At 44.5% G+C, this 72,089-nt stretch overlaps 1 pseudogene; it reads left to right on the top strand.

Moving 5' to 3' along the window:
- Positions 1–27,406: 27,406 nt before the first annotated feature.
- On the top strand, positions 27,407–64,511 carry LOC123038243 (pentatricopeptide repeat-containing protein At3g22470, mitochondrial-like; annotated as a pseudogene).
- The last annotated feature ends 7,578 nt before the right edge of the window (positions 64,512–72,089 follow it).

Here is a 72,089-nt window from a genome sequence, read left to right as displayed (position 1 = left end):
CAGCACGGTTGAAGTCCCTGCGGTCTGATAAGACGAAAACATGGAAATATCACCGCATACATGCACATTAGCACCCATGTCAATCAACCAATCAAGAGAATGACATACTGAAAGAATAGTGGGAAATATACCATACCCAGCATCCTTCATGTCAGTGTCTCCAACGAAAACATTAGCGGTCTTGCCGCCTTTCCTAGGATGACGCTTTTCATGGCGATTAGGGAAACTAGGAGCCCAATGATCAGGATCCCCACACACATGACAAGCACCTTTCTTCTTGCCATTCTTCTTCTTGAAGTTCGTGTGTTGCACAGCCTTGTTCTTCCCATCAAACTTTGCTTTACCATCAAACTTGCCCTTGTTCTTGAAGTTGTGGGGCTGGAAGTTCTGCTTCTGTACCACATTGGGACTAGATCCTCCCTCAATACCTCGAGCACGTGTGTCCTTTGCTCTCGCCTTTTCTTCCACATCAAGAGTGCCATTGAGATCTGGGACGGAAAACTCCTGCCTCTTATGTTTCAGCAAGGTAGCAAAGTTCCTCCATGCAAGAGGAAGCTTAGTAATGATACCTCCGGCAACAAACTTGTCCGGTAGCATACAACTGAAGTGCTCAAGTTCTCTAGCAAATGACTGTATCTCATGAGCTTGCTCAACCACGGAGCGCTCTTCAATCATCCTGTAATCATAGAATTGCTCCATGATGTACAGCTCAGTGCCAGCATCCGAGACCCCATACTTGGCTTCGAGTGCATCCCACATATCTTTTCCATTATCAATTGACGCATAATCATCAACTATGTTCTCACCAAGAACACTCAAGAGAGCAGCCTTAAACAGAGGATCCATTTTCTGAAAAGCCTGTGCCTGTTGAGCATCAAGCTCTCCTTCAGGTTTGCCGAGAGAGGCATCATAACAACTCATGGTTTGAAACCATAAGACTGCTCTTACGCGCCACCTCTTATAGTGGATACCCTCAAACATAGGAGGTCTCATGGAAGCAGCAAAACCACTCGGGGTAAATTGCCTATGATAAGGTTTTTGGATTGTTGGAAATATGAGCAATTTACCAAATGATTTTATTAACAGAAATATTAGATAAAGCATGACTAATATAGTCGCGATAAAGCAAGTCATGCAATCTGACGGAGAGAAAGTAAATAGCATCTGAATATATGAACTTGAACTGAACACATCTAGGACAGACACTAGATCATGTTGCATATATGGAGTAGAACCTAACACATGTAGGGCTAGTACTAGTACGAGAAACTGTGGCAGGACATCTAACAGAAAGAAGAAGAACACATACGGGACAGCAGCAGCAGAAGCACTGGACTTGGGGTCGACATCCTCTCCAGCCATGTCGTTGCTGAGGTAGTCGATGTCGGGGAAGAAGTCGTCGTTGGGGAAGTAGTCGTCGAAGTCCGTGATGGAGAAGCCAGTAATCGCGCAGAGCGCTTCCCAAAAACCTTATCACCCTTCTCCCGTACAAGAATCAAAGTGGTGCGGTTTCGGAGGCCTACTGACCCGACTCGCGGTGCACGCCACAAGCCGGGATGAGGAAGACATCAGTAGCTCAGAGAAGGGAACCAGCAGCGAGAGGAAGGAGAAGTTCTGGTGCATCTTTCTGGGAGGAGTGACCTCCGTTTTATAGGCGCAAGAGAAGGAGGCGAGAGGCTGCGCTAGGAGCTGAGCTGAAGGGATCGAGGGAGACGAAACGAAGAGGCAGCAGCCGAAGGGTGCTGCGTTCGTATTCAATATCCACTACAGCAAAAACTTTCCATCTCCCGAGTGGCCTTTCGTATACCCGTAGTGCGTGGCATAAATTTAGACATCGGCTCGGCTCATTCCCGCAACCGCAACCCGCGGCGCGGCGCGGCGCGTCGTGGCGCGGCGGGCGGCGGAGGAGGAGCGCGCGTGGATGTCCCTCTTGTTCTCATGCTCATACAAGTGGGGAAAGAACCTCCCTTATAAGGAGGTCCAACTCCTACTAAACTAGTAATGTGGGACTAAACTTTAATAGTATCCCTTGCTATGCACAAATGGGCTAAGTGGGCCTATAGGATTTATTAGGAATTTCTAAAATAGTTATTGGGCTGCCCAAGATAGACTAAATTCCAGCAACCACCTCCTCCCACCAGCCGCGTCTCTCCCGCTTGACTCGTCGCCTCCTCACCGTGCTTGCCGCCTCCACCCGCCTTCCCTCACTTCCTCCCCCCTCGGTTCATCCTTTTGATGGAGGCGGGTCCTCGTCGATGAGTATGGCGGCGGCGAGTTGAGAGCCTAATGGGGCCATGTCCACATGTGCGTGGCAGATGGTGTGGATCCATCGCCATGGCCTTCGATGCCGAGCTACTCATGTGGGGAATAGGTATATGTTGTGCTGCTCATGCCCCCATCCCCCCCTTCTGCCATGCATGTCCACCTAGAGCATGCAAAGGTTGTTTACTACATACATGACGCATGCATAAGATATATCCCTCCGTTCCTAAATATATAATCCATCTAAGAATATCTAAAAAGACTTATATTTAGGAATGAAGGAAATACCAACTTTAGAAGAACATGCACACGGGCATGCCAATTAGAAAACATCAATAATGTCAGACTTAATCATCTTTGTAATGAATTAAATAAAGAAGACTCGTTTATACGCATTTCGTTGTTGAACTTCTAAATAATAGTGCTGGTCTGCATTCGAAAAAGCAGCACCGGTAGCACGTACGGCCATCATAGAAAATAAGCCATATGACGACTCGCTCAGCAGCTTTGGCGGAACAAGCGCCACAATTTATAAGGTTGCTTGGGTTCGGTTCATTGGAGGCATGCAATGCATGCTATATATGATGAATATGTATTTGTATATGTGATTGCCTTATTGTAACACCCTCGATGCGACTATATCTCCCACGTGTCGAGGCACGACTCAGAGGCATAATCGCATTGAAGGCATATGTCGCAAGTGAGGCAATCTTCACGCAACCCATGTACATATAAATATAAAGGGGGAATAATAATAATAGTTGGCTTACACTCGCCACGTCACATCAAGGTACATAAATAGCATCCATCATACAAACACTCATGGCCCGACTACGGCGCCAAAATAGAAAAGACCCCCCAACATGCGACTAATCCCTGAATCGAACCCCGAGCAGGCACCACTACTGATCATCAGGAAAAGAAACATAGTATTGCTGAGAATCCTCGTCGTACTCCCACTTCAGCTCGAACGCGCCATCCGGAGGAGTATCATTGGTCCCTGCATCTGGTGTAATAGTAATCTGTGAGCCACAGGGACTCAGCAATCTCGCACCCTCGCGATCAAGACTATTTAAGCTAAATAGGTAAGGAAGGGGTAATGTATGTGGAGCTGCAGCAAGCGACTAGCATATATGGTGGCTAACTTATTCGCAAAGTAGAGCGGGAAGAGAAGGCAAAGCACGAGCGGGAACTAAATGGAACAGACTACGCAAACATAACTCCAACGCCGTGTCCACTTCCCGGACTCCGCCGAGAAGAGGCCATCACGGCAACACACGCAGTTGATTCATTTTAATTAATTAAGTTCAAGTTGTCTACAACCGGACATTAACAAATTCCCATCTGCCCATAACCGCGGGCATGGCTTTCGAAAGATCAATCCCTGCAGGGGGGTCCCAACTTAGCCCATAACAAGCTCTCACGGTCAACGAAGGAATAGACCTCCACCCAGGACCCACCGATCAGACTCGGTATCCCGGTACAACAAGATGATTCGACAGGTCAAAACTAGTCCAGCAACACCGCCCGAATGCGCCGACAAATCCCGATAGGAGCTGCACATATCTCTTTCTCAGGGCACACTCAGATTGTCCAAACTTCTGGTAGGCCAGCCCAGAGTTGCCCCTGGTGGCCACCGGCGGCTGACGTTCCGGACCAACACTCAGAGGAGCACTGGCCCGTGGGGGGGCTAAAATAAAGATGACCCTCGGGCTCCGGAAACCCAAGGGAAAAAGGGGTAGGTGCCAAATGGTAAAACCAATGTTGGGCATTGCTGGAAAAGCTTTAATCAAGGCGAACTATCAAGGGGTTCCCATTATAGCCCAACCGCGTAAGGGACGCAACAATCCGGGAACATAACACCGATATGACGGAAACTAGGGTGGCAAGAGTGGAACAAAACACTAGGCGAGAGGCCGAGCCTTCCACCCTTTACCAAGTATATAGATAAGTAAAGATAACATAGCAATATAATGATATCCCAACAAGTAAATAAATGTTCCAACAAGGAACGGCTCCAATCTTCACCTGCAACTAGCAACGCTATAAGAAGGGGCTTGAGCAAAGCGGTAACATAACCAATCAACGGTTTGCTAGGACAAAGGTGGGTTAGAGGCTCAATCATGGCAATTGGGAGGCTGACAAGCAAGTGGTAGGCATCGTAGCATTGGCAAAGCAAAAGAGCGAGCAAACTAGCATAGCAAAGATAGTAGTGATTTCAAGGGTATGATCATCTTGCCTGCACAGATGTCAGAATTGACTGGATCCTCAAAAGCAAACTCAACGGGCTCCTCGTTAGCGAACTCGTCTCCCGGCTCTACCCAACAACACAAACAAGCAACAAGGATACAATCAACCACGTGCAAGGCCAAGCAATAATATGCAAAGATGATATGCTATGCGGGATGCGATGCGGAATGCATAATGCAAGATGTAACAGGAAATGCATGAATCTGGCCTCAACTTGGGAAACCAAGTGTGCCACTGGATAGAAGGGAAGAAATCCCCTGAAAACGATATAAAGATCATGGCAATCGGAGCTACGGTTAAGAAATGGCAAGCGTTTTACTAAACGAACCGATCTGCGATTTACCGCAAGTAGGCTCCTAAATGCATCAAAAGAACATGCTACAGCCACCCAACATGAAAACAAATTGCATGGAAGTGATGTACTCATCAAGCTTAACAAATCATCGTGACTGAGGCATAGGCAAATTCATCCATTAAGGGCTTCAAACAAGCATGGCAAAACTGAATAAGCAAAACAGATTTCAGGCTTAGCGAAATTAACGCTAGTCTGAAATTTCAGACCACGATGCTCTCTTCGGAGCAGCAAAACAACATGAAGGAAAACCTGAACATGGCAAGTAAGAGCATGGCATGGAGCTACTCAACAAGCTTAACAAAACACCCAAAATTACCTGTGGCCAAAAGGGTTCACAAAATACTCTACCGAGCACACGAACATTGATGAAACACAATCAGTTTTCAGACTTAGTGAAAACTGGGACATGCTGAAATAATAACTCACGGAGGCATGTAAACGAGCTCGATGCTCTCACTACGGTGCAATTCATGGCAAGGAAAGCATATATCCATTAATAAGGCACAAAATGCTAGCTAGGCATGGCAAGAACAATGGCATAGCATGCATGGATCACTAGCAATCACTCCGGCAAAATCGCAAAAAAGTTAACGATCTGCCCAAAACAGCAACTATCCAGAAGTTGAGCTCGATTGAGTCAACCTAGAATGCTCCAACATAACAAGTAAAGACATGGATGGATTAAGCACAACAAGCATAACAAATCACTGTTACTGATCATCCTCAAAAGAGGCACGGATCACTAGGAAACAAGCCGGACATATAGCATCGTGAACTAAAACGGCTCAGACTTAGTGAAAATCACTAAGTCCCTGAAATCTGTAATCTCAGGTAGCCCTCTTCGCAAGTTTGCACAAAACAACACACACATCCTAAAAATACATGGAAGGCACCCATGGAAAGAAGACAACATGCTTAACAATTCATCCCAAAGGGGCACAGGCATATCATGCACGGATTAAACATGGCAAAAATGACAAAAGTGCATGTTGGATTAACGGATCTGCAATTTAACTCAACATGCCTCCTTCAACAGCATTTTGGGAAACAAGATGACCTCAAATGCAAATGATACAATGGAATGAAATGATGTACTCGTCGAGACGAAGATTTTGACATATCATACGCCCAAAACGGAGCTACGGATGAGGAGATATGAGCGGTCAAAGTAGCAAGAAAAACTAGGGTTAGGAGGGAAAAAGTCAACCCACGAGACCTAGATCTCAGATCTCGACCGAAGCACTGTTCATGGCGTGACTCCCGAGGTTAACCGGACCTAAGCCCACCGGCGTCGGGCTCCTATTCGCCGGCGACGATGGGGGAGGAGGCCGGTGGTTGGGGCTGCGAGGCCGGCCGGTCGAGGGGGCAGCGGAGCCGGCCGGTGGCGGCTGAGACGGCGGCGTGGAGGCGGCGAGGTCGGCGAAGAGCTCCGGCCGGCTGATGGCGCGCGGCGGCGCGGGAGCTCCGGCCGCCGGAGTTGGGCGAGATGGCGGGGTCGGCGGCGCGGCACCCTGGGCGGCGGCGCGGGCGACGATGGGCCGGGAGGGCCCGTCCCGGGCCCCGCGGGCTGGAGGCGTGGGCGTATGGCGCGGCGACAAGTGGCGACGGCAGACGGACCGGACACGTCCGACTCGCGCGGACGTTGTCCGGCGGCGGCGGAGGAGCTGGATCTGGAAAAAAATAGGGTTTGGAGAGGAGATCCGGGATTTGGAGGAGGGGGTCTATTTATAGACCTAGAGGGAGCTAGGAGAGTCCAAATGAGGTGCGGTTTTCGCCCACACGATCGTGATCGAACGACCGAGACGATGGAGCTGAGTTTGGTGGGTTTTGGGCCAACATGGAGGGGTGTTGGGCTGCACACACACGAGGTATTTTCGGTCCCTCGGTTAACCGTTGGAGTATCAAACGAAGTCCAAATGACCCAAAACTTGACAGGCGGTCTACCGGTAGTAAACCAAGGCTGCATGGCAAGTCTCGGTCCAATCCGGAAATGTTTAATCCCCACACACGAAAGAAAGCTAGAAATGGCCACCGGAGGAGAACGAAGCGCCGAAATGCAAAACGGACAACGGGGAAAATGCTCGAATGCATGAGATGAACATGTATGCAAATGCAATGCACGTGATGACATGATATGAGATGCGCGAAAAACAAAACAACACACGGAGACAAAGACCCGAACCCGAGAATTAAATATAACTTAATGCCGGAAACGGCATGAGTCGGAGTACAATTGGGGAAGGTTACATGTGGGGCGTTACAACACTCCACCACTACGAAAAGATCTCGTCCCGAGATCTAGGACTGAAAGAACTCCGGGTACTCAGAACGGAGGTGATCCTCGCGTTCCCAGGTAGCTTCACGGTCGGAATGGTGTGACCACTTGACTTTGAGAAACTTGATTGACTTGTTGCGAGTTTTGCGTTCAGTCTCTTCAAGGATTGCAACTGGGTGCTCACGGTAGGAGAGATCTTCTTGGAGCTCAATGTCCTCGAAGTTGACGGTGCGCTCAGGCGTCTTGAAGCACTTTCGGAGTTGCAAGACATGGAACACATCATGAACATTGGCAAAGGTTGCAGGAATCTCGAGTTGATAGGCGAGGTCGCCTCTCTTGCTAACGATCTTGAAGGGCCCGACGTATCTTGGGGCAAGCTTCCCTTTGATACCGAAGCGACGAGTCCCTTTCATAGGAGAGACGCGGAGGTAGACATGATCTCCGATCTCGAAGGCCAAATCACGGTGCTTGCTGTCGTAGTAGCTCTTCTGACGAGACTGGGCTGCTTTGAGATTATCACAAATGACCCTGCACATTTCTTCTGCCTCTGTGATCAGGTCATTACCCAGCAGCTGACGTTCACCGGTTTCGGACCAGTTGAGAGGTGTGCGGCACTTCCTACCATACAGAATTTCAAACGGGGCCTTGCCGGAACTTGCTTGGAAACTGTTGTTGTACGAGAATTCAGCATAAGGAAGGTAATCCTCCCACTTCATGCCGAAGGAGATAACACAAGCTCTGAGCATATCTTCAAGAATCTGGTTGACACGCTCGACTTGACCGCTTGTTTGAGGATGGAAAGCAGTGCTGAAGCGAATGTTGGTACCCATGGCCTTCTGAAAAGAATCCCAAAACTTGGAGGTAAAGATGCTGCCACGTTCTGAAGATATCACTTGAGGAATACCGTGCAGAGAGACAATGCGGGAGGTGTAGAGCTCCGCCAATTGAGCTGCAGTGATTGACTCTTTGATAGGCAAGAAATGAGCCACTTTGGTCAGCTTATCGATGACAATGAATATAGCATCATTGCCACGCTTGGACTTAGGAAACCCAGTCACGAAGTCCATTTCAATGTGGTCAAACTTCCATTCCGGAATGGCGAGAGGTTGGAGGAGACCTGCTGGCCTTTGGTGTTCTGCTTTCACTCTTCTGCAGACATCACATTCATTCACGAATTGAGCGATCTCGCGCTTCATTCGAGTCCACCAATAAGTTTGCTTCAGGTCTTGATACATCTTCGTGCTCCCAGGGTGGATGGAGAGGAGAGAGTTGTGAGCCTCATTCATGATCACTTTATGAAGTTCACCTTTGGGAAAAACAATTCGATCCTCGAAGAAGAGAGTGTCCTTGTCATCAAGTCGGTAGCACTTGTACTTGGACTGGCTCTTTGCAATATCAATCTTCACCTTTTTCACCATAGCGTCAAGAAGCTGGGCTTGGCGAATCTGGTCTTCCAAGGTAGGAGAAACTTGAAGGTTGGCAAGGAAACCTTGAGGAACAACTTGCAGATTAAGTTTGCGGAAGGCTTCACAAAGCTCGGGTTAATAAGGCTTGAGAATCAGACTGTTGCAATATGCTTTTCTGCTCAAAGCGTCAGCAATCACATTAGCCTTGCCTGGAGTATACTCGATACTCGGATTGTACTCTTGAATCATTTCGACCCATCAAGTCTGCCTGAGGTTGAGATTAGGCTGAGTGAAGATGTACTTGAGACTTTTGTGATCAGTGAAAATGTCCACTTTCCTTCCCAAGAGAAGATGTCTCCAAGTCAACAATGCATGCACAACTGCCGCCAACTCAAGATCATGAGTGGGTAGTTCTTCTCATTTGGCTTCAACTGGCGAGAGGTATAAGCAACAACTTTCTTCTCTTGCATCAGTACTGCACCGAGACCTTGGAGAGAGGCATCACAAAAGACCTCGTATGGCTTGGTTTCATCAGGCGGAGTTAGAACTGGAGCAGTGATCAATTTCTCTTTCAAAGCGTTGAAAGCAACATCACACTCCGGAGACCAAACGTACTTGACGTGCTTCTGAAGAAGATTTGAGAGAGGCTTCGCGATCTTGGAAAAGTTTTCAACGAATCTTCGGCAATAACTTGCAAGACCGAGGAAGCTACGAAGTTGCTTCACATTCTGAGGAGGTTCCCAATTAACAATTGCCGACACCTTCTCAGGATCCACAGAAATGCCCTTAGCAGAGATAATATGACCAAGATAAAGAACTTCATCGAACCAAAACTCACACTTGGAGAACTTGGCATAGAATTGATGTTCCCTTAGCTTGTCAAGAACCAAACGCAAGTGTTTGGCATGATCTTCCTTGTTCTTCAAGAAAACCAGGATATCATCGAGATAGACCAAAACAAAGTCGTTGGTGTAGGGGTTGAAGATGAAGTTCATCATGCGAGAGAACGTCGGAGGAGCATTGGCGAGGCCAAAAGACATAACAGTGTATTCATATGACCCATAGCTTGTTCTGAACGCCATCTTCGGAATATCTTGTTCACGAATGCGAATTTGATGATAACCCATACGGAGATCAAGCTTGGAGAATACTTGGGCACCCTTGAGTTGTTCGAATAGCTCATTAATGTTGGGAAGTGGATATTTGTTCTTGATGGTCTTCTTGTTCAATGGACGATAATCAACACAAAGTCGGTCCGTTCCATCCTTCTTCTTCACAAAAAGAACACCACAACCCCACGGAGAAGTACTAGGCCGAATGAGACCCATCCTTTCTTGCACATCGAGCTGTTTCTTCAACTCCTTCAACTCTTCGGGGCCGAGCTTGTAAGGCCGTTTGCACACCGGTTCCGTACCGGGCTCAAGTTCAATAACGAATTCAACAGGCCGGTTTGGAGGCATGCCTGGGAGTTCTTCAGGGAAGACATCTTGATACTCACAAACAACCGGAATCTGCGAAATAGCATCCAATTCACCCTTTTCATTGAGAGAGAATAACCGGATGGTATTATCCCGAGCAGCAAAGACAATTACTTCCTCAGACGAATGAGTCAGTTGAATCTGCTTGGCTGCGCAATCGAGGTGAGCTTTGTGTTTAGAGAGCCAGTCCATCCCAAGAATGAGGTCGATATCGGAATTGGCAAGAACCATAGGAGAAGCCAAGAACTTGAATTCACCCAACATGATGGAAATATCCGGAATCTCCTGATTGGCGAGCAAACATTTACCCGGAGATACCACTGCTAACGGACTATGCATCGCTTGGGAAAAGAACTCATGCTTAGATGCAAAAGGCTTCGAGATGAAACAATGCGATGCACCTGTGTCAAAAAGAACTTTTGCAGGAATATCATTAACAGGAAGGTTACCCATGATCACATCTGACGAATCCTCTGCTTTAGCTGCATTCACCATATTGACCTTGGCGTGCTTGGGATTATGCTTGACCACAGTTGTACATGCCGATCTGACAGGAGGAGGAGGAGGAAGACGCCTCTGGTTGAAACACTTGTTGGCGTAGTGACCCTTCTGTTGGCACTTGTTGCACGTGACCTCTGAGAGCGGACGGTGATACGGAGCACTTGATCTTGGAGCTTGAGACGAAGTCTTGTTCTGAAAGCCTGGGTTGGGTGGGTGGGAAGAACCACTGCCACCTTTGCTCTTCTGCTGATACGGCTGACGGAACGGAGGAGGAGGAAGCCAATACTTCTGCTGCTTGGTCACTTGAGTAGAGGACGAAGACGTAGTGTCTCTGACTCGCTTCCTGGAAGCATCACACCTGAGCTGACCAGCCTCTTGCTTCAGTGCCATGTTGTAGAACTCATCGTATCTCAGTGGCTCGAAGAGGACAAGAGCGAGCTGAATTTCTTCACGAAGTCCACCCCTGAACTGATAGATCATGCTCTTCTCATCAGGAACATCCTGCTTGGCAAAACGGGCGAGCTTCTGGAACAACTTGTTGTAGTCATAGACAGACAAAGAGCCTTGCTTCAGATTGCGAAATTCTTCACGTTTGCTTTCAGTCACACTTTGAGGAATGTGATGAGCTCGAAAATCACGACGGAAATCATCCCAAGTGATCAAACGTCCACCTCTGGAATCCCGGTACTGCTGAAACCACTCTGCGGCCTGATCCTTGAGCTGGAAGGACACGAACTTGACGAAATCTTCAGGTCTGACGTTGCTACATTCAAAATGCTTGCCCAGATCGACTAACCAATCATCTGCATCGGTAGCCTCAACGCAGTTGCTGAACGTCTTTGGACCATTTGCGAGGAACTGATGCAGAGTTGCAAACTGGTTCTGGTTGTTGCCTTGATTCGCTTGACTGCTTTGATTCCGCTCTTGGATGATTTGCATGATCAGCTGAGTATTTGCATTAGTAGCAGCCATCACAGCCTGCCATGCTTCCGGAGGAGGCGGAGGTGGCGGAGGATCTTGATTCTGGTTCTGACTGGTGCTCTTAGCGGGAGCCATCCTGAAGAGGTTGACCACCATTAGCACACAAATAGAGAAATATAGAAGGTGAATCCAACGGAATGAAAAATTGCAACATAAGTCTTCACATCCGAACAAAATGAACGAATGCACTTCTCTTGAAGTGGTCACATATTCCTAAATTGCGAAGCCACGAAGAATCAGGTAGAAGAGGTACATCAACGAGGAATGGAATCAACATATGACGTCGGAGAAGAAAGAATACCACAACTCGAAATAAAAAAACAAGGGTTGGCTTGAGGAATAAGCCGGAACAAACACATGATAGAAATTTCGTCCGAAGTGTTCGTGGTAGGACCTACACGGGCTCGACCGTACAGCACCATCATGTACAAGGCAATGCACATGACATACGAAGCGTCCCCGAGTCAGCATAGCCAAGGACTCTTTAAGACACAACGAGGCCACTGTAAAATCGACCGTGAATAGGCGAACCACTAGACGTCGAACCCCAATTTCATATCACACATCTGTTGGAAAGATATCCTAAGGCTACTTGAATTCCCACCTATGAAATTCCCGAAGCTTTCCGGTTATGCAATCAGGTGTTGAGGATACAGGGGAAGCATAATATCTCACCCAAGCTAGCAAATCCTACATCCAGCTGCATCCATCCTTCAACACATAACCAAGAAACCTTCGGAAACCATCTATCTCAACCTTCGAAAAGCATCCGTTATACAAGTTATGGCGATACTCCCGAACTCCCGCCCCAGTACTGGGTGGCGTCGAGGTTATCTCACCAACGAACTGCATAAAGGAGATTTTCGATGTCGCGCACATATCTCAAGTATGCCAGAATTGCAACGATAGAATTATGATGACAACACCTCAGAGCTCAACTCCCCGGGACACTTCCACTAAACCCCTGACAGGAGGCACCAAGACAGTATTCTCATCATAAGCCATCGGAACAAAACTAAGATACTCGCGTGATCCTAAAAAAATTTGTGAAATTTGAGAAGAGAAGAGTCAAAACTCTACGTCAGGATGCCTTACCAGAGCGATGAGGAGACTGGGAAGTAAAAAGAATTCCTAAGCTCTCCGATATATAATTCCTAAGGACTTAGAACATTTTTCTAGACACAACTCGACTGCTAAAAACGATCAAGCAATGGGGCTCCTAAGGTCGGGGAAGGCTCTGATTACCAACTTGTAACACCCTCGATGCGACTATATCTCCCACGTGTCGAGGCACGACTTAGAGGCATAATCGCATTGAAGGCATATGTCGCAAGTGAGGCAATCTTCACGCAACCCATGTACATATAAATATAAAGGGGGAATAATAATAATAGTTGGCTTACACTCGCCACGTCACATCAAGGTACATAAATAGCATCCATCATACAAACACTCATGGCCCGACTACAGCGCCAAAATAGAAAAGACCCCCCAACATGCGACTAATCCCTGAATCGAACCCCGAGCAGGCACCACTACTGATCATCAGGAAAAGAAACATAGTATCACTGAGAGTCCTCGTCGTACTCCCACTTCAGCTCGAACGCGCCATCCGGAGGAGTATCATCGGTCCCTGCATCTGGTGTAATAGTAATCTGTGAGCCACAGGGACTCAGCAATCTCGCACCCTCGCGATCAAGACTATTTAAGCTTAATAGGTAAGGAAGGGGTAATGTATGTGGAGCTGCAGCAAGCGACTAGCATATATGGTGGCTAACTTATTCGCAAAGAGAGCGAGAAGAGAAGGCAAAGCACGAGCGGGAACTAAATAGAGCAGACTACGCAAACATAACTCCAACGCCGTGTCCACTTCCCGGACTCCGCCGAGAAGAGGCCATCACGGCAACACACGCAGTTGATTCATTTTAATTAATTAAGTTCAAGTTGTCTACAACCGGACATTAACAAATTCCCATCTGCCCATAACCACGGGCACGGCTTTCGAAAGATCAATCCCTGCAGGGGGGTCCCAACTTAGCCCATAACAAACTCTCACGGTCAACGAAGGAATAGACCTCCACCCAGGACCCACCGATCAGACTCGGTATCCCGGTACAACAAGATGATTCGACAGGTCAAAACTAGTCCAGCAACACCGCCCGAATGCGCCGACAAATCCCGATAGGAGCTGCACATATCTCTTTCTCAGGGCACACTCAGATTGTCCAAACTTCCGGTAGGCCAGCCCAGAGTTGCCCCTGGTGGCCACCGGCGGCTGACGTTCCGGACCAACACTCAGAGGAGCACTGGCCCGTGGGGGGGCTAAAATAAAGATGACCCTCGGGCTCCGGAAACCCAAGGGAAAAAGGGGTAGGTGGCAAATGGTAAAACCAATGTTGGGCATTGCTGGAAAAGCTTTAATCAAGGCGAACTATCAAGGGGTTCCCATTATAGCCCAACCGCGTAAGGGACGCAACAATCCGGGAACATAACACCGATATGACAGAAACTAGGGCGGCAAGAGTGGAACAAAACACTAGGCGAGAGGCCGAGCCTTCCACCCTTTACCAAGTATATAGATAAGTAAAGATAACATAGCAATATAATGATATCCCAACAAGTAAATAAATGTTCCAACAAGGAACGGCTCCAATCTTCACCTGCAACTAGCAACGCTATAAGAAGGGGCTTGAGCAAAGCGGTAACATAGCCAATCAACGGTTTGCTAGGACAAAGGTGGGTTAGAGGCTCAATCATGGCAATTGGGAGGCTGACAAGCAAGTGGTAGGCATCGTAGCATTGGCAAAGCAAAAAAGCGAGCAAACTAGCATAGCAAAGATAGTAGTGATTTCAAGGGTGTGATCATCTTGCCTTCACAGATGTCAGAATTGACTGGATCCTCAAAAGCAAACTCAACGGGCTCCTCGTTAGCGAACTCGTCTCCCGGCTCTACCCAACAACACAAACAAGCAACAAGGATACAATCAACCACGTGCAAGGCCAACCAATAATATGCAAAGATGATATGCTATGCGGGATGCGATGCGGAATGCATAATACAAGATGTAACAGGAAATGCATGAACCTGGCCTCAACTTGGGAAACCAAGTGTGCCACTGGATAGAGGGGAAGAAATCCCCTGAAAACGATATAAAGATCATGGCAATCGGAGCTACGGTTAAGAAATGGCAAGCGTTTTACTAAACGAACCGATCTGCGATTTACCGCAAGTAGGCTCCTAAATGCATCAAAAGAACATGCTATAGCCACCCAACATGAAAACAAATTGCATGGAAGTGATGTACTCATCAAGCTTAACAAATCATCGTGACTGAGGCATAGGCAAATTCATCCATTAAGGGCTTCAAACAAGCATGGCAAAACTGAATAAGCAAAACAGATTTCAGACTTAGCGAAATTAACGCTAGTCTGAAATTTCAGACCACGATGCTCTCTTCGGAGCAGCAAAACAACATGAAGGAAAACCTGAACATGGCAAGTAAGAGCATGGCATGGAGCTACTCAACAAGATTAACAAAACACCCAACATGACCTGGGGCCAAAAGGGTTCACAAAATACTCTACCGAGCACACGAACATTGATGAAACACAATCAGTTTTCAGACTTAGTGAAAACTGGGACATGCTGAAATAATAACTCACGGAGGCATGTAAACGAGCTCGATGCTCTCACTACGGTGCAAGTCATGGCAAGGCAAGCATATATCCATTAAGAAGGAACACAATTCTAGCTAGGCATGGCAAGAACAATGTCATAGCATGCATGGATCACTAGCAATCACTCCGGCAAAATCGCAAAAGAGTTAACGATCTGCCCAAAACAGCAACTATCCAAAAGTTGAGCTCGATTGAGTCAACCTAGAGTGCTCCAACATAACAAGTAAAGACATGGATGGATTAAGCACAACAAGCATAACAAATCACTCTTACTGATCATCCTCAAAAGAGGCACGGATCACTAGGAAACAAGCCGGACATATAGCATCGTGAACTAAAACGGCTCAGACTTAGTGAAAATCACCAAGTCCCTGAAATCTGTAATCTCAGGTAGCCCTCTTCGCAAGTTTGCACAAGACAACACACACATCCTAAAAATACATGGAAGGCACCCATGGAAAGAAGACAACATGCTTAACAATTCATCCCAAAGGGGCACAGGCATATCATGCACGGATTAAACATGGCAAAAATGACAAAAGTGCATGTTGGATTAACGGATCTGCAATTTAACTCAACATGCCTCCTTCCAACAGCATTTTGGGCAACAAGATGACCTCAAATGCAAATGATGCAATGGAATGAAATGATGTACTCGTCGAGACGAAGATTTTGACATATCATACGCCCAAAACAGAGCTACGGATGAGGCGATATGAGCGGTCAAAGTAGCAAGAAAAACTAGGGTTAGGAGGGAAAAAGTCAACCCACGAGACCTAGATCTCAGATCTCGACCGAAGCACTGTTCATGGCGCGACTCCCGAGGTTGACCGGACCTGAGCCCACCGGCGTCGGGCTCCTATTCGCCGGCGACGATGGGGGAGGAGGCCGGTGGTTGGGGCTGCGAGGCCGGCCGGTCGAGGGGGCAGCGGAGCCGGCCGGTGGCGGCTGAGACGGCGGCGTGGAGGCGGCGGGGTCGGCGAAGAGCTCCGGCCGGCTGATGGCGCACGGCGGCGCGGGAGCTCCGGCCGCCGGAGTTGGGCGAGATGGCGGGGTCGGCGGCGCGGCACCCTGGGCGGCGGCGCGGGCGACGATGGGCCGGGAGGGCCCGTCCCGGGCCCCGCGGGCTGGAGGCGCGGGCGTATGGCGCGGCGACAAGTGGCGACGGCGGACGGACCGGACACGTGCGACTCGCGCGGACGTTGTCCGGCGGCGGCGGAGGAGCTGGATCTGAAAAAAAATAGGGTTTGGAGAGGAGATCCGGGATTTGGAGGAGGGGGTCTATTTATAGACCTAGAGGGAGCTAGGAGAGTCGAAATGAGGTGCGGTTTTCGCCCACACGATCGTGATCGAACGACCGAGACGATGGAGCTGAGTTTGGTGGGTTTTGGGCCAACATGGAGGGGTGTTGGGCTGCACACACACGAGGCCTTTTCGGTCCCTCGGTTAACCGTTGGAGTATCAAACGAAGTCCAAATGACCCGAAACTTGACAGGCGGTCTACCGGTAGTAAACCAAGGCTGCATGGCAAGTCTCGGTCCAATCCGGAAATGTTTAATCCCCATACACGAAAGAAAGCTAGAAATGGCCACCGGAGGAGAACGAAGCGCCGGAATGCAAAACGGACAACGGGGAAAATGCTCGAATGCATGAGATGAACATGTATGCAAATGCAATGCACGTGATGACATGATATGAGATGCGCGAAAAACAAAACAACACACGGAGACAAAGACCCGAACCCGAGAATTAAATATAACTTAATGCCGGAAACGGCATGAGTCGGAGTACAATTGGGGAAGGTTACATGTGGGGCGTTACACTTATATACAAGGCAGTTTATATATTTTGATATCTGACTTTCTACTTTCCAATCCGCACTAACTATTACGGAGGGAGTAGATGGGAATATTTTGATATAATCCCATTTCCACGGTATCTTCTCCTTTCCATATTTAATCATTATAAGGATTTTCTTTTGGGTTTATCACTTTACTCGCCGTCATATGATATTTTCTGCTGTGCCTTCTATACAAGGCAGTATATATATCTTGAACCCGTGAGATATGGGTTGCATCACAAAGGGATGTTTGTGATAGACAACTTTTCGCACACATTCAATGTCGACTAATCATCTATGATGTCGATCACATCGTAAACGTTGTGTCACAACATAGCGCATGCGATAGAGCTATCATCCAACACAATTTGGGATGTTTTATGTATCGCAAATGCTCCAGGATCCACGTGTGGGATAGTATGGGGGCATCACATACAAATGCTTTTGTCAACACATCTACATCGTCAAGCCCTATCACACACAGTTATCTTGCATTGTGTGAGATGGACCCCGCTCCCTTCGCACACCTTCGCAAGGCAATGGTTCAAAACTGTATCAGTGAAAATGGGTTTAAACCATTTGCTTAGGACATAATTTCACTAGTGCATGACCAACCTTGCGGTGTTCCCTTCAAGGAGTTGTGTAGCATAGCAGCGCAGACAATGCCCGTGCCCACCGCAGATTGAGTTGAGGGATGGATCAATGTAACCAGTATTTCATAATTAAATGGTAGACTACAACAAATATTTTTATTCTTTCCAAATTTAGGCGACCAAATCATGATTATTCATACCCAAATGATAGATTGTTGAGGTGGCTATTCATAACGAATAGACCAAATCTATCAAGCGGTCAACTGGAAGGGTCCGCCATAGAAGAACTTGCCATTGATCACGGAACTGATGGAGTATGTGTCTGCCCTAGTCATATACGCGGACAAGTTGGGGGACAAGAGTGAAGCTTGCCCGTTCTGATCAATAATCTGGATGTTGCTGAAAGACGCCGCCATGGCCGTGGACATGGCTTTGTCCGTTGGGAGGTAGCCCCCATTGGAACCAAATCTCTAGTGCGAGAGGCCACCACGCCGCCAATATGTATATGGGTCGCCCGATCTGCCAAGCCACCAGGGAACAACGACTTGGGATAACGACCGATCAGCGTAGGCTCACGTTGGTTAAGCCCACAATGCACCATCCAGCGACGCACCATCCTACAATATCATATCATATAATTAAGCTATTGCATGACACAAATTTATAATTTGGTAACATCATTTTTATATTTTTCCTGCTTGGATCTGTATATGTACACTAAGCTATTTTGTTGACAGGTACCTTGAGGAGTTTGATTGTGATGGTTTGCTTGGTTCCGTTGGGGCTGGAGAGGGGTTCGATGATGTCGCCAAGAACTAAGGCCGCGCCAGCCTCAGGCTGGAAACCTACCGCACACTAGCTAAGTGTCCGTGCGTTGCCACAGACTAACAAATATATATATACAAAGAGAAAATTCATGTGACATGAGAGTCAAAGGCCATTTTTATGGGATGATATCTCATGGTCATGATCTAGTAGGTACATACATCTCATCATTGTCTTTCTTCCACACTCCATGTCTGAGCTACCACGCAACACTCGACTTCCTTCTCCCACCATGCATGCTTTTATCTCCTACCTCTACCTTGCACGACAGTACCAAGTTTCTTGTCCAACTATCATAATGTTCTCCGGTAGGGCACCCCCTTAGATTATTACTGACTTGTACATGTTACAAATAAGATCAACGAAAATGGATACTAAATTTCTGATGAGAAATGAGAATTCAGGGCAATATCTTCCCAAGAAAATAATAATTCCAAGACAATCTTTTTATACCTTTTGTCAACATTGGGACACACATTCCACACAATAAGCATGCAATGATGTTGATACTTGATTAATTGTCAATATATGTCTACAATAAAGATAACTTTACTCAAAACCGCCTACCTTAGCCAAATCAACAAATCTCTTTCATTAATGCAATTTTCTTTAGGAAACAAATAATAGATTCTTTCCTACCTTAGCCAAAGCAACGGATCTCTTTCATTAATGCAATTTGCTTTAGCAAACAAATAATAGATTCTTTCCTACCTTAGCCAAATCAACGGATCTCTCTCATTAATGCAATTTGCTTTAGGAAACAAATAATAGATTCTTTCCTACCTTAGCCAAATCAACGGATCTCTCTCATTAATGCAATTTTCTTTAGGAAACAAATAATAGATTCTTTCCTACCTTAGCCAAATCAACGGATCTCTTTCATTAATGCAATTTGCTTTAGCAAACAAATAATAGATTCTTTCCTACCTTAGCCAAATCAACGGATCTCTCCCATTAATGCAATTTGCTTTAGGAAACAAATAATAGATTCTTTCCTACCTTAGCCAAATCAACGGATCTCTCTTATTAATGCAATTTTCTTTAGGAAACAAATAATAAATTCTTTCCTACCTTAGCCAAATCAATGGATCTCTTTCATTAATGCAATTTTCTTTAGCAAACAAATAATAGATTCTTTCCTACCTTAGCCAAATCAACGGATCTCTCCCATTAATGCAATTTGCTTTAGGAAACAAATAATAGATTCTTTCCTACCTTAGCCAAATCAACGGATCTCTCTCATTAATGTAATTTTCTTTAGGAAACAAATAATAGATTCTTTCCTACCTTAGCCAAATCAACGGATCTCTTCCATTAATGCAATCGGTACCTGCCCGTTTATAACGTGTCTAGTTAGGAAACTTTGGAAAAGTTAGGAAAGTTTTTATTGTGAGGGTAAAAAAATCAATGTGAGGAGATATGGTGGTGGGATATGAGACGAAAATAAACCGGACGAAAATAAACCAGACAAAATATAACCAGACGAAAATAAACCATGGACGCAATTCTACCAACTGCTCCATTAGGAGTAGAGATTAGGTGTTGCCACAACGCGTTTGGAACCCATCAGTCTGCATGCAACAAACAAAAACAGGAAAAAAAAATTGAGGAAAGGCCATCATGGCTAGCTTTATTAAAACTTAAATAATGTTTACATCGTCTACGAGCTTACTGACAATTAAAGTCAGGGGGCTCGTCCAACCAACTAAATGAAGTCTTATTACAGTAACTAAAATGAGCTAGTATATGAGCCACTTGATTACAGGATCTATAACAATGCTTATAAACGACCTTCCCTATTGAAGTACTAGTGTCCAAACATTCTGCGAATATTGCCGCCGCCGAGTCCCACCATATAGTTTGTCCATCACAATAATTGATTACTTGCAAAGAATCTGATTCAGCTTCTACCCGGTTACTCCCAAAGGAGTTAGCAAAAATCAGCCCGTCTCGCATGGCCAACGCTTCTGTTGTTATTGCATCCACCGCAACAGGTATAAACTTGCATTGGGCTCCCAAGAAATTACCTTTGTCATCACGCAGGATAGCCGCCGTAGCACCTACCCCTTCGTCCGAGTAGTACGCCGCATCAACATTTAACTTAATGAACCGAGGGTCCGGCTTACACCACTTTGCTTCAGGGGAAATTCTCACCAGCGATGTAGCCCTCTGATGGTTGCTTGAGATTGATAACACAGAGAGTGCCCATCTCCAAGGGGGAGGAATTGATTCATTGTGCGTCACTTTTCTACGGATCCACCAAAGGTACCAGCCCCCAACGGCTATTACTTGTTTGAAGTTAATTATTGGGTGCATCTCAAGCTGTTGGTCGGGCAATGATAAGATAAATTCCAAGATCGCAGACCCCAATCTATCAACCTGGATCGCTTGGTCGATGATATTTGTGATGCCCAGCATCGTCCACAAGTGTCGTCCATTCGAGCATAAGAACATTTAAGTGACGGATATCCTCGGCCCCTTGATGACAGATAGGACAAGCACCATTGGAACCAATGTGCATGTTAGTAAGTATAGCTCTTAGTGGGATAACTCCTTGCAGTGCTCGCCAACAAAAACAGGAATATTACTATTACATGTGCACTAACCAAGAAGGTAAAGGAGGCCGCACATACTTACCGTCCAAAAAGCACCTAAATGAGTGCGTGAATCACCACCGTACAAGTGTGGGTAAACCTAGCCAGTAGAAATTCAAGTTAGGTGGCTACATATGTAAGAGTATTGTAAGATCTGCATTGTATTGATTCATGTACCTCCGAGCCGATTTTGATGACGTTCTGATCGGCTGCACCGTCTTCTCCACTAGAGATATGGACACCAGCCGAACTGTACTGATTGCTGCTTAGCGACAACGCGTAGACATCCATGGTCACGCTGACTCCATAGTAACCAGCCGATTCTCCCGCTTGCAACCGGTGATAAGCAAACTATACGTGATCCATGCATTCCAAACGACAGTGCTTTTTTAGTAATATTAGCACATCACTGCTCGTAATATTTCAAGTTAAGTACACCCTCGACCCATATTACTTGCCGGTCAAATAAATGTATCTAGATGTATGCATCCTTTTGAGCGAAAAGTAATATGCATCAGAGGAAGTTATAATTCAATGGATGCCAATTAAGCTTACGTGAAAGGGAGAACACTAATCATGACGTGTATTAATTAAATAAGATAACGAGACTCGTATATACATACGGAGTAGGTTATAAAGGAATCATATTTACTCGCATCCGCCAATCGTCCTTGAAGCAATCCGGGTGTTTGACTAAAAATATTTGTGTCGTTGTTGAACTTGTGAATAAAAAATAAGGTAAAGTTAGTGGCCTATTAATCAAAATAGTACAGTACTAGCTTAGCTATGACGACACGTATGGTACGCACATACCTGTTGGCTTGTCGGGTCGAGTCCATTGGCTCCACAGACGAAAGGCAGCACCAGCACGGCGACGATAGAAAAGTATGCCATGGCGACTCGCTTGGCAGCTATGTTGATTTTTGCTGTCATTGGCAGAGGAAGCCCCGCAATTTATAGGGGTGTTTGATTTTGGTTCAAATTAGGCATGCACTGCACGATATAATGGAGATGGATTCGTATATGCGACTGTCCTTCTATAAAAGGCAGTTTCTATATTGTGATATCTGGCCTTCTATTTTCGAACCATTAGAGTTACTACTTGGAAATATATTTCGATTTTGATTCTGATTGAGTCCATCTATATCGTGCAGTTTCTATATTTCGAACCATGTATATAGGCTTTGGTGCGATTAGAGTTTTAGAAAAGGCAGTTTCTATATTGTGATATCTGGCCTTCTATTTTCGAACCATTAGCAAAAGAGCCCGTCTGAAAGATGCATGCAGCCATATTATTAATTATTCGCAAAGATCATACAAGGTGATATATCAATAAGCCTGAAGTCACCATCTTGACAACGCTGTTGCTACTCCTATCCCGTTGCTGAAGGTGTGCCGAATGTTCAGACCTAATACCAAACAAACATCGCACCAAAGCCTACATACATCCGCATGGTGTTCCAACAAAAATTTCACAGTTTTATCTTGTTCGTTGGTAGCAGCTTGATGGAGTGGTGTACCACGGCCACAGTCTATGTCAACAGGTACTCGTTTGAGAGTAGGAACTCAGTAACCTTACAGCTTCCTGCGGTGAATAACATAATTGCACAAGTCATGTAGCTACATATCTGATTGTACAACAGCAAGTAACTGCTAGTATAATAACCACCATAGTGTCATCATAAATGAGAAAAAAAACATTCATATGAAAAATGATCACAATTTTTCTTCTTCTACGATATTAATGCAGTAAACATACCCATATAGTGTCTTACACAGAGATGCGCTTGGTGATATAAAAACAAATTGCATGGGTGAGGGGCCAGGGGAGCTACCTAGGCATGCCGCGTGGTGGAGAAATGTGCGTCCTTTAGCATTTGCTTTTGTTAGATCACCGCCATGATCAAGCACATACTTCACAGTAGAAACATCGCTAGACTGAGCAGATGACATAAAGGGTGTCAGACCTGCAAAGTCTGCAATTGAAAATCACAACAACGCAATTCAGACATCTCATGGTGCGAAACATAGACATGACAGGTGCCAATTTCTAGAAAAAGACGGAAGAGTTAGAGAAAGACCTCCTACTCAAAAGGGCCAGACATGTAAGGAAGTTAAGAGATGCACCCGAAGATATAAAACTGTTATCAAAAGGGTCCGACATGTGTGTATGTCCGTGGGATGCATGCACTGTCAATGGTGTTAAGTTCCGTACCGTGGCTGAAAAGCACTGAGGGACTCAAAATTCGGACATCATGATGAAGGTAGGTGTTGAGAATTCTGAAGAAGAGAGGAAACTATACGGGGTGCTGAAGCAAGTTCTTGAGGTCACTTACAAAGACAAATCAGTATTTCTGTTTAGATGTGATTGGTTTGACATTGATGGACTGAAAAGGGAAAGCTTGAAGATGAAGTCTGATGACTTTTTCTAGAAGCGTGAATACTTCCGCATTTTGATACCAGGACGCTCCATTCATGTTGGCGTCCCAAGCTACGACATGTATTTACTTGGAGCACACAAAGTTTGGTTACCCATGGAAGGTGGTTGTGCCTATTGGGTCCAGAGGCACACATGATTTTCCAGATGTCAGTTAATCTGCATGTATCCAAAGCATCCCAAAAAGAATCCATCTGGGCTTGACTTCGGTTTCCAATTCCATCGTGCTAATGGGCATGGATTACCTTGTTGAAATCACCGATGGCTATCCATGGGAAAGTGCTCACTCCTGTAATTCCTCGGAGCATGTCCCATGTTTTATATCTTTGGTTAACTTGGGACTCCCCATAAACGAATGTTACTCGTATTTGTATATCAACAAGATCATCAACAACAACATCAATATGATACTCCGAGTAACCAAGAACTTCAACTTTTATTGAATCTTTCCAAAAAATTCCTAGACCCCCACTTCTATAAGAACTACTAATTGCATAGCTTTCATCAAAACCAAGAGTACCAACCAAACTCTCAACATGAGGTCCCTCTATTTGAGTTTATAAAATACATAGTATAGACAGGGCATACTGCTTCGCTAGATCACGAAGCTTTCGAACTGTCGCGCGTTTGCCAGGCCCACGACAGTTCCAACATAGAATACTCATTGCGCTAGGCGCGACCCCCCTTGGGACCCGCCAAACCCACATCAGTTGGTTTGTTTGCTGTAGCATTCTTCTCCTTTCCCTTCTCAATGACCTGTGGAGTTTGCTTGTTCCTTTTTTGCTCTTGTTTTGACGAGGGACTCGCAGACACCGTTGGAGGCGGGAGGGCAAGAAGATTGCTCCCCTCTAAAGTTTGATTAGTAGCTAGCATCACCACGGCTGGATCTTGCGAGGCTCCCCTCTTCCTGTTTTTGTCAGCATCCTCCATCTGAAAATCACCAGGCTTACCCATCGAGAGGTCATCATCATAAGGTTGGTGCTCTTGGTTATTCCCTCTTCCTCGGCCTCTACCAGAGCCCGAGTGGCCCCTGCCTCGTCCACCACCAAAGCCCCTTCCTTCACCTGGGCCGCGACCTAGACCCCTAAACCATGATGCATGTAGATCCTTGAAGACCAGAGCTCCAGGAAGGTGGATGCCATCTCCACATTCCTTGTATTTATGACCCAGATGGTCACATACATCGCACCAATCTGGCAACCTTTCGTATTTGACCCTGAAAATCTCCCTGACGATCCCTTTCTGCCTCTTGATGACAAGTGACACCGCGTTCTTGAGTGCCTTTGTAACATCTATCTTGATACGGACTATGAAAAAATTACCCTCAAAGTCTTGAGATTTTGGCTCGGCATAGATGTACTCACCCACTATAGACGACAGCAACTTTAGTTTGCAGAAGTACCCCTCAAGTAGGTCATGGATTTGGATCCATATGTCCACCTTATTCAGCTCAATCATGGACGGTTTTGTGAAGCCATCATACGGTGCAATTACCACAGTTTCCCCCTTAAAGGTCCATGGCCCCGCCTCCATTACACGTTCGCAGTCGTCGAGACACGAGAACTGAAGGGTGTATAGGTTCTCTTCCAGCGGGCAGAATTTCACCTCTTGTGCTAGATCCCACGCCACACGCATATTGCGGAAGAAGCAGTACTGGCTAAAGGGTTTATCCGTATGGACGCACCCCAACGCCATCCATCTAGTGGCCTCCTCCGGGAGCTCATCAGCCTCGATCACCACGTGTTCTAGGTCGTACTCCTTTAGACCTAATTCCTTCATCATCGCCTCCATGTCGCTCATGGCTGTAGCCGAGCTTGAAGACGGATCTGCCATCTGGTGAAACTCTCACCCAAAGAAGAAAATGTTCCATGAGCGATGGATCCCTAGCGTCTCCCTCAGATCGCCTTCCCAAGGCCTAGCCCCAGTGACAAATGACCGACGAGGAGGGCAGGGGAACGAAGGTCTCCAAAGTGATCGCCGTCGCCTGGAGGAAGGTTACCCTAACGAGAGGCGAATCCTTGTTTATCTTCTTGTTTAATTACGTAGTAAGTAGGAACGAATGAATCGATTGCTGGCTCCCTTCCTCGCTAAATGAGGCCCAGCCGATTGAATTTTTTTATCACCGGAAATATGTTGGGCCATGGCCTGCATGTATACCTGTGGACGGGCCCATTGATGTTGGGGGCCTGGGGGCAGCCACCCCTGCCACCCAGGGCCCGCCCTGTGTCCATGTAATAGACACGGGGGCCCTTAAAAAAATGTAATGTGCACCGGTCTTGCCGATGGTCATGGTACAATCCACCGGCGAGGGTGGCGCGAACAAGGAGGGTTGCGCTGGCTCTTTGTCTGTCGCGTCCTTCATTGGGACGCCGCCATCCTCCAGCTGCTTGCCGGCCTGCCAGCCAGCAATAATGGCGGTCATCTCCTTCTGCTCCGGCGTCAGCCCGTCCCAGAGAGCTTTGGCGCACAAGAAATCCATGGCGGGGGTGGTGCGTTGAGGAGAAAGGGATTAGAGGCGGATGAATTCTGGTATGGGCGAGCAGCAGTTTATATAGCAATGATGGGCGGCAGAGGGACGAATAAGTGGCGCCAGAGTAGCCACCTTGGCAACCGTGTGTCATAATGTGGGTGGCAGACGGACGAACGATCGGCCGTCGTATCATTTGAACACGGATCAATTGCCTGCACCGGGAAGCAGAGCGGGCCACGCTCTCTCCGCGGGTGTGCCGCTTCAATGCCGACACCAGTGATTAGTCGCATCCGCTCTGGCCGAGCATGAATGCGACACTAATACTCTGGAGCGATGCTGACCGTTTTGGGAGGGAAGCACGTGTGGGCGAGGGATGAGCTTTGAGTGGGCAGGGCGGTCAAAAACAGGCGTGGCAGCGGTCCAGACGTTCGCAAGACCACGTTAGATGACTTCCATGATTTAGACAGCATGATCCGAATATATACAAACGTTTTGAGGTCGTGAATGGAGATGCCTAAGCCCACAAATTACGCTAGCCCACTATCGTGGCGCTTGTTCTCTAATTAATAGGAAATCCGTACAATAATTAAACATGGAAAGGGAGAGATATAATATAATAGCATGCAGGAAAAGACATCAAAATATTTCCAAGTAGTAACATGTAGCACGGGTTAGAAAATAGAAGGCTAGACATCAAAGTATATAAACTGCCTTTTTTAGGGGAAATAAACTGCCTTTTATAGAAGGGCAATCGCATATACGAATCCATCTCCATTATAGCGTGCAGTGCATGCCTAAAATCAAGCGAAACCAAGCACCCCTATAAATTGTGGCGCTTCTTCTGCCAAAGATCGACATAGCTGACGGACAAGTCGTCGTCATGGCTTACTTTTCTATTTCTATCGTCGCCGTGCTGCTTTTTGTCTGTGGAGCCAATGGATTCTACCCAACAAGCCAAGAGGTATGTGCGTTTGTACCAAGCGTCGTAATAGCAAAGCTAGTACTGTTTTGATCAACATGCCACTAATTTATCTTATTTTTTATTCATAAGTTCAACAACGAAACAGATTTTTTTATTCAAACACCGGGATTGCCTCACGGATTGGCGGATGCGAGTAAATCTGAGTCCTATAAAACCTATGACGTATGTACATACGAGTCTCATTATCTTATTTAATACCTCATGATTACTTGTTTCCCTTTCAATTACTATATGCTATTAGTACTTTTTTTTGAATTGTTTGGATTGGTTATCACATATCACGTGGTTACTATTAGTATTTTCTTTGCGGGGAATAATATTACTAACAGTGATATGCGTGGATGTTCATTTGGTTTGAATAATTTTACTAAAATTTTATTCTTGGTCGTTTGCCATGCATGCATGCATCACGTACGTAGTCGGCTTATCACCGGTTGCAAGCGTTTGAATCGGCTGGTTACTATGGAGTGAGCGTGACCATGGATGTGTACGCGTTGTCGCTAAGCAACAATCAATACAGTTCGGCTGGTGTCCAAGTCTCTAGTGGAGAAGACGGTGCAGCCGATGAGAACGCCATCAAAATCGGGTGGGAGGTACACGCATCATATATACTACTACAATGGTGATCTTAATAGTCTTATACAGTATAAGTTGTCACCTATTTTAATTTTGCACTGGCTAGGTTTTCCCACGCATGTACGGTGATTCACGCACCCATTTAGGTGCTGTTTGGACGGTACGTATTATGAGTCCAGCATTGAGCGCTCCTTTAATTTTCTTAATTATTAGTGCATATGTACGAGCAATATTTAAGTTTTCTTTTTCTTTTTCCATGCAGACTAATGGCTCCGAAAAGCGCTGTGGCAACACAAAATGTCCAGGTTTCCAGCCTGAGGCTGGCGCGACCTTAGTTCTTGGCGACATCATTGAATCCGTCTCCCGGCCCAACGGAACCAAGCAAACCATCACAATCAAACTCCTCAAGGTAGGGGTCAACAAGAATATCTTGGTGTACATATACAAACGCTCTAAGCAGCAAAAATATAAGAAATATCTTGCCAAATTATAAATTTTTGTTCGTCATACATGAGCTTAATTAAGATATGGTATTGTAGGATGGTGCATCGGGAGACTGGATGGTGCATTGCGGACTTAACCAGCGTGACCCTACGTTAATCGGTCGTTACCCCAAGTCGTTGTTCACTGGTGTCTTGGCAGATCGGGCAACCCACATCCATGTTGGAGGTGTGGTGGTTGCCTGGACTGGAGATCTTGTTCCAATGGGCAGCGGCTATCTCCCAACAGACAAGGCCATGGCCACGGCCATGGCGGCAACCTTCAGCAACATCCAAATCGTTGACCTGAACGGCCAAGCTTCGCTCTTGTCCCCCAACTTGTCCGGGTATATGAGTAGCCCGGACACATACTCTGTGAGTTCCGTGATCAATGGCAAGTTCTTCTATGGTGGGCCCTTCCAGTTGACCGCTTGATAATTTTTTTGTTCGATATGAATAGCCAGCCCAACAATCGATCAATTAGGTATCAATAATCATGATTTGGTTTTGTATTTATGTTCTATTTATACTAGATGAATGCCCGTGTGTTGCCACATGCAAAATATTATGATTGAAAAGAAAAAAGAATACTCGGCGGAGTGACTTGACGAGTGCTTCTTATGGACTACATCCCAACAATCTATTAATGTTGTTCTTCTATTTGTGTCACCTACCATTTTATTTAACAGAACAAACTCTCTGATTTATTCAAACGGAAAAATAAAACCTATAATTAAATGGTATTTCATTTCACAATGGATGCACACGCCAGTTCAAATCTCCTGCCGCAAATCTTGTCTTCATACCTCTCATCTCCGACCGTCACTCGACTCTCCACAATTATCACTTCCTAGATATTCCCATCCTATCACTCTGCTTGTCTTCTCTGGGTTCACTTTGTTTGATTCACTTCTCAAACTTTAATAATTTCTTGGCGACGTGAATGTTGCTTGACAACGATTAGCAACACCTATATAATGAAAATATACAATACATGAGGTGAGGGTTACGTGGCAATGACGCGATACATTGGCACAACACTGACATTTGGCGACGATGAGCGGCAACACCACCCCCTACGCACGTCCTTTCAAATATGCCATTTCTGTCGATTGCTTTCTCATTCTGCTCTAGATCTATAGATTCTACAGATGATTTGTATGGATATATCTACAGATGATTTGTATGGATATCGACGACAGTTGTATGATGGTCAGTACACTCCAGGGTCAGGGATATCGACGACAGTGTCTGGAACTGGTGGGTGCCTGATGCGGTGACCTACATCACCTACATTGCTGGGCTCTGCCGGTCTGGAACCATTGAGGACGCATTCTGGCAGCTGGAGATCATGGTCGCCAAGGGGCTACAACTGACCGTGGTCGGCCCCAACATACTGCTGGACTATGCCGCTAAGGATCTAGATACGTCCAAAAAAAAGGATCTAGATACGTGGGTGGCCAAGGAGGTGCTGGAGCGGTGCGAAGAGCAGGGCTTCGAGGTTACGTCGTGACCTACTAGACTGTGACACGCGTTTGCCGTGTCGTTCTTTAGTCGTGAGTTAAGTCTCGCCCTATTTATTTTCTACGTAGTTTTATTACAGTCTACTCACCTTTTGTCCATAATTGTTAGTTAATTATCTTACATAGTATTGTTGATCATACGTTAAATTGTTAGTTCAGTGGGTGATTCGTGCATGTTACCACCGAATGGAATGTGTCGACCAATCAAGTTGGATGAGTTATCTGTCATCGGCCTCTTGCATGGATTATAAAACACAGAGCCATCAAGGTATCTATTCAAATACTTCTTCTGTTCCATAATATAGTGCATATAGATTATTATATTAAAGTTGAAATTTGTTAACTTTGACCAAATTTATAGAGAAAACTATTTATATCTGCAATTCTAAATATCTAAATATGAAAATACTTCTTATAATGAATCTAATGATATATGCTTGGTACTGTAGATGTAAATGTTTTTCTCAGAAAACTTGGTCAAAGTTCGTGTGGTTTGACTTTTAAAAATTGCACTACATTATGAAATTGTGAGTTTCAATTCGGCTCTAGGGAGCATTTGGTCATGTTTAGAGCATCTTCAGCCACGTGTCTCTAATTCGACCCCTCAAACACACGCCGACGCGCCCGTTCAGTGACCGGGTCCGTTTTGAGCCCCTATTTGTTCATCCATGCAGCCATAATTCTCATTTTCTTCCTCATATGTCCCATCACTTGCACATGATTAGTGGAGATGAAGAGAGAGAAAGAAAAGAATAAAGAAAGAAATAAAAATGTAGTCCGGGGCGAGGCCGCCGCGTCCTACGTGGCGGATTGACCGGGCGTGTCCATGAGCCCTCATATCCTCCCCATATTTGAGATGGATATGAGGGTTCGTGGACAGCCTGGACATATAGAGAAGATATGAGGGGTCTGGTTGAGTAACTTTTTTCCTTTTCTCTCCTGTCCGGCCACTGACTGGGCGCGTCCGCGGGCATATGAGAGATGGTTTGAGGCGTCCGGCTGTGGATGCTCTTACTGATTATTTTTTGTAAAATACCAAAAATATTTAAAAGTCAAACATGCACATTAAAAGTCAGGCATATGATGTTGTGGGTAGCTACCTGGAAAATGAGAATCACAATGATGTTCTTATATACTGCATTTGTTTCTTTTTACTCCCCGTATTAGATTTCTCTGAAGCCAAACTTTGTAAAGTTTAATCAAGTTATATTTAAAAAATTGCGTGATAGATCTAATGATATTTATTTTGTATTGTGCATGCTAATATTTTTCTGGAAACTTGGTTAAACTTACACTGAGTTTGACTCAAGACAATGTATATATGAAGGAAAAAGAAATAGAAGTATAATATACATATACTTTGCAGTTAAGAGATACAATAACACATACACACTTAAGCAATGGACACACATTGACAAATGGGCCAACAACGCTCCCCTCAGCCCCGAGACACCAGAGGCAAGGATTTCAAGGGAGCTTAGTAACTAGATAGATAACACGGTCATGGACCATTTATCAAACAAGATGAAGTGGCTGAGTGTCATCAGGATGTTCACGGATCTGCTCAAGAAGCCCATAACAGCCAACGTGCAGACATACAATATTCTGATCTCATCCCTGTGCCGAGCCGGCAACTTCTAGCTTGCCAAGTTCGCGTTCAGCCGTAACAGGTTTGTGGCGTACACTGACCTGTAACATTCTGATCCACAAGTTCTACGATGCGGGAAAGGAGGGCGAGCTCGGGTTCTTGTTCTCCAAGGCCGACGCGGGGAAGATTGCCCCACACGAATCACATATAAGACACAAGTCGATTGCCTCGAACCCTAGCTCCTCCCCTAGCTCGTCCTAGCTCTCCCTCTCTCTCTCACTCTCTCTGGCACGAACCAAGAAGGAAGAAGGAGGAAGAAGATGGAACAGTGGACATGGGAGGTTTTTCGGCGCACGAACGCCCGCCGCACCGATGGCATTTTCACTCCTCAAGCACGAACTTGAGCACCACAACTGTTACAAGGGTCACCGCACAGCTTTATAGCCCCGAGCCGGCACCCTGGGCACGTACCCACGCCTCCACTCACTCCGATCGTGCCTACACTCTGCACGCTCTGGCCGCGCCCGCAACTCTCTCGGACGCGCGCGACTCGCGGTGAGCACCAACAGAACGAGCCCGGTCGGGCCGTGCAGCTCGCCAACAACTTGCACCTATACACACGCACACGGTGTACTCGTGCACGGACACACCCCTGCACCACACGCACGCGCACACGCACACTTGCCACGAACCCGACGCGCCTACACACACGCACACAACATGTCCTGGCCGCCGCCGCGGCTTATTTGGCCAACACTCACCCCCCTAAGCCATGGCCTAGAAGAGCCCATCGTTCTCGATGTTGGCATTGGCGAGGAGGGTTTGTTCCGTCGCCTGCGCCTTCCACAGCTTGGGGCACTCGCGCTTGAAGTGGCCGTGTTGGCTGCAACTGTAATAGCGTCCGGGCTGCTTGCCTCCGCCACCCGGCGCCGTGCTGCCCGCGCTGTCATCGTCATGATCGATGAAGCCGCCTCCGCCCTGCTGACGTCGCCGTGCCACCCACTGTGTGCCGCGGTTATCATGAGCTGCTCACTTGCTTGCTCCCCGCCGGCCTGCGCGTGTTGCCGCGTCCTCTCCACAAATGCTTTCAGACGCCCGAGGGCCTCCTCGAAGGGCATCTCCTCGACATCACAAAACTGCTCGACGCCAGCCACCGCGGCGTACAGCCGGTCCGGCACGGTGTCGAGCAGCTTCTTGACCATCGTCGCGTCGTTGAGTGTTTCACCAAGTCCGGCGTACCTGGCCGCCATGCTGCTGACCTTCCTGGCGTACACATCCAGGTCGTCGGCATCGTCCATGCACAGGCGGTCGAAATCCCCCCGCAACGTCGCGAGCTGCGCCGCCCGCACCCGATCGGCGCCGACAAAGCACATCTTGAGAGAGTCCCATACCTCATTCGTGGTGGGCTTCATCGATGCCTACAGCAGGATCTCCTCCGACAGTGCGCCGAGGAGCATAACCCGCGCCGTCTTGCTCCTCCTGCATCGATCGCCGTGCCCTCCGCTGGACATCAAGGATGGCCTCCACCTGAAGGAAATATGCCCTAGAGGCAATAATAAAGTTATTATTTATTTCCTTATATCATGATAAATATTTATTATTCATGCTACAATTGTATTAACCGGAAACATAATACATGTGTGAATACATAGACAAACAGAGTGTCACTAGTATGCCTCTACTTGACTAGCTCGTTAATCGAAGATGGTTATGTTTCCTAACCATGGACAAAGAGTTGTTATTTGATTAACGGGATCACATCATTAGATGAATGATCTGATTGACACGACCCATTCCATTAGCTTAGCACCCGATCGTTTAGTATGTTGCTATTGCTTTCTTCATGACTTATACATGTTCCTATGACTATGAGATTATGTAACTCCCGTGTGCCGGAGGAACACTTTGTGTGCTACCAAACGTCACAACGTAACTGGGCGATTATAAAGGTACTCTACAGGTGTCTCCAAAGGTACATGTTGGGTTGACGTATTTCGAGATTAGGATTTGTCACTCCGATTGTCGGAGAGGTATCTCTGGGCCCTCTCGGTAATGCACATCACTTAAGCCTTGCAAGCAATGCAACTAATGAGTTAGTTGCGAGATGATGTATTACAGAACGAGTAAAGAGACTTGCCGGTAACAAGAATGAACTAGGTATTGGATACCGACGATCGAATCTCGGGCAAGTAACATACCGATGACAAAGGGAACAACGTATGTTGTTATGCGGTCTGACCGATAAAAATCTTCGTAGAATATGTAGGAGCCAATATGGGCATCCAGGTCCCGCTATTGGTTATTGACCGGAGACGTGTCTCGGTCTTGTCTACATTGTTCTCGAACCCGTAGGGTCCGCACGCTTAAGGTTTCGATGACAGTTATATTATGAGTTTTGATGTACCGAAGGAGTTCGGAGTCCCGGATGAGATCGGGGACATGACGAGGAGTCTCAAAATGGTCGAGACGTAAAGATCGATATAATTGACGACTATATTCAGACATTGGAAAGGTTTCGAGTGATTCGGGTATTTTTCGGAGTACCGGAGAGTTACGGGAATTCGCCGGGAGAAGTATTGGGCCTTGATGGGCTTTAGTGGGAAGAGGAGAAAGGGCCTGTTGCGCCCCCCCTCCCCTCTAGTCCGAATTGGACTAGGGAAAAGGGGGCCGGCCACCTTTCCTTCTCCTCCACTTCCTTCTCCCTTCCTCCCCTCTTGGTGGACTCCTACTAGGACTTGGAGTCCTAGTAGGACTCCACATCCTGGCCGCACCTAGCCTTGGCCGGCCTCCTCCTCCTCCATCCTTTATATACAGGGGCAGGGGGCACCCCATAGACACACAAGTTGATCATTGAGATCGTTCCTTAGGCGTGTGCGGTGCCCCCTGCCACCATATTCCACCTCGATCATATCGTTGTAGTGCTTAGGCGAAGCCCTGCGACGGAACTCCTCCTCGACGCTTTGCTGGATCGAAGCCCGGGGATTGTCATCGAGCTGTACGTGTGCTAAGAACTCGGAGGTGCCGGAGTAACGGTGCTTGGATCAGTCGGATTGGGAAGACATACGACTACTTCCTCTACGTTGTGTCAACGCTTCCGCAGTCAGTCTGCGTGGGTACGTAGACAACACTCTCCCCTCTCGTTGCTGTGCATCACCATGATCTGGCGTGTACGTAGGAAATGTTTTGAAATTACTACGTTCCCCAACAGTGGTATCAGAGCCTAGGTTTTATGGTTTAATGTTATTTGCACGAGTAGAACACAAGTGAGTTGTGGGCGATATAAGTCATACTGCCTACCAACATGTCATACTTTGGTTCGGCGGTATTGTTGGACGAGACGACCCGGACCAACATTACGCGTACGCTTATGCGAGACCGGTTCTCCCGACGTGCTTTGCACAAAGGTGGCTTGCGGGTGACTGTTTCTCCAACTTTAGTTGAACCAAGTGTGGCTACGCCCGGTCCTTGCGAAGGTTAAAACGGAGTCTATTTGACAAACTATCGTTGTGGTTTTGATGCGTAGGTGAGATTGGTTCTTGCTTAAGCCCGTAGCAGCCACGTAAAACTTGCAACAACAAAGTAGATGACGTCTAACTTGTTTTTGCAGGGCATGTTGTGATGTGATATGGTCAAGGCATGATGATGAATTTTATTGTATGAGATGATCATGTTTTGTAACCGAGTTATCGGCAACTGGCAGGAGCCATATGGTTGTCGCTTTATTGTATGCAATGCAATCGCGATGTAATGCTTTACTTTATCACTAAGCGGTAGCGATAGTCGTGGAAGCATAAGATTGGCGAGACGACAACGATGCTACGATGGAGATCAAGGTGTCGGGCCGGTAACAATGGTGATCATGACGGTGCTTCGGAGATAGAGATCACAAGCACAAGATGATGATGGCCATATCATATCACTTATATTGATTGCATGTGATGTTTATCTTTTTTATGCATCTTATCTTGCTTTGATTGATGGTAGCATTATAAGATGATCTCTCACTAAATTATCAAGAAGTGTTCTCCCTGAGTATGCACCGTTGCCAAAGTTCGTCGTGCCCGGACACCACGTGATGATCGGGTGTGATAAGCTCTACGTCCATCTACAACGGGTGCAAGCCAGTTTTTGCACACGCAGAATACTCAGGTTAAACTTGACGAGCCTAGCATATGCAGATATGGCCTCGGAACACGGAGACCGAAAGGTCGAGCATGAACCATATAGTAGATATGATCAACATAGCAATGTTCACCATTGAAAACTACTCCATCTCACGTGATGATCGGTTATGGTTTAGTTGATTTGGATCACGTGATCACTTAGAGGATTAGAGGGATGTCTATCTAAGTGGGAGTTCTTAAGTAATATGATTAATTGAACTTAAATTTATCATGAACTTAGTCATGGTAGTATTTTGCAAATTATGTTGTAGATCAATAGCTCGCATTGTTGCTTCCCTATGTTTATTTTGATATGTTCCTAGAGAAAATTGTGTTGAAAGATGTTAGTAGCAATGATGCGGATTGGATCCGTGATCTAAGGTTTATCCTCATTGCTGCACAGAGGAATTATGTCCTTGATGCACCGCTAGGTGACAGACCTATTGCAGGAGCAGATGCTGACGTTATGAACGTTTGGCTAGCTAAATATGATGACTACTTGATAGTTTAGTGCACCATGCTTAATGGCTTAGAATCGGGACTTCAAAGATGTTTTGAACGTCATGGACCATATGAGATGTTCCAGGAGTTGAAGATAATATTTCAAGCAAATACCCAAGTTGAGAGGTATGAAGTCTCCAACAAGTTCTATAGCTAAAAGATGGAGGAGAATCGTTCAACTAGTGAGCATGTGCTCAGATTGTCTGGGTACTACAATCGCTTGAATCAAGTGGGAGTTAATCTTCCAGATAAGATAGTGATTGACAAAATTCTCTAGTCCCCATGACCAAGTTAGTAGAACTTCGTGATGAACTATAGTATGCAAGGGATGACGAAAACGACTCCCAAGCTTTTCATGATGATGAAATCGATGAAGGTAGAAATCAAGAAAAACATCAAGTGTTGATGGTAGACAAGACCACTAGTTTCAAGAAAAGGGCAGAGGGAAGAAGGGGAATTTCAAAAAGAACAGCAAGCAAGTTGCTGCTCAAGTGAAGAAGCCCAAGTCTGGACCTAAGCCTGAGACTGAGTGCTTCTACTGCAAAGGGACTAGTCACTGGAAGCGGAACTACCCCAAGTGATTGGCAGATAAGAAGGATGGCAAAAGTGAACATAAGTATATTTGATATACATGTTATTGATGTGTACTTTACTAGTGTTTATAGCAACCCCTCAGTATTTGATACTAGTTCAGTTGTTAAGATTAGTAACTCGAAATGGGAGTTGCAGAATAAACAGAGACTAGTTAAGGGTGAAGTGACGATGTGTGTTGGAAGTGGTTCCAAGATTGATATGATCATCATCGCACACTCCCTATAAATTCGGGATTAGTGTTGAAACTAAATAAGTGTTATTTGGTGTTTACGTTGAGCATGAATATGATTTGATCATGTTTATTGTAATACGGTTATTCATTTAAGTAAGAGAATAAATTGTTGTTCTGTTTACATGAATAAAACCTTATATGGTTACACACCCAATGAAAATAGTTCATTGGATCTCGATCGTAGTGATACACATAATCATAATATTGAAACCAAAAGATGCAAAGTTAATAATGATAGTGCAACTTATTTGTAGCACTGCCGTTTATGTCATATTGGTGTAAAGCGCATAAAGAAACTCCATGCTAATGGGCTTTTGAAATCACTTGATTATGAATCAGTTGATGCTTGCGAACCATGCATCATGGATAAGATGACTAAGACTCTGTTCTTCGGAACAATGGAGCGAGCAACAGATTTGTTGGAAATCATACATACTGATATATGTGGTCCGATGAATATTGAGGCTCACGATAGGTATCATTATTTTCTGATCTTCACAGATGATTTGAGCAGATATGAGTATATCTACTTGATGAAACATAAGTCTGAAACATTTGAAAAGTTCAAAGAATTTCAGAGTGAAGTGGAGAATCATCGTAACAAGAAAATAAGGTTTCTACGATCTAATCGCGGAGACAAATATTTGAGTTACGAGTGTGGTCTTCAATTAAAACAATGTGGAATAGTTTTACAAATTCGTGCCACCCGGAACACCACAGCATAATGGTGTGTCCGAACGTCATAGCCGTACTTTATTAGATATAGTGCAAATCTATGATGTTTCTTACCGATTTACCACTACTGTTTTTGAGGTTATGCATTAAAGACAGCTGCATTCACGTTAAAAAGGGGCACCATCTAAGTCCGTTGAGACGACACAATCTGAACTGTGGTTTAGCAAGAAACCAAAGTTGTCGTTTTTTAAAGTTTGGGGTTGTGATGCTTATGTGAAAAAGTTTCATCCTGATAAGCTCAAAACCAAATCGGAGAAATGTGTCTTCATAGGATATCCAAAGGAAACTATTGGATACACCTTCTATCACAGATCCGAAGGCAAGACTTTTGTTGCTAAATTCGGAAACTTTCTTGAGAAGGAGTTTCTCTCGAAAGAAGTGAGTGGGAGGAAAGTAGAACTTGACGAGGTAATTGTACCTTCTCCCTTGTTGGAAAGTAGTACATCACAGAAAACTGTTTCTGCGACACCTACACCAATAAGTGAGGAAGTTAATGATAATGATCATGAAACTTCAGAACAAGATACTACTGAACCTCGTAGATCAACCAGAGTAAGATCCGCGCGAGAGTGGTACGGTAATCTAGTTCTGGAAGTCATGCTACTAGATCATGATGAACCTACGAACTATGAAGAAGTGATGGTGAGCCCAGATTCCGCAAAGTGGCTTGAAGCCATGAAATCTGAGATGGGATCCATGTATGAGAACAAATTATGGACTTTGGTTGACTTGCCCAATGATCGGCAAGCAATAGAAAATAAATGGATCTTCAAGAGGAAGACGGACGTTGATAGTAGTGTTACTATCTACAAAGCTAGAATTGTCGCAAAAGGTTTTCGACAAGTTCAAAGTGTTGACTACGATGAGAGTTTCTCACTCGTATCTATGCTTAAGTCTGTCCGAATCATGTTAGCAATTGCCGCATTTTATGAAATCTGGCAAATGGATAAACAAAACTGCATTCCTTGATGGATTTTTAAAGAAGAGTTGTATATGATGCAACCAGTAGGTTTTGTCAATCCTAAAGGTGCTAACAAAATATGCAACCTTCGGCGATTCATCTATGGACTGGTGCAAGCATCTCGGAGTTGGAATACACGCTTTGATAAGTTGATCAAAGCATATAGTTTTATACAGACTTGCGGTGAAGCCTGTATTTACAAGAAAGTGAATGGGAGCACTACAGCATTTCTGATAAGTATATGTGAATGACATATTGTTGATCGGAAATAATGTAGAATTATTCTGTAAAGCATAAAGGAGTGTTTGAAAGGAGTTTTTCAAAGAAAGACTTCGGTGAAGCTGCTTACAAATTGAGCATCAAGATCTATAAAGATAGATCAAGACGCTTGATAAGTTTTTTCAATAAACACATACCTTGACAAGATTTTGAAGTAGCTCAAAATGGAACAGTCAAAGAAAGAGTTTCTTGCCTATGTTACAAGGTGTGAAATTGAGTAAGACTCAAAGCCCGACCACGGCAGAAGATAGAAAGAGAATGAATGTCATTCCGTATGCCTTGGTCATAGGTTCTATAAAGTATGCCATGCTGTGTACCAGATCTATTGTATACCCTACCACTGAGTTTGGCAAGGGAGTACAATAGTGATCTAGGAGTAGATCACTGGACAGCGGTCAAAATTTTCCTTAGTGGAATAAGGATATGTTTCTTGATTATGGAAGTGAAAAAAGGTTCGTCGTAAAGGGTTACGCCGATGCAAGTTTTGACACTAATCTAGATGACTCTAAGTCTCGGTCTAGATACATATTGAAAGTGGGAGCAATTAGCTAGAGTAGCTCCATGAAGAGCATTGTTGACATAGAAATTTGCAAAGTACATGCGGATCTGAATGTGGCAGACACGTTGACTAAGATTCTCTCACAAGCAAAACATAATCACACCTTACTACTCTTTGGCTGTTAATCACATAGCGATGTGAACTAGATTACTGAATCTAGTAAACCCTTTGGGTATTGGTCACATGGCGATGTGAACTATGGGTGTTAATCACATGATGATGTGAACTATCGATGTTAATCACATGGTGATGTGATCTAGACTATTGACTCTAGTGCAAGTGGGAGACTGAAGGAAATATGCCCTAGAGGCAATAATAAAGTTATTATTTATTTCCTTATATCATGATAAATGTTTATTATTCATGCTAGAATTGTATTAACCGGAAACATAATACATGTGTGAATACATAGACAAACAGAGTGTCACTAATATGCCTCTACTTGACTAGCTCGTTAATCAAAGATGGTTATGTTTCCTAACCATGGACAAAGAGTTGTTATTTGATTAACGGGATCACATCATTAGATGAATGATCTGATTGACATGACCCATTCCATTAGCTTAGCACCCGATCGTTTAGTATGTTGCTACTGCTTTCTTCATGACTTATACATGTTCCTATGACTATGAGATTATGTAACTCCCGTGTGCCGGAGGAACACTTTGTGTGCTACCAAACGTCACAACGTAACTGGGTGATTATAAAGGTACTCTACAGGTGTCTCCAAAGGTACATGTTGGGTTAACGTATTTCGAGATTAGGATTTGTCACTCCGATTGTCGGAGAGGTATCTCTGGGCCCTCTCGGTAATGCACATCACTTAAGCCTTGCAAGCAATGCAACTAATGAGTTAGTTGCGAGATGATGTATTACAGAACGAGTAAAGAGACTTGCCGGTAACAAGATTGAACTAGGTATTGGATACCGACGATCGAATCTCGGGCAAGTAACATACCGATGACAAAGGGAACAACGTATGTTGTTATGCGGTCTGACCGATAAAGATCTTCGTAGAATATGTAGGAGCCAATATGGGCATGCAGGTCCCGCTATTGGTTATTGACTGGAGATGTGTCTCGGTCATGTCTGCATTGTTCTCGAACCCGTAGGGTCCGCACGCTTAAGGTTTCGATGACAGTTATATTATGAGTTTATGAGTTTTGATGTACCGAAAGAGTTCGGAGTCCCGGATGAGATCGGGGACATGACGAGGAGTCTCGAAATGGTCGAGACGTGAAGATCGATATATTGGATGACTATATTCGGACATCGGAAAGGTTCCGAGTGATTCGGGTATTTTTCGGAGTACCGGAGAGTTACGGGAATTCGCCAGGAGAAGTATTGGGCCTTGATGGGCTTTAGTGGGAAGAGGAGAAAGGGCCCGAATTGGACTAGGGAAAAGGGGGCCGGCCACCTCAGCGGCGGGACCGGCAGCGAGAACATGCCACCGCCACCACCGTGCGGTACGAGGGCCAGGGCCGCCGGCGATCACTCCCGAACCGAAGCTCTGATGCCAATTGGTGGTACCCTAGCTCCTCCCCTAGCTCGTCCTAGCTCTCCCTCTCTCTTGCTCTCACTCTCTCTGGCACGAACCAGCAAGGAAGAAGGACGAAGAAGATGGAACAGTGGACACGAGAGGTTTTCCGACGCATGAATGCCCGCCCCACCAACGGCCTTTTCACTCCTCAAGCATGAACTCGGGCACCATATCTGTTACAATGGTCACCACACGGCTTTATAGCCCCGAGCCGGCGCCCTGGGCATGTACCCACGCCTCCACTCGCCCCGGTCGTGCCCACACTCCGAACACTCTGGCCGCGCCCGCAACGCACTCGGACTTGCCCGACACACGGTGAGGACCAACAGAACGAGCCCGATGGGGTGGTGCAGCTCGCCAACAACCTACACCAACACACACGCGCACGGTGTACTCATGCACGGACACGCCTGTGCACCACATGCATGCACACACGTACACTTCCCACGAACCCGACGCGCCCGACACGACCTGTTCGCGCCCACACACACGCACACAACATGTCCTGGCCGCCGCCGTGGCTTATTTGGCCAACACTTTGGGTTTGGGAGGAGACCCGAGGTTGCCAATCTAGTAAGGCACATCGACGATGGATACCGTACGAAGCCTGTAGTGCATCTGGTTGGTTAGGAGTGGAAACGTTCGAGAGGCTTTGAGCCTGTTTGATGACATGCTAGCGAAAGAAGTCTCTTTAGATGCTAGGGTTTTCGCCACTTTACATGGCAGTGGCCTTAATTTTGAACTTGTAGTGCTGTATTAATAGGAGACAGACATGAAAACTAAAAACACCTTTTTGGTCTTCTTTATTGTTACGCAATCCCGGGTCCATGGGCCCAACAATGTGGGACTAAACCCAACAACCGATATGGGACTAAACCCAACATGATATAACCTGTCACACAAAAATCTGTTATGTTCCAACTTATAAAAGGATTTGCTTCATGATGAGGGGTTCTCAAGAAGCAATGATCTTAGTAAATCTTTTGTTTTGTTAGGCGTGCCTGTTGTTCGTGTAGCAAGATACTCTTCACAACATATTATTTCAATATGTAGTTAGTTGCTTACGAGGTGATGCCAAAGGAGAGCATTGTCTGCAGAGCAACTGAGTTTTGTTCATTATGTTTTGGAAGCATTTAGGAGTTGTTATCCTGACATTCAAGCGGATGATGCTTCAATAAATTGCTTGGTGATTCCAGATTCAATTGTTGTCCTCACACCTTGGAGAAACCTTGTCTATAATGATGCACCATGCATGGACACTGATGCCACTTCAAAGCATTTTGTGCATCATAGTATCCGTAATGATCGGCCTAATAGACTAGGGGCCCGGTCTCTTTTCCCCTACATGTGTTGAGGAGTGAACCAGGCTATCTCAGATGGATGACAAGGGTGTTTGATTCTGTCTCAGCTACATCATGCATGTATATTGACTGAAAATAATGATTTCCTCAGAACATAAGTAGATCCATGATAAGATTTGAACACTAAAAATGATGAGTTCCTCAGAATATATGCAACAAAATGCACAGGGCTGGCCCATAGCTTGGGCAAAAGGGGCAACCGCCCTAGGCCCCAAGAGGAGAGTGTCCAACCTACAAATTATACTACCGAACACTATACATTATACATTACATATAAATGTTTATTAAATGCTGAAAATAAAGACTTGATTTGCAGGAGCGTAAGTTCGCACCACATACTAATACATTATATCACCCTGAGGCAAACCAAATCGACTGGCGAAGTTGAGTTCAAATACACTATCTTTCTTCACGATGGATGTCTTATTATCATAATGAAAATTATGTCGACTAGATTTCAGTGTTTAAACCAATGCACAAGTTTTAATTTGAGAAACAGGTAGGACATCTCATTTGCACCAAATGAAATTAAGTCCATATGGATGAGCATGTCAGATAATCGAATCATACACAAAACTACAATCAACAACATTTTTGGTTCTCTGATGATTCTATTACTAAACCCAACTCGCGAGTCACATTTTCTATGCCCTAGAAGTTTCTATGAATATAGCCGGCTAATATACACTAGAAACCACTATTAATTTTTTTGTTAGTGTATATGATTTTGAAATCTCTACCATTATATTTAATAATATTAAAAGATATATAAACACATTCATAAATATACAAACACATGTGTATACACCATATAGTTTATACAATATTAGAAAATAAATTGGAAATATTTTTAACAATAAAAAAATTGGTACAACATCAAATTTAAATTTTGCAGAATCAAAAGTTTCAATGATATTCATTACAATTTTATAACAATGAATAACATTAATATTATTTGGAAACATTGTTATCTTACTAAGTAATTGAAAAATTATATTAATTACAATTGTATATAATACACTTATTAATTTAATATAAGCATCGAACTTTAGTATAAAATAGTTTTTTACATCGCCCTGCCGAAGCCGATCCCTCCCGACTGGCCGCCATCGTTGTTGGATTTGGAGTTCGTGATCACGGTGCAGGGTATGTCGGGATCGCGGGACACGGGGTCTGCACACGCACGGGCCATAGGGAGGGCAGTGTGAGTTGCAGTACTACACCTGCACCTACTTGCCCGCGCCAATGAGCAAGGCACCGACGAGCGCGGCAAGCCGGAGCGAAGCTGAAGCGCCCATCGGGCCGAGAACAGAGGCAACGAGAACAGGGGCGAGATGCGAGCGAGGGAGAGGCGAGCAGTGGTCGGTGGCTCGAGGGGAAAAGGTAAGCTGCAGCCAGCAGCAGGACAATAGGTAATGATCGAGTGCGCAGCGGGAGGAGATCGCGACTGTGCTTTTGTGCCTTGCATCTTACTTGGCAGCGTGTTCGACTGAAAAATATAAATGAAAAAAGAACATGTTTACCGGCCTGCTAAAGCACACCCGTAAGAATCTCCCAAAAATCATATGAATACCCGGTAAAACCATTTTTGTGGGGGGTTTTTTACGTGACTTTTTTATAAGTGCCACACATATGGCACGAAGCAAAATCTTGTCCTAACATTTTTTACAATTAAAGTTGTCATCCGAAAAGAAAAAAACTATTAAAACTTGCCATCCAACAAGAAAGTTGCCATGCTTGACAACTAAAGTTGACATCCTTATGTTACCATACTTGTAATAAAACTCGTTCGGAGTTGTCATGTGTTCGTGCCACACATGTGGCACTTATCAGGGTCTTGTTTTTGTTAACATAGTACAGATGCAGACACTCATACATACACACATACGTGTATCCCTATGACTCACACATACACACCGTATCCCTATGAGCATCTTCGAAAGAATAAGCCGGCATGCTCCACTGAACGGACATCACCGAAAAGACTGAAATAAATCCAGAAAAATATAAGCATCAGTGCCAACTATAGATCTTGAACCCTGGTTTGCCGGTTCAATCACAAAAAACCTAATTAGAGCATCTCCAACACCGACCCAGACGTGTTTTGCCATCCAACGCGGGGCTGTATCGGTCCAAAGAGCGATCCCGACAAACGTTTTCCCGCAAAATGGAAGCAAAGTTGCGGGAGTCCGGACAGTAGCCAAGTAGGACTCCGACACCCCTGCCCACAAAAATCGCCCCTCCTGGTCTCACTTTCATCCAATTCGTCTCTTCTCCCCCTTGCTTTGCATCTGCAACCTCCTACTCCGTTGCCGCCGCTGTACCACCCCGGTTGTCGCACAGGCATTACCGGACTTTTGCAACCAGCACTGACGCGCCCACTTGCCTTTTATGACGACGCCTTCCACACAGGACCCGGTCGAAACTAGGTACACTCTGCCCCCTGTCATCGACATCCATAGCGGACACCACGGCGACCAGGTGTTCGGTCAAATGCCATTGACCTTATATTTTAGCGCCAAGTCACTTTTTTAGAGTCCGAAGGATGGCTGGGTACTCGACCAAGCGGGATGACTTGTTGTGCGGTGCGTGGTTGGCCGTATCCGCGGATTTCGTAGGCAGGAGCATAAGGGGGAGCTTCTGACAGAGCGTGGATTATTTGTTTCACGCGCGAAAGCACATTGCGCCCTATGACATACACATCATCCATGATCGCAATGTGCAGTCGTTATCCTATCGATGGTACGCCATTTAGACACCCATCGCCAAGTTTTATCACGCGGTTGGTATGCTGGAGGCAAGGTGGCCATTGCGTGCGGCAGTGGAGGAGATCGTAAGTTTTGCTTCTTTTTGTTCAATTTGTTGATTAAATCATTCATTCACTCAATGTTGCTCCATACATTCCGTAGCCTGTACGTGCTGCCGTGATGTATCACATGATAGAGGGACGACAATTTAAGCACACACACTATTGGATGAAGCTCAAGGGACAATATGTGTGGGACGACATGATTGTTGTACTATACTTATTTGCATGCTATGTATGGATGATTTGTGTTATTTTTATCCAAACTTGAGTAAATTGCAAGAAACTACCACATTGAAGGCTAGATTAGCAAAAAACACTACTATATATATTTTTGGAAGAAATCATCATGTCTAGCATAATCTTTTTGCAAATATCACTGATCAGCACATTAGGGAAGTTTGGGAACATTTATGATAGGTAGGCCTCACTCGTCAGTAACTGACTTGGCAAAAAGGCCACATAGGCATGCTCTCCTCTCTCTAGCATTATGTCTGAACAAGTTGTGTGCACACGCCTCGGCGTTCCTCCGGTGCCACCTCATCTTTGTCGCAATTGTCGTGGACGGTGGCGGGAGGTAAAACACATCCGCGACATTCCAGCCGCTGTCCCTGACATTGCGCCTCTCCTTCTCGTCATGCAGCACTACTTTCCGAAGCGCACCCCATCAGCCGCCACCGCCATCGCATCCGCCGCATTCTACACCACTAGTCGCCATTGCTAGTACCCGCTGCCTCTCACGCCCGCTCTCTCGGCGGAGGTGGTGCCGGCCTACCCGTCGCCGGAGTCCTGGGTGTGGACGCAGATCGACGCGGAGACCTGCTGCAACGCGGACGCCGAGTCCTAGATCCTCCATAAGCCCATCCCTCACTGCGCCAATCTTGGCACGGAATGCGGTGGCATCCTAGCGGGGCGAGCTCCTACCCCTCTGATTGCTTGTATCTGCGTTGGTAATTCCCTGAAGAGGGGATGATGCAGCAGAGTGATAACCCACAAGTATAGGGAGTCATAACAGTTTTCGAGGGTAGAGTATTCAACCCAAATTTATAGATTCAACACAAGGGGAGCCAAAGTATATTTGTAAGCATTAGCAGTTGAATTATCAATTCAACCACACCTAGAGATTAAATATATGCAGCAAAGTGATTAGTAGAACAATAGTATGATAGTTTGATAGTGATAGCAACGATAGTAACAACAATAGTAGTGGTAGTAATAATTTTGTAGCAGTTGTAACAGCAGTAGCAACAATAGTAACTTAGTAAGAACAATATGTGAAAAGCTCGTAGGCATTGGATCGGTGATTTCATTGGATGATATTCATCATATAACATTCATAACTTAGGGCGATACAAAACTAGCTCCAATTCATAAATATAATGTAGGCATGTATTCCGTAAATAGTCATACATGCTTACGGAAAATAATTTGCATGACATCTTTTGTCCTACCCTCCCGTGGCAGCGGGGTCCATAAGTAAACTAAGGGACATTAAGGCCTGCTTTTAATAGAGAACCGGAACAAAGCATTAACACATAGCGAATACATGAACTCCTCAAACTACGGTCATCACCGGAAAGTATCCCAATTGGTTTCACCTTGGGGTTTACGGATCATAACACATAATAGGTGCATATGACTTGCAAGATCGGATCAAGAACATATATATAATAGTGAAAAGATAAATGGTTCAGATCTGAAATCATGGCACTCGGGCCCTAGTGACAAGCATTAAGCATAGCAAAGTCATAGCAATATCAATCTCAAAACATAGTGGATACTAGGGATCAAGTCGTAACAAAACTAACTCGATTACATGATGAATGTCATCCAGACCACCATCGTCCAGCAAGCCTATGAAGAATTACTCACTCCCGGTGATGAGCATCATGAAATTGGTGATGGAGGATGGTTGGTGATGACGAAGACCGAACATCCCCCTCTCCGGAGCCCGAAATGGGCTCCAGAGCTGGCTGGCCTCCCGATGAAGAACAGGATTTGGCGGCGACTCCTGATGTCTACTACACAACCTTCTTCTTGTAGACATTGGTGGGCCTCCAAGTGCAGAGGTCTGTAGGACAATAGCAAATTCCCCTCAAGTGGATAACCTAAGGTTTATCAATCCATGGGAGGCGTAGGATGAAGATGGTCTCTCTCAAACAGCTCTGCAACCAAATAACAAAGAGTCTCTTGTGTCCCCAACACACCCAATACAATGGTAAATTGTATAGGTGCACTAGTTTGGCGAAGAGATGGTGATACAAGTGCAATATGGATGGTAGATATGGGTATTTGTAATCTTAAAATATAAAAACAGCAAGGTAGCAAGCGATAAAAGTGAGCATAAACGGTATTGCAATGCTAGGAAACAAGGGCCTAAGCTTCATACTTTCACTAGTGCAAATTCTCTCGACAATAGTAGCATAATTAGATCATATAACAATCCCTCAACAATGCAACAAAGAGTCGCTCCAAAGTCACTAATAGCAGAGAACAAACGAAAAGATTATTGTAGGGTACAAAACCACCTCAAAGTTATTCTTTCTGATCGATCTAGTCAAGAGTCCGTAGTAAAATAACACGAAGCTATTCTTTCCGTTCAATCTATCCTAGAGTTCGTACTAGAATAACACCTTAATACACAAATCAACCAAAACCCTAATGTCACCTAGATACTCCAATGTCACCTCAAGTATCCGTGGGTATGATTATACGATATGCATCACACAATCTCAGATTCATCTATTCAACCAACACAAAGTACTTCAAAAAGTGTCCCAAAGTTTATACCGGAGAGTCAAGACGAAAACGTGTGCCAACCCCTATGCATAAGTTCACAATGTCACTGAACTCGCAAGTTGATCACTAAAACATACATCAAGTAGATCACGTGAATATCCCATTGTCACCACAGGTAAGCACATGCAAGACATACATCAAGTGTTCTCAAATCCTTAAAGACTCAACGCGATAAGATAAATTTAAAGGGATAACTCAATCCATTACAAGAGATAAGAGTGGGTGAAACATCATAAGATCCAACTATAATAGCAAAGCTCGCGATACATCAAGATCGTGCCGAATCAAGAACATGAGAGAGAGAGAGAGAGAGAGAGAAAATACATAGCTACGGGTACATACCCTCAGCCCCGAGGGTGAACTACTCCGTCCTCGTCATGAAGAGCGCCGGGATGATGAAGATGGCCACCGGTGAGGGATCCTCCCCTCCGGCAGGGTGCCGGAACAGGGTCCCGATTGGCTTTTGGTGGCTACAGAGGCTTGCGGCGGCGGAACTCCCGATCTAGGTTATTTTCTGGAGGTTTCTGTATTTATAGGAATTTTTGGCGTAGGTCTCATGTCAGGGGGGTCTCCGAGTCGTCCACGAGATAGGGGGATGTGCCCAGGGGGTAGGGCGCGCCCCCACCCTCGTGGACGGCCCGGAACTCTTCTGGCCCAACTCTTTTACTCCGGGGGCTTCTTTTGGTCCATAAAAATCATCAAAAATTGGCACGTCAATTGGACTCCGTTTGGTATTCCTTTTCTGTAAAACTCAAAAACAAGGGAAAAATAGAAACTGGCACTAGGCTCTAGGTTAATAGGTTACTCCCAAAAATCATATAAAACAACATATAAATGCATATAAAACATCCTAGATGGATAATAGAATAGCATGGAATAACCAAAAATTGTAGATACGTTGGAGACGTATCAACTCCGTATCGTAAAACGCGGTAAACTTCCTCTTCTATTTTTTCTGAAAAATGGAATTTTATAGAATAGGAATAAGGGTCAGTAGAGCCTCGTGGGCCCAACTACCCACCAGGGCGGGGGTGGCGCGCCCTGGTGCCTTGTGGGCAGCTGGCCCCCCCTCCTGTGGGTCTTGGTTTCATTATTTTTTATTTATTTAAAAATAATTCTTCAAAAAGTCTCGTCCAAATTTAAGAACTTTTCTTTCTGCACAAAAACAACACCATGGTAGTTCTGCTGAAAGTAGCGTCAGCCTGGGTTAGTTTTATTCATATTATGCAAATTAGAGTCCAAAACAAGAGCAAAAGCGTTAGGAAAAATAGATATGATGGAGACGTATCAACTCCCCCAAACTTAACACATTGCTTGTCTTCAAACAATTCAGAGTGATAGAAAAAAACTTTTACGAACTCTTTTGTTTTTGTTTCCATACAAATGCTTAAATAGCATCCATATTTTCAGCAAAGATCGTGGCTAACCATGCAAACAGTAACTCTTAGAAATTGTATTAACTCATATCAATGATATAATCAACTAGCCAGCAATAATAAGATATCTCAAACGCAAACACTTTGTCAAAACAATCATGATATAATATGACAATAATGACATCTCGCTAGCCCTTTCTAAGACCTCAAAATATAAATCCAGAGCACCCCCAAAGTTTAAGCAGCGACTAAACATTGTAATTCATGGTAGAATAGATCCAGTGATGATGCATTCAACATTAACTATACACAATGAATGAGGATGACAATAGTGCTCTTAGGTCTGGTGCTTGTTTGAGAAGGTGATGACTCAACATAAAAATAATATAATATAAAAGTAAATAAATAGTCCCTTCGTAGAGGGAAGCAGAAATATGTAGAGGTGCCAGAGCCCAAAGCTTAAATCAGAGATTAATATAATTTTGGGAGGTATACCCTTCCTGACAACATTATGCAACAAGGTCACGCCTTAAATTTCCGTTTCCACAATGGGGTACCTGATTTAGCAAACCCCAATCCATACAACCACATGCATCGCTAAGCTATCTCTATGATCCAGCAAACCCCAATCCATACAACCACATGCATCGCTAAGCTATCTCTATGATCCAACACAAAGCGTCCAGCTACTACATCAATTCATGCCATTTTGGCTACCAAAAATTGGCATGTTCAACGTACATACTAGCTATGGACAAAGATCATTCATGGTTTCCCTTGCCCTTGCCCGCGTCCTTGCCATCTATGTCAGGAAAGTAGCGCTCAAAGGCGCAAAATGGATCCAGCCGGAGTTGTTCGACCCGTCGTTGTCATCCTTCTCCTCTTTAGGGGTAGTCTGGTTATGGCACAGACCGCCCAGTTATGCTCACGGGCGAGGGTGCAAGTGTTCCTGTTGCTTCTCTAGGATACAGGCCTGGACGGCTTCCTCCTCCAAGGCAAGATTAGTACAGGTACATGCTTTATTCCATTGATGCTTTTCAACCGATACAACTGAAAGTATTATGCTCGACTTCTTCCTCCTCTTTAACATGTGCTTCCTTGCTCTGAAAATTACTAGTCGGTCCATCCGACCTCCCCATTGCACCAGTTCCCCAACTCATGTTCTTGTGCGGAGTGAACCTAATTGATTCACGAAATGGTGGGCGCGCGGTTGTATTCATCTCTCCCCGCTGGGGTTGGACACATCTAGTGGGTATGACCCAACAAACCACACGAAAAACAGAAATATGTACGAGAGATTTTCATACTAAATATTGAAGAACTCCACCTCACGCTTTTTAGCTGATTCAAGTTGCACCCATTGCATAAGCGGCTCTTTCATGTTAATCTACCCATGAGTCCTCAAACATGAACCCCATGAATACCCATGCGCACCTGCATCCAGCTGCACCACTTCCCCAACCATGTATGCAATCTTATGAGACCACGGAGGGAACAACATATTAAAGGGCAGATTCACCACTCGCGCCCAGATTTTCAGCCGATCAAACTTCAACTCTGACGGACGCGAGTGAATATTGTTGAATAAGTAGGCAATTTTTTTGACTAATTTAATCCATAAACAAATCACTAGCATGGCATTGACAGAAAATTAACGACATATTGACTCTCCGTTACTGACTGACAAAAATATGCGCATAGGTGTGAGCTTGACTCGGCTCATTCCCGACGTGGCGGGCCGAGGCGGGTGGCAGAGGAGGGGTGTGCGAGGGCTCTTCTATTGTCAAGCTCCAATAGCATGTGAAAGAGAAACCCTTATAAAAAGGTCCAACTCCTTTCCAACTTCCGGGGTGGGACTAAACTTTCCACCTCCACCTAGTGCCAATTAAACCCACATGGACCCTTAGAGATTTTCTGAAATTATTAGATGGGCCTAAAGCCCACCTCATATTTCAACAAATATTGAAGATATCCAAAACCACATTGTGCTTTCCCGCAAACCACATGCTGCCATCCCAGATACAATCTCTATCACTCTTGTTCTCAAAACTTGCCACAAAAACATTGCCCCCCATTAGGGCTGGAATTTGAGCTGAGTGGAGCCAGCTCGGCTCGACTCGCTAGAGCTCGTTTCATTAACGGGCTAGCTTGACTCGACTCGTTATTATAACGAGCTCAAATCCAAAATTGGTTCGACTCGTATAACTCGCGAGCTGGCTCGTTTAGCTTGTTAAGCTCGTTAAAGATATGAACATAAAACCCTTAAATGTTATAAAAATGATTATGTATATATTAAATATATATATATATCACTAACAATAGTAATTTTCTTGTAATGCATGAGTCTCCTAGGTGGTTGGGCCTTCAACAGCTAGGCCTTGTATTGTGCGCCTAAGACATAGGGTGCTGAGTGGCTGATCTTTTTTTGTATTGGAAGTGGCTGATCTTTTGTACCGAGCCTAACGAGTTACACGAGTACTCGTGAGATTGGCTCGTTTAACTTGGTCTATAAACGATCTTAAACTAAAGCTTGGCTCGACTCGTTATTCTTCGAGTTCGAGTCGAGTCACGAGCTACTCGTTTAGCTCACGAGCTTCGAGCTTTTTTTCCAGCTCTACCCCCCATCGATCTGAAATTCAGACTTTTTGGGTTGCCCCAAGCAAGGCGAAGGGCATTTGCAATTATTCTAACATGCAGAATTTAATGGTACAACACTTTGCCTATCGGTGCCCAGAGTTGTTCTTGAGACTCATTGACTTCATCATCAATCACGAACTTCACCTGTTCTTTGTTTGTAAGATCACAGTAATAAAATATTTATGACAAAAAAGAAGAAGAGAAAGAAACTGCAATCTACTCCTATTGCTAGTGCACGTACACACACAACTTCAAACCCACATGCATCCATCCATGCATTGCTCGGGCTCTCATTTGCTCTCTCCCTTTCTCTCTCTTCCTTCTCCCTCTTCTTGAGAGTCTCCAGCGCCGTCTCGTATCCCCTCCCCTCCTTCTCCGGGAAGCAGGGGTGAGAGAGGAGGTCGGGTCCCTCGTGTACAACGTAAATCTTGGTGTAGGCCAGGGCCTAGGATTGCCTTGGGGTCGTATGGCTCATGCTGATTGTGTGCAGTGTACCGATGCTCTTGTGAAGCATGTGATGGTCGTTGGAGGTTTACTTTGTTCTTTCTCCATGCCCCCATGGTGGGGATGGAGCGGCAAGGACGACCCCGACGAGACATGCGTCAATAAGCACAAGGTTGTCTAGGATCGAGCCGTCGCGGTGGTCACCTCCAGTGGCACACACTGGTGGCAGATCTTAGTGGAGATCAACCTGGGCCATTGCCCCCCAGGCCAGGAGATTTGTTCATATTATCATCGGTAACCGACCCCCCCCCCCCCCCCCAACCCTTTTGCTCCTCCTAAGATGTGGCCCAAGCTCCGCCACTGACACCTCTCTCCTCTTATGTCCTTGTGGTGATGGAGGAATCTGGAGTCAATGGCCCAGGCTTGGCTTCCTTTCTTGGTGTTGTGCCTCGCCGGATTCGAGCTTCCGGCGACGATGTTCTTGTCCCCTAAGCTGGAGAAGGGCCTCTGGAGTGGATCTGGAGGCGGATGATGGGGATCCCAAGCCCAGAACATGGTGGGTTCACGGGAACTACGGCGCACGTGATGGCTTGCCGGGTTTTTTCGACGAGCCGTCGTATCTTCAGGCCGAGAATGGCGGCCAATATCATTCCTCTCGGTCATGGTGCCTGATGGGAGACAGTGTTGCTCCATGATGGAGCCTACGTTGTTTAACTACAGGGGTTTCACTGGACCAAGTGGTTTGTCCCCGCGGCCGGCGACGGCGAAGGATAGAGCTATCAGAGAGCAATTGGACCCGATTGCGTTTCCTATTTCTGCGGAGCGACCTTTTCGTAAGCTTCGGGGACTATTATGTAATTTTTGGTACCTTTGTAATGCCCACGGCTTTGAATAATGCAGTGCCGGGTCTTCTGGATCCTTTCCCTTGTTCAAAAAGAATAAAAAAACGTGCATGCATGCATTCCTAGTAGACACCACTCGCACTACATGCATTTGCATGCGTGCACTTACACTGAGCTAAGCTCTAGATCAATTTTTCTGTAATAATGAACATACACAGCTGAGGCCCCGGTTGCAATGTTGTTTTCCAGCAGAAAACCCCTGTAAAAGAAAACAGCTGATATTCGCGTACCAACTTGGATCGTCCGTAAAACTTGCGCTTGTTTCTCAGACTAGTAAGCATGCACGTGCAACGCACGTCTCAAACAAAACAAATTCACATGATATAATATTAAAATAATTTTTACAAAAAATTCAAATCGCTACAAAAATGTTATCATGTCACTCAAATTGTATTCTCAAAAAGTGTGACATATTTCTGATCCAACACATGTATCATAGTCTATAGTAGAAACATCTACTCTGGATCTAATTTTTATTTTAGTGAGTTCTTTTACCGAGCCATTTAAATATATTTTATGCACAATGATATGAGCGTGTGTGTAACACACGATCCAGGAACATGTCTCCGCATAAATTTCACTGTCACATAATAAATGTATTATAATTGTTACAAAAATATATTTTAAAACCCGCAACTAAGCATGTCTTGAAGGTCCCTCTTTTGAAGCAATGAAGGTCCATCTATGGATGCGATCAATGATGCTTCGTTCAATGTATGGGATATTGTTTTGAGCTTCATTCTCTTCATAATTAAGAATATGCACCAAAAATTGCTTCCTCAGCTGAAAACCATCCTACATATGCATTATACAACATTGTTATAGCAAGTTGCATGTGCAATGTGTATACAAATAAGCATGGTGTAAATACTCACCTTGGGTATGGGAAAATATAATTTTCCATCGCACAATGAGTGCATGTAATTAAAAACCAAATAACCGGATAGGGCACTGCATGTATGAAATAAACACATAATGTGCGTTGAATGAAACAATTAATATTGTAATGCGTTTAAAAGATTCATACCAGTGTGAGTTTGTTGGAGCAACAGGAACTAAGCATTCCCATTTAGAGATATCATCCTTGAATGCACGGTTTGCAACTTCAAGCGCAAGGTTTAGGTTGTCGACCATAATTTTAAGTACATTATTCCCCAAATTAGGTATTGGTAACGGAACGAAAATTGAGACAACTTTTTTATTTTGATCCAACACAAACAATAGAAATAGCCCAAACATATACCAAGGCAATAAAATCTGCAATGATGAAATAGTTTAGAAATACATGGAATATTAATTAAGATCAAATAAAACACTGTTAGAGATGAAAAAAAATAAAATCTTACCATATCACATTGTGAGATATGGTAATCATTACTGTCAGGCCAGCTATGAAACAACCGTATGTAGCAATTTCCATATTTTCACGATGACTCGAGTCTCGTACATAGTGGAACATCAACTAAAATGAGAATGAGAAAATATTAGTGGAATGAGAAAAAAAATGTAATATGTGATTATAATAACTTACACAAAAGTTCAGATCCATATAGTGAGATGGAATGTCTCTGACAAGTTGGACTTCGTGGCGCGCTAGGATCCGCACAGCCATATTAAAACAATGAATATCCATGTATTCATCATTGTTCGATGTGTTTTTTATTTGTCTCAAATTTAATCTAATAGGGTATGGATCAGAGCTTTTCACCCATTCGCTCCTGTAAAATCGAAATTCTGTCAATTATAATGACACCAGAGTAATTTATTGGAATACAAAATGAACTAAAAAATATGGCTTACTCTAGTAGAGCAACATCGTCAAGCATACTGATGAACAAGCAAAGTTCATCTATTAAATCATTGTTTGCTGAATTGACAGACGGCGAAAGGATAAATGACTGGGAGGTGAGCTCGACTTCTCCTGATATATTAGATGTTTTGAAATTCTCAGGAGGTCTATTTAGAATGCCGCATTCCACGGGATCTGTGCTGTTTTCGTCATCTTCCATGTCTCGATTTCTTATATTATCATCATTCAATTCCGAGTCCACTAACATGACAGCTAATTTTGTTATAAAATCTGTCACATGTTCCTATTAAAGTAGTAATAAGAGATAAATAGTTATAGAACATAGAATAAGTATAATGATACACGGTGAAATGTACATGTGTAGGAATGGCAGACAAAATATCTCCTGTGAAGTACTCCACAAAATTTATCATCTACAGACCACAAGATGACCTGCATGATTACAAAACTTAAATATACTTAATAAATTTTTATCAATTTTATAGGGATTCATGTTTTTTTTAAATCATCAAATGATCATGACTGTAACAAGCAGTGATGAAAACAAAAATCTCACCCACGCAGCATGTGAACCGGACATGCCCTTTGAAATTTAAAGATATTTTTATTTTGTTTGAAAAAAATGCCACACTCATTTATAATGGGTCACTGGCTTATATTACGTAGTACTGTAGTATAGTATAGAGATTGAAAGAAAATGAAAAATTCTGAGTCAATCTTCCACCGTCCCCTCACGCTTATCTTTTCCCCACTCTTCCACCACTTCTCCTAATCCACTTAGAATGGAGCTCTCCGCTAGCCGCACCTCCCCTTCGTCAGCAACTCTGGCGGACGCGCAGGCCCTGCTCCGCCCCGTCCCTCCCCCTCGTCAGCACCGCCGGCGGATGCGCAGGCCTTGCTCCACCCCGCCCCTCCCTCTCGTCAGCACCGGCGGCGGACGAGCAGGCCCCTGCTCTGCCCACCCCTTCTTCCTATCCGGTGCCGCCGGGGCCCTCCCTCTTCCTGGCGACGGCGGGACGCCCAAGCCGGGCATGTTCGCCGGCGACGCCAGGGCCCTCCCTCCTCCTGGTGACGGCGGGGCGCTCGAGCCGGGCTTGCTCGCCGGCGACGCCGGGGCGCTTGAGCTGTGCATGCTCGCCGGTGATGCCGGGGCCTTCCCTCGTGCTGATGCACTCGTCGCGCCACGAACTTCCCTCCACCCTCCCCCCTGTTCGGGACGCCATGAAGGTCCGGTTCCAACTCTTCTTCCCCCCTCGATCCAGATGCTCTGCTCTCTGAAACCAACTTGATTTCCCTGTTCGTTTCGGTCAGGAGCAGGAGCAGTTGCTGCCAGCGACCTCCTTAATTAGGATCACCACGATGACCTCCGCGTGCTGTGATGCTGCTCGGGACCCTCCCTATGCTTCTCCTCGCTCGTGCGGGTCCAGGTTAGTCTCTCCGACCCCGCCGTCTGCTCGTCCCCGTCAAATCGGTGCATATCTGTATACTTTGGGCTTGTAAACAAAGAATAATCAGTATGCAGGGTTTAATATAATTAGAATTAGAACTATTTGGGACATATAGTTGGAAAATATAATATGCCTCTCTCACCTCGGAATCTGTGGACCGCGTGCTCTTCTTTTTCTCCACTTCTCTATTCCATTTAATTCTGCAAGCTTGTCCCCTACAGTTTCTGCCCCTTTGGTGTCGAATGTTTGTGCTAATTCATTGTCTTGAGCTGGCTGCATTTCTTCACTTGTTACCTTGACGGTTAATCCCTGATAGCAACATTACAAAGAATAATCCCTATGTAGTATTATAATATAATGAGAATTAGAACTATTTGGGATAGTTGAAACGGAAGCATGCCTTTGCCACTTCGCAATCTGTGGCCTCTGTGATCTTCTTTTTCTCTACTTCATTGTCGTCGTCTATTCCATTTGATTCTTCCTCGCTTCCTACCTGAAACACACATAATATAATATTACCCGGTACTTACTGGTTCTTCATCAATTAGTAACTGAAACACACAATAATATAATATTCTCCAGTACTTATAAAAGAGCAAATATTATTATGAAGATGAGTAAAGAATCCTAGGTATGATATTATTATACTATAGATTACATATTGTTTTGTCCCCCCTGAATAAGAAGAATAATAACGGCATGCGAAATTAAAAACTGCCTTCGTCAGCTTGGGGGTTTGTATGCTTGTGTTAGGATATCACCTCATCAATCTGCATATTTTCTGTATCTTCCATGATGCCTTGTTCTTCTATTGCCTTTGTTGATTCGGTGTTCATATCCTCATCTTTGGTTATCATGCATTCAATCTGCATATTTTGTGTATGCTCGTCCTTCTCTCCTTTGTCGATGTTTTCCTGAAAATAAAAGCATATATTTACTATCACGCGGTACACATTCAGCCCCTAAGTTTTGTTAGCTTGAAAATCGATCTTATATGTTGGGACGTAGGGAGTACATCACAACTGTATGCACATATTTGTGCATACCGCTCCCTTTCCATCCGATTCTTAATCTCATTACGGCCTGAGTAGATGAAGAATAGATCAGTATACAGCATTATAACTGGGCCATGTAGGATGAAGTTCATCTTCATTACCTTGTGATACAACCAGCTGTGTTTGTGCCCCACTGTTCTCGGCAGAGGCAATTTTCTTCTGTTTGTAAACCTCACATCGTCTCTTATTAATCTCATCCTTATTTTGTGCATACCGCTCCCTATCCCTCTGCCTTTTTACTTCTGTAGGGTCTGCAATCAATGGCACAATTCAGCAGTTGAGCTACAAAAACTGAAATTGGGTGCTTGTGTAATGCTCATCACCCAAGGATTGAGTGTTGCTTATATCCTGGAACGGGGTTCGCGTCCCATTGGGATTGGTCGGGGCCATACGAAGTCCTTGAACCATGTGAATGTCAAGAATGTTATCACACAATTGTAACGGAAGGAATAGTATTAGCACAACGCTAACAGAGTGCAGTTTTATGTTCAACTCCATCCCACTGTTTACCATTAAAGCTTTCTTATGGTGCCTCTGCAACCAATTGAATTCATTTTGCACTAATATACCTGCAATAATGCATCAGGATGTAGTAGGTTGTAGTACTGTATATCTCAGGCAGACTTTATTTGTGTTCGTATGAATTGGAACTGAGCATTGAACGATCCATATGCAGCTTGATGAGGCATTTAGGTGAAGTCAGTCCAACGCTCCAATGCTCATCAGGGATCATGTTAGCATATGGTCATGCCATAAGTCACCACTTCATACATTTTCCTTAAGTCACCAGTTCCTACATTTTCCTTCTAGAATTGCTCTTGTTTTTCATAAATTCAATCAAAGCAATTGACGAATCACATGAACAGGTTGACAAATGAGATACATCCAAAATACATCAGTAATCACAAATAGAAGATGTGATAAACGACAAAGAAGATTATGGTAGCCATGCCATCAAAGGAGATTGGTGCAATCTAATTTCTTCACATGTCTTCAAGAAAATCAGTGCAATTCTGGTAACAAAATCAGTGCCTCTACGGACCAGAGGCGTCTTCTAGCCTAACGAAGTCTTGGCGGCACCTGTGCCGGCGAAGAGCTCGTCGTCGCCGCCGTGGGAGGGCGCCTGGGCGGCCGCACCTGCGTTTGGGAAGAGCTCGTTGTCGCGGCCGTCGTCGGGTGACTCGGCGAGCTCGTCGTCACGGCGGTCGTCGGGTGCCTCGGTGGCTGTGCAGGGCAGCGACGGCGCACGTAAGCTTGACGCCAGATTGATTCCCTGGATATATCTTTCCCTAATTTTTAATAATAAAGCACGGATTGACTCCGTGGGTTCACCGTCACAGTACGCTTCTTCTCGTAAATTTACGCTTTTAGTTTGTATTTAAAATATATTCAAGGTGGTACTAATATTTTCATGTGTTAGCGTTCGTTCGTACATCGCCCAGGTGTCCACGATAAAACTCTCTGGTTCGTCGGTGACATGGGCCTGAAATTTCATAATAACTACGTACAGGCAGCTATCCCAGCCCAGCTAACTGGCCGCAAATAACATGGGCCTTCCCTTATGGGCTGCATGCACGCGAGTGGGCTTCCTTATATTAGATCATAGAGAAAGAAAAAAAATACATTACTGTGGAGAATCGCACGTTAGATCTCTTCTATTTCTTGGGGCTACAACAACCAACGGAGACAAACATCCTACTTGATGAATAATCCCACCTCGCAATTTTAAGGACACGCATACCGGTTAATATAGCCAAATAATTAACAAACAAACGTGAAAAGAGAAGAGCTAAATAAGCGGATGGGCTAATTAAGGAAAGGAATGTGGCTAAATAGATGCGGCTAATTCAAAGGAAGTATTGTGTGGGCTCGGCAGAATATTCAAAGGAAGGATTATGGAAGGATTGTGGTGAGGGTGGGCTCGGCACAATATTTAAATGGACGGGATCCTTAATTAATATAAGGCAAGGGAAAACGGAAGGAAGAAATTATGTGAGGCTAATAAGTAAAAGGATTGGTATAATAAGGAAGGATTTAAACGGGTGGAATCAGGATTGTGTGAGGCTAAAAAGGGAAGGTTGATTTATGGAGGAACGAAAATGAGCACGGCAAAAATATATAAGATGTTGTATTTTGTATGCATATTAATGATTTTATTTCTTTATAAGATTTTTACTCTTGCCGGTTTGAAATATCAATTAATATACTAGGAGCATTAAGTCCACAAAATTATAGGTTGGTGGGCAAGAGAGACTCGTGAAGCTTTGTGATACAGTATGATGATCAAATCCATAGTTGTGGGATTAATTATGTTCCACATGAATAGATGGGCAAGAGAGACTACCATCGACAATTATGACGAAAAGAAGAATTAGCGACAACAATGGGTCTTTAGAAATATACAATTTTTTCTACAGTTGCAACGATAACCACCGGTTTCATCGGCACAAACAACAGTTGGTCCTATCAATATCAACAAGCCCAACCACATGGTACGTGTGGTAAGCTACATGAAAACAGAAAAAACAAAAAATATCAACAAGCCCAATAATAAAAGCAAATCTCATGCTACTGAGCCCCAAGTATATTCATTATCCTCTTCCATAAATAATATTAATATGTCAATCAATCGTGTGATCTCATTATTTATGTTTTCTATTAATATTAATTTTATTTATATAGATAAGTTGGTACATCTTCTCCTTAAAAGTTGATGACATCTGTATCATCTTTTCATAATTGAAACACATGTTTTTAGGTCCTCTGGAGCTTGCTACCTATTTTTGTTTTGTAGAATTGTTTGTGTAAAATCCCAGCATTTCCACTTTATTATTTTTTTGGTTTGTTAATATTGTGTGACAACGACATGGATCGATGATAAGTGGCTCTCACCAGGCACCCAACACATGCCGACACCAGATGTGATAAAAGAAATATAGCTACAACCATCATGAAATATATTTCAAGATGTGATAAAAGATAACCAGTTCTATTTTAAATTAGAATATGATGATGAATTATAGCTCTATATAAATAAATTCATCTGGAATTAGCATATAAATTGTTATTGTGTTGGTCTACGGATTTTGGTGAGCATTAAATTTCACATGAACTATCATTGTATTTTCCCGTATAATTCTAACTAAATTTAAATACACTATAATTATGTCTCCCGTTGCAACGCACGGGCATTTATGCTAGTTTCCTATAAGTTAGCACATTTGTTTCCGTATATGACTCTCTGTGTTAATTGGACGTGAGATGTTTCCTTTGTGTGGGCGTGGGTTGTTTCCCTGGTGCGCGCGTTGGCAGAGTTTTCTTCCGCCCTGGAAAACTGCTAAACGCACTTCGTTTGTGGGTTGGTGTAATCGTGACGGCTAGATCTAATTAAGAGATTTGATCGTGAGGCTCCAATTAATCGGAAATGTTATGTGTAGATTAGACTGGGTGCGTTTAGCGTTGAATATGTTCTCTTGTTTAATAGTAGTAGAGATTACACCGGTATTTGGCCGGTTTTCGATACACACCTCCGCCCATCGATTTTACTTTACACTTGTATCTTACCGGCTGCGTAGCAAATTTCGGCTGGAAAAGACGAGCCAAGATCTGTATTTATTTCACATGTGTATTAGAGGAAACACGAGAATCCAATCAAGGCCTAAACGTGCGCGGCGCAAATTCTCGACAAAACCTTTTTCTTCCGACTTCTCCTCTACCACCGCCGCCGTGCGCACCACTACGACACATTATGAGCATATATCATCCTTGGCACGAGTTGAGGCCCGGGCATCAAGTGGATGCCGCCACGCCGGACGAGCGAGCTAGACCAACAACTCTACCAGTAGATTGTTCAAGTCGTGCGCCTCGTGTGTGTAGTTGCTCAGGCATTAGATTGTGCCAGCCATGCATTCGTCAACAGGTACGTCGGACGCTCCGGTACCAACCAGGAGACCAGCGAGTCCATGGTGGCCACGAAGATGCCGCTGTGGTAGTCCACGATCCCTTTGGGTGCCGACGTGGTGCCGGATGTGTAATTGAGTATCATCTGCAGTGTCCCACTTGAACTCCGGGTTGCCCAGCCACTCGTACGTCAGAGCCGCGGCGGGCGCGGGAGGGAGACGCCGAAGGAGGAGAGCTCGAGGGCAGCGGCGGTAGGTCTGGGACCAGGTGAAGACGGTTCCGCCATAGACGACGGAGGGGCGGTCGCCGTACACGGTGGCGGCGTGCTTAAGGACAGGAAGCGCAGCGCCGTGAGCGGGCACGAGCTGGCCAGTTTGCGCCGAGCCTCACCCGCAAGAGAAGAGAGCACGGAGCAGGGGAGGGCAGAGCGTGCGGCACGAGGGCTTGTCCCCGCCACGAGCCCGCGCTACAAGTAGGGCGCTGTTGGAGCCGCCCGATGCAAAACCAACAGTCGAGATGGAGTAAACAGCCACGGGGAATTTCCAGCGGAGCTTTTGATCTCTGATTTTTTCGAAAAAAACAGATGTGATGACGACGCTGGTACCAGTCAGTCTACTTCTATTCACTTAGCATCAACCAAATATTACATATTCTAATTCCCTGTCAGATTCTTTTCTCTGGTTTTTGTGAGCTTTTTTACTATGACACGTGTATTCTTTGGCACTTCAGCTACATGTAAGTTGCCTGGAAATTGAATATGGGCCAGTCGATTTTTATTGGCCGTGGATTGCTGCTGTGCGATTCGTGTTATCTTTTTCTTCCTCCTGTTTGGTGACTTGTTTTTGAGAGCAACTAGTTCACGAGCGCTTTTTCGGGAACCTCGCAACAATCAGCGCTACTTGACGTGCTCTCAGCTGCCAGCCATGTGTCGCGCTCTGGGCGCTTCCTCTGTATTTTGTTTTTTTTCGCACGCGTTTTCGGCTTTTTAAACTTTTTTTGGTTTATTCGATGTTTCGGTTTTCCACCGGTCTTCCTCAGCTTTTGGATAAAAAAATTAAAATTTTCTTTTGTGCGAAAAAATGTGTTTTTTTTCACGAGAGTCACAGTTTTGCTTCCGCGAGAGTCAGGGTTGTGCCTATCGGAAACGAAAAAACGGTTTTTTTCCTTTCATGAAAGGCACGGTTTTGCGTCCGCGAGGGGCACGGGGGTGCTTTCGCAAGAGACACGACCGACCGTGCGTCTCGGAAACGAAAAAAATGCGTTTTCTGTTTTTTTTTCTTGCCGCAAGAGGCACGGTTGTGCTTTCGCGAAAGGCACGGCCGTGCCTCTCAGAAACGAAAAAAACGTGTTTTCTATTTTTTTTTCTTTTGCAAGAGGTACAGTTTTGCTTTTGCTGAAAGGCATGGTTGTGCTTTTACGAGACGCATCTCGGAAACGGGAAAAAAAAACGTGTGTTCTCTTCTTCTTCCCCCCCTCCCCCCTCCCACGAGAGGCACGGTTTTGATCCCGCGAGAGGCACGGTTGTGATTTCCCGAGAGGCACGGGTGTGCCTCTTTTGGAAAGGGAAAAACCCGTGGTTCTGGTTCAGTTTTTTAGTTCAATTTTTTTCGTGAAAAAATAGTTCGTCAAAACCTATATGGGATCTAGTTTTGAAGACCTCGAAGCGAGGAATCCAACGGTGAAAACGGTCCGAGGTTTGGACGCACGATTTAAGAGATAAAACATTTTGAATAAACGGGTCTATGAAAAAAAGGCAAAACTCCTAGATTGTGACAAGTGGCGCACATGTAGCGCGCCACTTGTCACAACCTGAGAAGATGGGAGTGATCTTTGCAATGAGTACTCCTTAATTAGTGATTTCGCTTGTTTTTAGCTGGGAATTTGTGACTAACCTCAGTGTTAGGTGGGTCAATATATACCTTAATGGGCTGAGGCCGGTTAAGTGGGCAACCAAGCTAACTCTATGTAGCACATTTGACAACCCACTCATCCCCTCTCTTCCTTTGGCTTTTTCGTTTTTTCTCTATATTTGTGTGTTTTTGTTTCTTTTTAAATATATTTTTATGGGTATTATTGGGATGCTCGATTAGTGTAAATAAATTCATGAAAGTGCTATAAAATAAGTGTGTAACTACAGTAGAGCATGAAAATTGCACTATTATATGCATATTATTTGTATATTACAAAAAACAATTTTAGTGCAAAGTTTTGTGCAAGTTTTATATTATTTATATTTTATTTTTTAAAAGGGTAATACCAATGTCACTATTTCATTCTTACTAACAAAGCAACATTATTTTGATTTTTTTAGTTTTGTTTTCATTTTTTTCTTTAAGGGTAAAACCAATTCCACTAATTCATTTTCTTCTTAGGAAACTTCCTTCTCACAAAAGATCCACTGTTCTATGCTTATTATTGCATAGTATAAGTGCAATTTCTTCATAAATTGTGTGCAGTTTTTTCATTATGGTTTAGTTTTAATTTTAATTTATTTCTTATTAAATTTAATACCATTGCCACTAATTCATTCTTACTTTGAATCTTTGATGATTATCATCTAAAATGCTGGGATATGCCGATCTAGAAACATCAAGGGTGCGTTCTGGCAGCTGGAGATCATGGTCGCGAAGGGGCTACAACTAACCATGGGTCTGAACATACTGTTTGACTATGCTGCAAAAGATCTAGATACCTGGATGGCCAAGGAGGTGCTAGAGCGGTGCGAAGAGCTGGGCTTCGAGGTCGACGCCGTGACCTATAACACGGTCATGGATCATTTCTCCAACAAGATGAAGTGGATGCGTGTCATCAAGTTGTTCACGGATCTTCTCAAGAAGCCCATAACACCCAATGCGCACACATACAATATTCTGATCTCATCCCTGTGCCGAGCCGACAACTTCCAGCTTGCCAAGTTCGTGTTCAGCTGCAACGGGTTTGTGGCGGACAACATGACCTGTAACATTCTGATCCACAAGTTCTACGACGCGGGAAAGAAGGGCGAGCTCGGGTTCTCATTCTCCAACGTCGATGCGGGGAAGATTGCCCCAGACAAATCACATACAAGACACAGGTCGATTGCCTCTTTGGGTCTGGGAGGAGACCCGAGGCTGCCAATCTGGTTAGGCACATCGATGATGGATACCTTGCAGAGCCCGTAGTGCATCTTGCATGCTGGTTGGTTAGGAGTCGAAACGTTCGAGAGGCTTTGAGTATGCTTGATGACATGTTAGCGAAAGGAGTTGCTTTAGATGCTAGGGTTTTTGCCACTTTACATGGCAGTGGCCTTAATTTTCAACTTGTAGTGGTGTATTAACAGGAGACAAACATGAAAACTAAAAACACCTTTTTGGTCTTCTTTATTGTTACGCAATCCCGGGTCCATGGGCCCAACAATGTGGGACTAAACCCAACAATCACCCCCCCTCACACATCGTTTATCCATGGGCCCACTAACACCAGCGTTTCCAGCCCACCAACTATGACCGACCACCTACTGAGATTTATTCTGGGCATCCCGGGTCCGCTAACACCATCGTTTCTGACCCACATGCGTCATCAGGCCCAACCTGAGAGCAGCACCGACTTATGAGAGGCCTTGGGACCTCTCCCCCCAAAGACTAGACTATTAGGAGGGGACAACCCCGCCCTTGTAAGTCGTGTTATGTCTCCCCCCAAAACCGATGTGAGACTAAACCCAACAATATAGTACATATATAAGCATGATATATTCTGTCACACAAAAATATGTTATGTTCCAACTTATAAAAGGATTTGCTTCATGATGATGGGTTCTCAAGAAGCAATGATCTTAGTAAATCTCTTGTTTTGTTAGGCATGTCTACTGTTCGTGTAGGAAGTTACTCTTCACAACAGATTATTTCAATGTAGTTAGTTGCTTACGAGGTGATGCCAAAGGAGAGCATTGTCTGCAGAGTAACTGAGTTTTGTTCATTATGTTTTGGAAGCATTTGTGAGTTGTTATCCTGACACTCAAGCGGCTGATGCTTCAGTAAATTGCTTGGTGATTCCAGATTCAATTGTTCTCCTGACACCTTCGAGAAACCTTGTCTGTAATGATGCACCATGGATGGACACTAATACCACTTCAAAGCATTTTGTGCATCATATTATCTGTGATGATCTGCCCAACAGAATAGGGGCCCGGTCTCTTTTCCCCTACATGTGTTGAGGAGTGAACCAGGCTATCTCAGATGGATGACATGGGTGTTTGATTTGGCTACATCATGCGTGTATATTGACTGAAAATAATAATTTCCTCGTAACATAAGCAGATCCATGGTAAGATTTAAACACTTAAAATGATGATTTCCTCAGAATATATGCAACAAAATGCATAGGGTTGGCCCATAGCTTGGGCAAAAGGGGCGACCGCCCTAGGCCCCAAGAGGAGAGGGTCCAATCTACAAATTATACTAGTGAACTATACATTATACATTACACACGAATGTTTATTAAATGCTGAAAATAAAGACTTGATTTGCAGGAGCGTAAGTTCGCACCACATACTAATAGGCTATATCACGCGGAGGCAAACCAAATTGACTGGCAAAGTTGAGTTCAAATACACTAGTCTTTCTTCACGATGGATGTCTTAGTATCATAATGAAAATTATGTTAACTAGATTTCAGTTTTAAACCAATGCACAATTTTTAATTTGAGAAATGGGTAGGACATCTCATTTGCACCAAATCAAACTAGGTCAATATGGATAAGCATGTCAGATAATCGAATCATACGCAAAACGAGAATCAGCAACATTTTTGGTTCTCTGATGATTCCATTACTAAACCCAACTCATGAGTCACATTTTCTATACCCTAGAAGTTTCTATGAATATGGTCGGCTAATATACACTAGAAACTGCTATTAATTTTTTTAATGTATATTATTTTGGAATCTATACCATTATATTCTTATATGTGTTGAATTCTATTTTTCAACAACCGTTCCCCCTTCCTCAAATTTACCGTGTTCCCCCCTTCCTCAAATTTAACGCGTTGTTTATACGCAAGTTATCAGCTGAACAGTTTGTATATTAGCATGCTATTTTCACAAAAAGTTCTCGCAAGTATATTTTTGAACAACTTTTTCATCCCTTGGTTAATGTTACAGCGGTCTTTTGTTCGTAAATTATCGATTACGTGGGAGGTATATTAGCATACTATTTACACATAAGCTAGCGACGATGTGTTTTTCAACAAAAAGTTTCCTGGGTCAAAAAGTTACCATGTCTGTATCTAAGTTATCGATTGTTGGAGTTTATATCATCATGTTATTTACGTAGAAATTACCGGACAAGTTTCGAACAAAAAAGTCTCGGGTCAAAAAATCAACATGATTTTGTTTGTAAGTTATCTGGTATGGGTTGCTTAAAAACCATGTTTTTTACATAAAAATTACCAGAGTATTGTTTCAACGGTATTTTTTCTCAGGTCAAAAATTATCATGATGTTTTGGACGTAAGTTATCAAGTCTGCAGTGCGTATATTACCATGCTATTACACAAAAATTATTGTAGGTATATTTTCCAATATTTGTTTACCCTGAGTCAAAAATGTATCATGGTGTTTATATGCAAATTATCAAGCCTACGCTGCTTTAAAAATCTTATTTGATCAAAAGTTACATGTCATTTTTGACCACAACTACTATCCACACCAGGAAGAACCAGACACGCACTTCATGAAACATTTCGCGAGCCTACTAGGCAATGTAACCTTGAAGTGAAGTCTCTTCCTGCTCCTGCCAATGTTGTTGTCACACGCCGGTGGTGGTGATGCCAGCTAGGTGGTCACGAGGGGCGCGGAGGTGAAGGCATGCTTGTAAGTTGGCTTCCCTAGGTAAAAGATAATGTGGTGTTTGTACCTAAGTTATTAGGTTTGCAACGCATATATTACCATGCTATTTACATAGAAATTACTGGGGTATGTTTTTAACATTTTTTTCTCCGGTCAAAGTTTACCATGGTGTTTGTACGTAAGTTCCCAACACTGCGGTGCGTATATTACCAGACTTTTTACACAAAAATTACAAGAGTTTATGTGTGAGTTATTAGATCTGCAGATCTTAAGTTTCCATGTTATGGAGATAGAAATTACAGTGGTAAAATTCAACAATTTTTTCCCAGTCAAAGTTACCATGGTGTGTGTTCATATGTTATCAGGTTTGCGGTGCATAAATTAACATGTTGTTTACACCAAGGTTATCAGGGGAATGTTTCAACATTTTTTTCATTCAGGCCAAAGTTACCATCATCAGCTAAAACAAATATAGAAATGTGGAAGTTGAGATGTACGGAAATTGAGATGCCGATATATATAGTAGCAGCAAATTTTGAACACTAATCAGTTGTTTATAGAAGGGTCGGTTAATTTAGCGAGTGCCCAAGCTTTTCTATTTATGCGAGCACGAGATGGATCAAATCTTGGTTTGGATCCATCTGAACTCTGACAGCCTGAATACTTAGCTAATCAGCGTGTGCACATGTGAACGAAATTATCCCAGTGGTCCGCAGCCTACATATGAACCTGTTGGTCAAGGGATCAAACCCCACTTAACACTAATTTTTTTCTCTTGGAGAGGAAAAAAGGACCGCACGATCGCCCGCACGGGAGAAGCGAAAGGGTGCGGTTCGATCGGGGCTGCCAAGCGAGATCGTGTCCGCGAACGTTGATGAGATCGTGTGGCAGTTTTGCAATCTGTCACACGGTTGCCACATACATATTTTCCTATATAGGACTCCTCTTTTATACTCCCGGGTGTATGTACTCCCACCATTAGTTTTTTTTTAGAATTACTCCCACCATTAGAGGTAGATTGGAAAACTGAGTTATCCATTCATTATATCCGATTTCTTAAATGGTGGCCGAACAGATCTAACAACCAGCCCGCCGGAACTCCCCCGTGCATGCGGAGCTCACTATAGATTAGATTAAACCATATAATTGGAGTTTAAATTAATGGTATCTGGACGTGGGTTATGTAAAAACGTTTGCATGCTGATTGTTTCAAAGGAGTATGTACATATACTGATTTTTTAATGGGGTATATACTACTATTTTCAGAGTATATACTACCATATGTTTATACTGGAGTATCATTCGTATGATGCATGCAATATTGATCAGTATATACTGATAACGATTGTTGGAAAGGAGTATATGGTTCTTTTTTTAAATTAGGTATACTACTCGATGCAAAACAAAAATAAAAAAATGAGATATACTACTTTTAAAGGTGTATGTACTATTTGCACAAGGAGTATAGCACAGAGGTTTATCTTCCATACGATGTTCCCTGACCAAGCAATAATATATGTTTCGCCGTCCTGTAGTATGTATACTTCATCAACGAGGATAAGTATACGGCAAGAAATTATGTATACTGAAACTAAGTGAAGCATGTTGGAATAAGTATATGTAAATACCATTTGGGTCTTTTTTTAACCAGCTACTTGGTGTCATAATTGTGGTATACACTTCTGAATTATTTTAGTAGTATGTACGCACATGCGGATTTTTTTCATTTGTAGATATTGTTAATTTAGGGCATAATACGTTTTAGTGTATGTATATACTGCTTTTCGTCCTGTATACAGCCCTACTTTAGTTACTCATCCAAATATTCAAACTAGTATATAAACTTCTTTCTTGTAGTATGTGCGGTATATAATACTGCCTATTATTAAGTAATATATACTGATTTTTGGGTGGTATATAACCTAAGCATCCAAATTAGTATCTACATCTTTAATGAAGGGTATGTATGTACCGAAATTGCCTAGGAGCACTCGGCGACGACGCTCACTGGAATCCTACCCAGCCAGTCATCTCAGAATCCTTAATCACCATAATAGCCCTAATGTATTCACAGCTTTATCATCTCGTATTCCCTTCCCATTAATCAGTATGTCAGAATTAAAGTCCACGCGTTTCTGGCAGTGCAATTCATGTGCTGAGCAGTGAGCCGAGCTCACCTAACAACCCCCAACAACCTAAATTGAGTTAAATGCACTGGTGCCTCTGTTTCTCCCAAGGGCACACTCCTTTTCAACCCAACGGTCATCTTCCTCCTTTCACCAGCTCATCTAAACGGCCATCTTCCTCCACACACCATATCATCCCGGGTTGTGCCATTCACAACTCCACTCTTCATCCCCTACGCTGCGGCTCATATTGCCATGTCGAGCTCTAGCGCGCCCCTTGTTGCACTAGAGGAACAGCCTCCCCCCTGCTGCAGCAACGGGGTGGCACCATCCCTTCCCGCGAAGACAGAATATTCCACCGCATCATCATTGCGCTCGTGGTACTTAATCTGCTTGTTGTGTTGTTCGTATGCATCAAGGCCGCTTGAATGTGTTGTCTCCTCGCAACCTGCCTGTTCGACACCATTCCCACTAATTAATCCCTATTAGCCGAAGCAGGTTTAAAATAATGTATCCTGTCAGATGGACCAGTTCGCCCATAATTCTAGTTGTTTCTTTTTATATTATTTGCATGTAATTTTCACGCTTTTCCATCCTTTGTCGGCAAGTGCTGGACAAGTACTTCCAAATACTATGTAATTGAAATTGATGTGCGTACGATGAATAGTGTGTACGATCTTGTACGACATGATCTCACTCGTCTATCCAACTCATCGAACGGCTGCTGAGGTATGTCGTACATAAATTGTACGAAATTTGCCGTACGTGTAGCAAGGCTTTGTTGTGTTGATCCATGTGTTTCTGTGAATCTCTCAACGAATCAAACTAGTACTAATTACGTATATTCATTTTGTCCGGTGCATTTTCGAGTTTTAATGTCATAATGCTCGTCACCGAATTGATTTAACCCACGTCCTCCCTCCCCATCAATCATAGTTTTACCTTCAGACACTGTTTACAACCTATAATAAATAGATTTTTTTTAAAACTATGTTATTTTTTGTAGCAATTTCGGAAACTATAGGACGTAATGCAAAAAAACCAAAACTAGTAGCCCGTCGGCTATTCTTTGGCCGAAGTAGTACTTTTCGGCCACAACTAGGCCGAAGTAGTATTTTTCGGCCACACTTAGATCGAAATAGACTTTTTGGTCAAGTCTAGGCCGAAAAGTCACTTTTTGGTCAACCCTAGACTGAAGTTGCATGGCTCGTGCTGAAATGTATTTTGTCGCCACCCGTTTCCCGCCCACCCCTTCCCGCCACCCGTTTCCCGCCAACCCCTTCCCGCCATATGTTTCCGTCACCCGTTTCTCGCCAACCCCTCCCCGCCAATCCCTTCCCGCCTTATTTTCCCGCCAATCCGTTCCCGCCTTATTTTCCCGCCAATCCCTTCCCGCCTTATTTGCCCGCCAACCCCTCCCGCCAACCCTTTCCCGCCATACCACAGTTATTCTTTCCCGCCATTTTCTCCTCTGTATCTATAAAACCCCCTTCAGGCGGAGGTGGATAAGCATTCCAGTGTAGTGTAGTCGAGATGTCCCATTATCCATTCGATTGTAGTTTTCACCCTGAGATGAGCAGCACTCTGCTGAGTCTAGCTACCGATTTCAGGATGAACAATAGGATAGTTCCATGGGACGAACTCACCGGTAGTGACACAATAATGAATGAGTTGGCTCACCAACTACGTAGGTCTGGGTGGCCTGAAAGGACCTATGAGGAGGTACGTCAAGAACTTCTTAGGTTGCATGAAAGATGGAAGAAGGTGGTGGAGCCGAAGAGTGAAACTTTCAGAAGGACTGCAGAAAAGCATCCATTTTTATGGACCGAGAAGAGCGAGGACGACGATGATATCTTCGTGCCGCCGCTTCCGGGTTCTGCATCGTCGAAGGGCAAGAGTTCTGCATCGTCCAAAGGAAAGAGTTCTGCATCCGCGAAGGGCAAGAGTTCTGTATCGACCAAGGGCAAGAGTTCTGCATCGACGAAGGGCAAGAGGAGCGCATCGTCGAAGGGCAAGAAGGCTGCATCAACAGAGGATGACGATGATGACTTCATGTAGTATGTAAGATGTATTCCAGTTGTACCGTTTCATTCAGATGTATTTGCATTATTAGTTTGTATTGTATTATTGTAGTGTTCTATTTGAATTTCATTTTGTAGTATGTAAGATGTATTGCACAAGTTCAGCCGCACCGTTTAATTCAGATGTACTTGTATCTTAATTATCGGTTGTAGTCTATTTGGAAATGTAACTGAAATAAGAATGCGAATTAATAGTAATATGTCTCTCATACATAAAACAATATATGTCTCCTGATCACATAGAAGCAAGTGCGATAGTAACACATACATGAAGCATGTCTCATACATAAATACTGACGCACAGCTGCGAATAGTCTGAAACTAACATAGATAATGAGTCATACATAGATAGATAAGCATATCACCGCGGGGGATGACGACGAGTCTGGGTCTTCCTCGGGCGAGGACCCGAAGGCGATAAGCGCTGAGGCGGTGGATGAGGCTCGCGATAACCACGACCATAGTTAACCTCGTCTGTCACGGTCTGTGTCTCCTGCGTCGGTGGTGGTGGTGGAGTGTGAAACACTGTCTGCGAGAAGCCATAAATGTTTGTAGCTTGGTCATCATCCTCGCGGTCGCCCTCAAAGTACAAAGCACCACCACTAAGGATCGGTGACTGCTCTGAATGCATGAACGGTTGCGACTGGTTGCCGCCTGCGGTAAAGTAAAATTGATACAAATGCATGAACGAAGCACCACCAGTAAGCACCAGTGACTGCTGAGAATGCAAGAACGATTACTACACTGTTCAAAAGAATGTAGTGAGTAGTGTTACCTAGATTCATCTACTGATGCCAGTAAGCGCTCCCTGGCTGTGAAGGAGGTGGCTCATGCCAGGAAGAGCTCCCTGGCTGTGAAGGAGGT

This window comes from Triticum aestivum, chromosome 2A (assembly GCF_018294505.1).
Source record: "Triticum aestivum cultivar Chinese Spring chromosome 2A, IWGSC CS RefSeq v2.1, whole genome shotgun sequence".
Lineage (NCBI taxonomy): Eukaryota > Viridiplantae > Streptophyta > Magnoliopsida > Poales > Poaceae > Triticum > Triticum aestivum.
This window is presented reverse-complemented; position numbering and strand designations above follow the sequence as displayed.